This window comes from Heteronotia binoei, chromosome 8 (genome assembly GCF_032191835.1).
Source record: "Heteronotia binoei isolate CCM8104 ecotype False Entrance Well chromosome 8, APGP_CSIRO_Hbin_v1, whole genome shotgun sequence".
Lineage (NCBI taxonomy): Eukaryota > Metazoa > Chordata > Lepidosauria > Squamata > Gekkonidae > Heteronotia > Heteronotia binoei.
This window is the reverse complement of record NC_083230.1, coordinates 85891522-85963610: the sequence shown is the minus strand read 5'-3', so window position 1 is coordinate 85963610 and position 72089 is coordinate 85891522. Positions and strand designations below refer to the sequence as shown.

At 44.1% G+C, this 72089-nt stretch overlaps 1 protein-coding gene across 1 annotated transcript; it reads left to right on the top strand.

Annotated features, from left to right (window-relative positions):
• Window positions 1-39612: 39612 nt before the first annotated feature.
• NCF4 (neutrophil cytosolic factor 4) lies at window positions 39613-59027 on the top strand. The gene is made up of 10 exons (XM_060244591.1): window positions 39613-39812; window positions 43376-43460; window positions 45741-45894; window positions 48502-48572; window positions 49935-50062; window positions 51281-51338; window positions 54270-54368; window positions 55015-55145; window positions 56384-56449; window positions 58673-59027. Exons 1-10 carry the CDS (start codon window positions 39781-39783, stop codon window positions 58893-58895), a joined length of 1047 nt encoding a protein of 348 aa, XP_060100574.1. The 5' UTR covers window positions 39613-39780; the 3' UTR covers window positions 58896-59027.
• Window positions 59028-72089: the final 13062 nt, after the last annotated feature.

Here is a 72089-nt window from a genome sequence, read left to right as displayed (position 1 = left end):
TGTTGTCAATCTCCTTGTCGATCTTGGCATCTGAGGAGATGATGCACCCCAGGTAGCTGAACTGCTGGACTGTCTTCAGAACTGATTCACCCACAGTGATGCAGGGAGGGTGATAACCTTCCTGGGGTGCAGGCTGGTGGAGAACTTCTGTCTTCTTCAGACTAACTTCTAGGCCGAATAGCTTGGCAGCCTCTGCAAAGCAGGACGTCATATGCTGTAGAGCTGATACCGAGTGGGAGACAAGTGCAGCATCATCAGCAAACAGTAGCTCTCGGATGAGTTTTTCCATTGTCTTGGAGTGGGCCTTTAGTCGCCTCAGGTTGAACAGGCTGCCATCGGTGCGATAGCGGATGTAGACACCATCGTCATCATCTAGATCTACTGCGGCTCTTTGAAGCATCATGCTAAAGAAGATCGTAAAGAGAGTTGGCGCGAGAACGCAGCCTTGCTTTACACCTGTGCCTATTGGGAAGGGCTCCGAGAGGTCGTTGCAGTGTCTGACTTGGCCTCGCTGGTCTTCGTGTAGCTGGATGATCATGCTGAGGAACCTTGGGGGACATCCTAAACGTTCCAAGATTTGCCACAGGCCTTTCCTGCTAACGGTATCGAAAGCTTTGGTAAGGTCGACAAAAGTCACATACAGAGCCTTGTTCTGTTCCCTGCATTTCTCTTGGAGCTGCCTGAGAACAAATACCATGTCGGTGGTGCTCCTGTTAGCTCTGAAGCCGCACTGGCTCTCTGGGAGGAGTTCTTCTGCAATGGTGGGCACCAGTCTGTTCAGGAGTATTCTGGCAAGGATTTTGCCTGCGATGGAGAGCAGGGTTATCCCCCGGTAGTTGGAGCAGTCTGACTTTTCCCCTTTGTTCTTGTATAGGGTGATGATGATTGCATCACGAAAGTCCTGTGGTAATTTGCCTTGTTCCCAGCAGGTGACAAGTACTTTGTGAAGTGAGCTATGTAGTACTGTGCCCCCATGCTTCCAGATCTCTGGTGGAATTCCATCAACTCCTGCTGCCTTGCCACTTTTCAGTTGCTTGATGGCTTTAACAGTCTCTTCTAGGGTGGGGATCTCATCCAACTCTGTTTTCACTGGTTGAAGTGGGGTGAGGTGGATTGCTGAATCTTGAACTACGCGGTTGGCACTGAAGAGAACCTGAAAATACTCCGACCACCGGTTCAGTATGGATGCCTTGTCTGTGAGGAGCACTTGGCCGTCTGCACTATGCAAGGGACTCTGAGCCTGATATGATGGACCATATACTGCCTTCAGGGCTTCGTAGAACCCTCTTAAATCACCAGTGTCTGCACACAGCTGGGTTCTCTCTGCAAGCTTGGTCCACCACTCGTTCTGAATGTCTCGAAGCTTGCGCTGGAGGTTGCTACATGCAGCGCGAAAGGTTGCTTTTTTCCCAGGACAGGAGGGCTGAGCAAGATGTGCTTGGTAGGCAGATCTCTTTTTTGCCAGTAATTCTTGGATCTCTTGATTGTTCTCATCAAACCAGTCCTTGTTCTTCCTTGTGGAGAACCCGAGGACTTCTTCAGAGATCTGCAGGACGGTAGTTTTTAGGTGTTCCCAGAGTGCTTCTGGAGAAGGGTCTGTGGGGCAACTGGGGTCCTCAATTCTTGACTGGAGTTTTGCCTGGAAGGCAGCTTTAACTTCGGCTGACTGGAGGCTGCCAACCTGAAACTTCCTCTGAGGGATACCTCCTCTCCTGGGTGTGGGTTTAAAGTGAAGACGGAGATTGCAGCATACAAGACGATGATCTGTATGACATTCTGCGCTGGGCATTACTCGGGTGTGTAAGACATCTCGAAGGTCTCTCTGGCGCAACAGAATGTAGTCGATAAGGTGCCAATGCTTGGACCGTGGGTGCATCCAGGTTGTCTTCAGACTGTTCTTCTGCTGGAAGATAGTGTTGGTGATGGTGAGCTGGTGCTCCATGCAGAATTCTAGCAGGAGGCGCCCGTTGTCATTGCAGTTGCCAATGCCGTGTTTGCCAAGTACTCCTTTCCAGGCTTCCGAGTCTTTACCTACTCTGGCATTGAAGTCGCCAAGGATGATCACCTTGTCCTCTGTAGGGGTCTTCCATACGAGGTTGCGTAGATCAGCATAGAACTTGTTCTTTTCTGCAGGATCTGCTTGAAGGGTTGGGGCATACACACTGAAGAGTGTTGCATGCTGCTTGTTTTGAAGTGGGAGGCGCATGGACATGATGCGATCTGAGTGACCTGTTGGCAGGTTTTCGAGTTTGGAGGCAATGGAGTTCCTGACCATGAAGCTAACGCCAGAAAGGCGGCTCTCAGCCTTTGACTTACCCGACCAGTAGAGGGTATAGCCAGCACCGCGTTCTTGAAGACTACCTTCCTCAGGGAAACGGACCTCACTGAGAACTGCTATGTCGATATTCAACCTGAGAAGTTCGTGGGCAACTAGAGCAGAGCGTCGTTCAGGGCGACCACTGCCTACTGTGTCAAGCATGGTTCTGATGTTCCAACACGCAAGCTTTAGTTTTTGCACACTTTGTGAGGCAGGTGCATGCCTTTTCTTTGTTGTTATTTTTCGACCACAAGTAAGGATGCCCGTTGACCGCGGCTAGCCAACTGGGGTGGGGGAGACGAGCTTTGTTTAGGCCACCTTTTCTAGGCCCCTCTCCGTGTGGAGCAAGCAGTGCTGTCCCTAGATAAGGCTGCTTGGTCGTTCAGGGTGCTGCCGAAAAATGCTTTCGTCTCCGGGTTAGCATCAGGCGACCAATACCCTGAACCGCCTACATGCAGGATCGGGACTGCGGCTTCCAGTGGCACCTTCCACCTGCCGTTTCGCCCCTTGCCCATCGCTGCAGGACTTGATGCGTTGTTGGTTGTGTATGTGGATATGCCCTTCAGGCCTGCGCAGAGGAATTTTTTAGGTGAAGCGCAGTGTGCGCGGTACTGGCTCCACCCTTTCACCTGGGGGTCATCTGCCATGGCCCAGTAAGCCGGGACGCCGGCAGCGAGTCCTCCAGGTGGTAGGTGTTACATTAACGAGCTCTATCTGCCCGGGTTTGATGTTAGAGTTTTCCTTCTCTTAGGCTGGCGAGGTTGGTGGGCCCAGCCTGCCCACCCGGTTATACCACCGGACAATTCGGTCGCACCATGAGGTAGCAAACTCTGTGAAAACGGGGGGGACCAGCGAGAAGGTGTTGCTACGGATGCAGTAATGCAGGAGAGGCCATTGCAGTGACCATCTGCCAGGCATAGCCAGACAGTGACCACGCGGCGTTCACTACACCGGGAGAGGAGAGGCTATGTATTGCGCATACACTTTCCCTGGGGGGGGGGGGTAGGATTCCCAGAGGGAGCCCACCCCCCACCCCACCCATTATCATCCACTGTCATTTCTAAAGCATAGCAGCTGGGGTCCATGCCTACTGAAAACAATAAGGAAGATTTTCCATTGACTTCATTGGTTTGTGATTACACTGTGTGCTGTATAGTATTTATTTTGTTTGCCCTTATTATAGTGCTGTGAAGTAGCATTAGCCATTTGAAAATATCAGCCACTATCATAATGCCCCTGTATAAATCTATGACCTCATTTGGAATACTGTGTACAGTTCTGGTGACCACACCTCAAAAAAAAAAAGATATTTCCTCACAATACAAGAACTCATGAAATTAATGAGCATGAGCTGTAGGCTTAGAACTCATAAAAGGAAGTAATTCTTCACTCAGAGAGTAATTAACATTCATTCCTGCAGGAAGTGGCGGTGGTTACAGGCACAGACAGCTTCAAGAGGGGATTTGTTAAACATATGGAGCAGAAGTCCATCAGTGACTATTGGCCACAAGTTACAACCGCGTAGTTCAAGATTCAGCAATTCACCTCACCCCACTTCAACCAATGAAAACAGAGTTGGATGAGATCCCCACTCTAGAAGAGACTGTTAAAGCCATCAAGCAACTGAAAAGTGGCAAGGCAGCAGGAGTTGATGGAATTCCACCAGAGATCTGGAAGCATGGGGGCACAGTACTACATAGCTCACTTCACAAAGTACTTGTCACCTGCTGGGAACAAGGCAAATTACCACAGGACTTTCGCGATGCAATCATCATCACCCTATACAAGAACAAAGGGGAAAAGTCAGACTGCTCCAACTACCGGGGGATAACCCTGCTCTCCATCGCAGGCAAAATCCTTGCCAGAATACTCCTGAACAGACTGGTGCCCGCCATTGCAGAAGAACTCCTCCCAGAGAGCCAGTGCGGCTTCAGAGCTAACAGGAGCACCACTGACATGGTATTTGTTCTCAGGCAGCTCCAAGAGAAATGCAGGGAACAAAACAAGGCTCTGTATGTGACTTTTGTCGACCTTACCAAAGCTTTCGATACCGTTAGCAGGAAAGGCCTGTGGCAAATCTTGGAACGTTTAGGATGTCCCCCAAGGTTCCTCAGCATGATCATCCAGCTACACGAAGACCAACGAGGCCAAGTCAGACACTGCAACAACCTCTCGGAGACCTTCCCAATAGGCACAGGTGTAAAGCAAGGCTGCGTTCTCGCGCCAACTCTCTTTACGATCTTCTTTAGCATGATGCTTCAAAGAGCCGCAGTAGATCTAGATGATGACGATGGTGTCTACATCCGCTATCGCACCGATGGCAGCCTGTTCAACCTGAGGCGACTAAAGGCCCACTCCAAGACAATGGAAAAACTCATCCGAGAGCTGCTGTTTGCTGATGATGCTGCACTCGTCTCCCACTCGGTATCAGCTCTGCAGCATATGACGTCCTGCTTTGCAGAGGCTGCCAAGCTATTCGGCCTAGAAGTTAGTCTGAAGAAGACAGAAGTTCTCCACCAGCCTGCACCCCAGGAAGATTATCACCCTCCCTGCATCACTGTGGGTGAATCAGTTCTGAAGACAGTCCAGCAGTTCAGCTACCTGGGGTGCATCATCTCCTCAGATGCTAAGATTGACAAGGAGATCAACAACAGGCTGGCAAAGGCAAACCGTGCCTTTGGCCGACTGCACAAAAGAGTGTGGAGCAACAAGCATCTGAAAAAAGGCACAAAGATCAATGTTTACAAAACGGTTGTGATGACAACCCTCATCTACGGCTCCGAATCGTGGGTTTTATACCGTCATCACCTACGACTCCTTGAGCGCTTTCATCAGCGCTGCCTTCGCACCATCCTCAACATCCACTGGAGTGACTTTGTGACCAACACTGAAATTCTCAAGCGGGCGGAGGTTACCAGCATCGAGGCACTGCTGTTGAAGACGCAGCTGCGCTGGGCAGGGCATATTTCTAGGATGGAAAACCACCGCCTTCCCAAGATTGCCCTGTATGGCGAACTCTCCACTGGCCATCGAAATAGAGGGGCACCAAAGAAGAGGTACAAGGACTCCTTGAAGAAATCCCTTGGCACCTGTCGCATCAACCATCACCAGTGGCCTGACCTAGCCTCAGATTGCAAAGCATGGAGGCACACCATCCACCAGGCTGTCTCTTCTTTTGAGAACGCACGCATAGCTGGTCTTGAGGACAAAAGGAGATTGAGGAAGAATCGCACTGCTACAGCACCAACCCTAAATCAGACTTTTTCCTGCAGCCACTGTGGCCGGACCTGCCTGTCCCGCATTGGTCTTGTCAGCCACCAGCGAGCCTGCAGCAGACGTGGACTATTGCACCCTTCTTAAATCTTCGTTCGCGAAGCCAAGCCGAGAGAGGACAGATAGAACTCTTCTTCTTCTGCCTTTATTGGCATATGATGCTCTGTATTTTTGGTGTTTGGAGGGCAACAATGGGAGGGTTTCTGGAGTTCTGGCCTCATTTGTGGACCTCCTGACAGCACCTGTGTTTTGGCCACTGTGTGACAGACTGTTGGACTGGAAGAGCCATTGGCTTAATTAAACATGGCTTCTCTTATGGTTTTACAAACACATCCACAACTGGGTACATATGACCAGTGGTATGGCAAGTATGAAGAGGAACTAGGAGGAAATAAGGAAATCCTTATTTACTTATCAAGTTCTGTCTGGCTAATCTGTCTTGTTGGCTAATAGTTGGATGAGAGACCACCAAGGAAGTCCAAGGTTCTATGCAGAACCAGGAAATGGCAAACTACCTCTGCTCATCTCTTTTCTTGAACACCCTACAGGATCATCATAAATTGGCTGCAGCTTGACAGCACCAAAAAATACTGTCTTAAGCACCATTGTGACAGACAGGTAGATAAACTTGACATTTCACTTTCAAATACATAAATGTCTCCTTCCTCAAATTAAAAAAGGATACTCAGAAATTATGAGGGAACTCAATTCTCCTCAACCTTTTGGCTTTCCTCATTTTCCCTCACTAAATTATCTGAGCTGCCTTAGGTGGTTTTTCTGTTTCTGGTGCCATCAGTTTTCTATACATCTCTGGATAAAGTGTTACTTCTGTTGTTTCTGCTGCATTATCCAAGCTGAGTTGCCCCTGTTTGACTCAAACAAACAAACAAACCACATAGCCATTTGAATGGTTCTGATACAGCAAAGCTCCCAAGAGTACCGGTAACTCACTTGATGTCCTGTTTTAAGCATGTAGATGGTTTGCCAACTCTGGATTGGAAATTCCTGAAGACTGGGGAGCTCAGCCCTGGGTAGAGTGAGGTCTGAGGAAGTGGGAGCTCAGCAGAATATAATGCTGTTGAGTCCACCCTCCAAGGTTCTTATTTTCTTCAGGGGAACTGATCTGTGTAGTCTGTAGATCAATTATAATCTCCAGAGAACTCCAATCCTTGCCTGGAGGCTGGCAGCCTAATATCACCTTTCCATTTGCATTTTGTTTCACCCATTGTGGGGCACATGTCCCTCAGTCATGTGGAATACATATTCCTCAGCCAGTCTATATGCAGATTGGAGACTGGTGTGATATTTTCCCATAAAATAATGAGGCCATTTTAAAGGGGGTAGTTTTTATTAACTAGAAAGGTATAGCTTGAAGGAAAAACAGGAGAAAACATAAAAGGCACCTGGCAATCAAAACATTTGGCAAGTCAAAATAATATACTTCAGATACCTACTTTGGTAAATATCAGTTCAACAATTACTTAAATCTTAGGTAAGTAAGATGCCCAATTTAAGAATGGTAACGAACCAGGAAAATGCAATTCGGTTAGTGGTTCATGTTTGAACTACAAACTGAACCAAAGCAAACTAGGAGGCTTGTTCACTAACCAAACAGGTTCATACCCCTGCAAACCCTGTTGAAAGGGACTGCAGTTTGCAGGAAGTCCAAAATACAGCTGAGTGGATGGGGAGCAGTGGGTAGGCGAGGATCAGGCAGGCCTCTCTGCTGTGTGTTTGTGCGGAGGAGCCATGTGACGTGTGTCACATGGGTTCTCAGTGCAGGTGTACTGCAAACAGGCCTGCCTGATACTTGCCTGCTCGATTTGTTCGCTGCCGTGCCGGTGCTCCTGATGGAGCTTCATGGTCTTTTGGACAGGGGTGCAGAGGCATGGGGCGGGGGGGGGTGGAAAGAGAGGAAGGTTGGAGAGGCAATCGAGTGTGGCCAGCTGCAGTATTTCTGGACCAGCTGTGGTGGAGAGCGAGGAAGATTGGAGAGAAAAGCAATCAAGCATGGCAGGCTGTCTGCACTTTTGGATGAGCTGGCCTTCTGGATGGTGGTGTCAAGAACTGTTTTTTGCCATGTATCAGTAAACAAATGCTTCTGTATTTTTGTTTGCTTGGCACTGTTATGTCTTTGAAACAATGTTATAAGTACTCTCTGCCACTGCTAAGACTGGGACACATTCCTCGATGCAGCTGTGAAGGTCATCTGTTATTTGTTCAGCCAGAGACTTTTCTAACTTTCGATTCCTATGAAAGCAGGTTTTAAACTCTTGGGGGTGGGAGTACCTGTCAGGGAGGAACATCTTGAATTAATAGTTATGCCTAACTGCTTCACGCCTGAATGCTTATGTGAATAATGGTCATAGTGAGGTATAAATGTAATGCTTGACCCTAAGGGGGCAGTTCTAACAAAAGAAGTCTTGACTGTGAACATGACGCTCATTTAATAAAAGCCTTATTTCATTTATCACAAAGAGGCTGAGTTGATGAGAACTGCACAGAACATGACAGGTGGGGCATGGATCAAAATTAAGGTGGCATGGCTCCAAAATGCCCTGCCATAGCTATGGGCCTGGAAGAGTAGCAGATTCTAATCTGGAGAACCAGGTTTGATTTCCCATTCCTCCACATAACCCTGGGCCAGTCACAGTTCTCTCAGAACTCTCTCAGCCTCACCTACCTCACAGGGTACCTATTGTGAGGAGAGGAAGGGAAGGCGATTGTAAGCCACTTTGAGAATCCTTAGGCAGCTCACCTCCTCTTCCTCCTCCTCAGCTCATTGGGTGCCCTTGGGTCTGTCTCTCTTTCTCAGCCACACTTACCTCAGTGGTTTCTTGTAGAGTGCAGAAACCTGAGCTCCTTAGAGGAAAGGTGAGTCAAAAAATTAGATTAGTGTGTTCTTGCTGTCTAGTAACCCTACCTGCTACTCCCACTATGCCCTCTAGTGTCTGAATATTTATGGTAGAAAATAAAAAGTAGGGGGAATTTTACTGGTATCCAAGTTTGTTTGGTTTTTCCCCCCAGTGCGGGTTCAAGCAGCTTGGAAGTGGCTGTGACATTTTCAGTAGTAGTGGCAGTTTAAAGCATTAAAAAGTTCCTCAGGCTGGCCCTGAGCCATTCTTACCCTTGGAAAAGCAGCCCCGATGGCAGCATTTGGAAAATAAGCCTTTAAAAATTATCCTGGAAGATTGTATAGCATCCCATATAGTTTTATCCTGCATAGTATCTGTTATGGCCTTTGCCATGGGTAGCAGGAGATACAGAGCGAGAGGTTATGTAAACATAGTATGATGGGCACATAATATATGCAAGCATACCACATACTTGGTCAGATGCTGAGAGATCCTGCAGATCACAGAGGTGTACAGTATATCACATCAGGATGTGCATGAAAAGGCAGGTCAAATTTGCCCCACACCTCCTACGCTAGGCCTGGCATGCTCATTTCCAGATACCCTGCTCACACACGTGTTGGGAAGTGGGGTTTGACTGGTGAGCGGCATCCGTGGACTGCCTTGTTGTTGTGTTAATTCTACCAGAACTGTAACAGGCTTGAAGAGGAGAAAGCAAGAAGCTTCTGATGAGAAGGAAGAGTCTCTTGAGAATTTGTAATTAGAACACTGGTGGTTTACAGCTCCACCTCCCCTTAACTTGAGTGAATCTGATACATGCTACATGGGATTCCAAAGTTTAATTTAGCTTAACTCTTGGCTGCAATCAACAGCTGGTAAATTTAGTTGGAGGGATTAAGAAACGTATAAGACTGCTCCTTAAAAGGAGCCTGAAGATGAGGGGCAGCAAAATCCAGGCATCTTCCCAAAACTCACCTTGAAAAGCTGGTGTACAATGCTTTGAACACAAGCAACAGGGTTTTTTTTAGGCCAGGAAGGATTATTTGCACTTTACAGGAGGATGGTTGGAGGTACTTAACAGGGAGATTCCAGCTGGTTATTTCTTTTTGCGCATCCAAACAATGGGAAGGGAACACTTGAATGAAATAGGCTTGATGTAGTAAACTGTTTCCCTCAGACAATACAGACTTAAGACTGCCTTCTCTCCAAAACCTCAGAGGGATTTTTGTGGCACTGGGTTAAGGAAGATGGTTATCTTACATCTGTTGTACTTTGCAGCTGTTAAGCTGCCAATCATGGATTTAAAAGCCCTTTCCTCATATCTCCAGTGGCCTCATTCAGAAAGGTGTTAGTATGTGAATGCATATCTAACACCATTTTGAAAATCTAAACATTGCAGTGTTAACTTCTGCCAGCTAAATCATATGAAGAACACTTATACAAAGACCCTGGGTATTTATCTGACAGTTATTGTCTGGAGACTGACAGAGTGTCTCTGAAATCTGAGGCAGAAATTTTCCCTAGCCTTGCTAGTGTGAGGAAAATGGTCTCAAAAGGGGATATCTTACAGGATTTTCTAAAGCCTGATGGTGTTGGAGACTTCTTTATCCTTTCAGAGAGACTATTCCATAAAATGGAACCGGGGGGGGGGGGGGCGGGCAGCAGCAACAACAAAAAATAGACAAATGGATAAGAAATGAGCCATCTAATGTAGGGGTGCTAACCAAAGAAATTGAGCCCTGGTTGAAGCCGTTGCGTGTGGACTTCATGTCGAGAGAAGCCATTGTTTTGGAGACAGCACTAACATTTTTGTTAAATGTACCTATTCCAACCTTTCACAGAACTAGAAGGAATTGCTGTGAGAGAAGTTTAAGACATTCCACCCCCCAGAACTGCAGTTTTCTCCAGGGGAAGTGATTTCTGCTATCTGAAGATTAGTTGTAATTCCAGGAGATATCCAGGCCACACCTGGAGGTTGGCAATCCTGATTATGCCATTACATCCAACTGAGGTTCTTCCCCTCTCAGATTCTGCCCTCTCAAGGCTCCACCCCTAATTTCCAGGAATTTCCCAACCTTGAGCTTGCAACCCTAAATTTAGACCTCACCTTTCTTCAGTTTGAGGATTTCCTGGCCCTCAGTCCAAAACTTCCTGCTGTGCCTCTGGATTAAGTGGAAGCTGCAATGGGAAGTATCATCCAAATCTAAAGTAATTAGTTCTCATGAGAAATTTCATTTTCTTTCTTTCAGATCAGATATGGAGTGACCAGAGATGGTGGGGAACATTTATATGGAAAAGAATAAATATGTGTTTGCAGAGCATTTTCTGATAGAGTAGTGGCATTCAGACATTACAATAAACCATGGGTTTATCATCCTGAGATTGTCTGGCAGTCACAAGTCCTAGATAGCTCTTAGCATTATGCCCCACTAAGTGGTGAGTTAGGCTTGTTTTTTAGGCACTGAGAGAGCTCAGAAAGAACTGTGACTTGCCCAAGGTCACCCAGCTGGCTTCATATGGAGGAGTGGGGGAATCAAACCCGGTTCTCCAGATTAGAGTTCTTCACTCTATCCACAGAGTGCCTATTCCACAGAGATGGTAGTATAAAGAGGATATTCACCCTACTGTGAGGCAGACAAAAAGCAAGACTTTAATAAATCATGGTTTGTATACCACCTTGGTTGGTTACTTCCATGGTGAAGACTAGTAGAGACTGGTAAGCACACCATGATATAAGTAGAGCTGTGCAGACCAGGGCTGGATCTGGGGGGAGGGGCAGAGGGGGGGGTGCTTGCCCTGGGCGCTGACAGAGGGGAGGCGCCAAATTGGGTATGGAGTCCATTGTATTCTATGGGACCATAACATAGAATGGCCCATAAAGGGGCACCATTTTTTGATTTTGCCCCCCCTCAAAAAACATGTAGATCCGGTCCTGGTGCAGACACATGTGGCAATCAAGTAAAATTGCCACCACCTCCAGAAGGTCTATAATGTTCAAAATGAACTTATTTTGTAGTTTAGGGTGCATTTAGTAGCTCTGAGAGAAATTGCCTTGATATTTCAATCCATTACATGAAAATAGTGCAGTGAAATGTGCTTGATGAACTGATTACTGGCAGGTCAATTGACATAAACAAACTCATTACTGCAACTAGTTGCGAACAGGAGAAAATGTTCATGGCAATTCTGAACATTTGGAAATTTACTATAAATCAGGAGCTGCTACATTTTTGCTGATTTTAGCACACGATACTCTTCATTTTGGGGGGAAAAAGATGCAAAAATAAGGCTGCCTTAATGACTGTACTAGGAGTACATATCATTCTAGTGCAACAGGAACAAGCATAGGTTTTATGGGAACTGTGATATTTGTTAACAGATATTTATGCACCACTTTTCTCTCCAAAGGGAACCAAAGCAACTTACAATATCACTCTCCCCTGCTTCTCCATTTTATCCTCACACTGACTCTGCAAGGTAGGTTAGGCTCACTTGTTTTTTCAGGTTTACATTGCCACACGTCAAATCGGTGGTTGCCACGATGGAAAATGGCAGTGTGGAGCAGCTTGTATGAACTCATTAAGCTTGCTCTGGAGAAAAAGGGAAGCTGGCTGCAGAGCAAGGTTAGTGCGAAATCAGTCTCTGTGAGTGAGCTTCCAAGGCAGAGTGGAGATTGAAACCTGGATCGTCCAAATCTTAGTCCAACCCTCCAACAACCATATCATGCTGAATATTGGAGAGATGCAGCCGTGCCCCCAGTTATTTTTTTTAATTGTTTATAGATACTTTTAAGCATGTAAAATGACTGTGAAATGTCAATAAAATCCGTGACTATGCTGCAACCACTTCTGATAGATAGATTTCACATGGAATACCTTGTGTATAATGACTATATAAGGTTTTCCACACTATCTCATAACCTGTTTGGGATCCAACTTTTCTTCATTTCTAGGTTGCCCTATGATATTTCTTTCTCTGTTGAAATTTTGCTTGTGTTAGTCTGTAAAACACTCTGTGGACTGGTGGAACTAGGGTTGCCATGTTCCAGGTGGGCACTGGAGATTAGGGATGGGCATGAACTTTGTCACAAACCTAAAGTAGTGATGAACATCACCTGGCTTTTGGTTCATGAGTCAAGGGTTGTGCAATTATGCCCATTCTGCTGGCCCTGAGGACTCATCACCAGCAAAAAAGGAGGAAGGAAAGATCTCAGATCATTCCCCTGCTACGGCATCACAAACCACATGAAATGAACCAGTTGGCAAACAAGGGGGCTTGTGAGGGTTCATGGTTCCTGTGACTCCACAAACCATGATGAACCTCCATTTTCCCAGTTCATGCCTATCTCTACTGAAGATCTCCTGGAATGACAGCTGATCCCCAAACTAATGACAACATGTCCCCTGGAAAGGGCAGCTTTGGAGGGCAGACACCAAGAAGAGGAAGAAGATTGCAGTTTTATACCCCACCCTTCTCTCTGAATCAGAGACTGAGAGCAGCTTACAATCTCCTATATCTTCTCCCCCCACAACAGACACCCTGTGAAGTGGGTAGGGCTGAGAGAACTCTTGCAGCAGCTGCCCTTTCAAGGGCAACTCCTGCGATAGCTATGGCTGACCCAAGGCTGTACAGCAGCTGTAAATGGAGGAGTGGGGAATCAAACCCAGTTCTCCCAGATAAGAGACCGCACTGGCTCCTATCCCTGCTGAGTTCCCTCCCCTAACCTTGACCTCCTCAGGCTCCACCCCAAATCTCCAGAAATTTTCTGACCTGGAGCTGGCAACCCTAGGTGACACTATGGAAACAACACAAACAGTAATTCTACATTATGGCAACTATTTCCATCTGATCAGCCTATTTATACAATGTGCAATAGATTGCAACACAAATCAGGGGACTATCTCCTCACAACTGCAAAAAGGTGGGATGTGCAGTGTCATAGAAACAGTGCCCAAATTACTGCCCCAAATAGGACAGTTGGCATGTCTGCAGATCTTTGTTCCTTAGCTTCACCCAGAACCTTGCAAGAAAAATTATACCCAGAGAGAGCGAGAGTAGGGATGGGCACAAACTGGCTCACAAACTAATATTTGTGATGACTTTTGGCCGGTTTGTGGTTCATAAATGGTGGCAGATCAGCTAGCACAAACTTTCCATAAACTTTTAAGTGGTTCATGGTGGTTCATGAATGGATACTTTTCCAGACATATTGGGTGTGTTCACACACACTAAATAATGCACTTTGCAACTAAATTTTTACTGTGTAAGAACAGCGAAATCCACTTGCAAACCGTCACTGCGTGAAAGCACCCATTGTCTCCACACAATCAAAATGTTTACCAAACTTCAAAGCAGTGGGAAAGCAGATATTATGCAGCCTTGGAAACAGCTTGCAGGGGGTCCATTCTATACACTTTTGAACTTGCGCCTGGCATTTTCCCCAAAGCACTTTCTTAAGGACATCTTATTTGGAGGGCCATAACTTGGATCCCCTAAGCCCAATTCTGCACATAACTTGGAGGGCATGTAGAGGAGCATCAGGGGGAGGTTCCCTGTAAGGTTGATGTCTCTAGCTTGCACAGGGTTCATACTATATACTCCTGAACCTGCACCTGTCATTTCCCTAGAAAACACTTTTCTGGGAGCACTTTCTTTCGGAAGGGTGTGTGTACCTCACACCACATAAATTAAATTCTAACCAAACTTGGAGGCAGATAGAGGAGAGTCAGTCAGAGATCCCTTGGTGTCTCTAGCATGGCAGGGGGGCATTCTTCTGTATCACAAACCTCATGAACTGAAATAATTTGTTTCATGCCTGAAAGTTTGTGATGGTTCATGGCTCACAAACTGGGCATGTCACAAATCACGAACCATCACAAACCATGTTTCTCTTGTTTGTGCCCACTCCTAAGAGAGAGTTACTGATTGTGTAAGGACTTTTTCAAGGGACTTTCATGGCTGAGTAGCGATTCAAATATGACCATGAAGCATCTAAATACAAGACACAGTTCTGTATCTCTTACATTCCTTCTTTCCCCAGCGCTGCCCATACAGCTAGTGCGACAAAACAGGAAGGCACAGAAGAAGACTGAAAGGTTTGGTGCTAATGCTATAGCAATGAACAGGAACTTGTAGGGAGTTCCAGTGGCTGTATGAGAGTTTAGAATAGGAGTGTAATATTATGAATAATTAATACGTGAATGAAGAAGCAGAAGCTGATAATCATGCAGTGGTTGTGCTGTAATGGTTAGGGGGTTGGACTAGGACTAAGGAAACCTGAGTTCAAACTTTCACTTTGCCATCATGCTCCTTAGATAACTTTGGCCTGGTCACTCTCTCTATCTCTTTGCCTAATGTAACTCACAAGATTATGGGGAGACAAGGCAGAAGAACCATGTTTTTTGAAAACGGATGAGATAAAAATGTGACAGATAACTCATCAGAAGATTGGGGACTGGGTGAGGCAGGTTGCCTAGAAGAGGAGAATTCACACTAGAAATAATTTTAGGTGGGTAGCCATGTTGGTCTGAAGCAACAAGGCAAAGTTAGAGTCCAGTGGCATCTTTAAGAACAACAAAATTTTATTTAAGGTATGAGCTTTTGTGTGCATGCATGCTTCCTCAGATAGATAGAAATGGAAGATAACCATTCAAATTTATAGACGGAGGCTGAACAGCAAATTAGCATGTAACATGATGAAGATATTTTAAGATATGTGGCCATAAAACAGGAATAACAAGTAAGATTATTGCTGTTCAGCCTTGAATGGTAATCTTCCATTTCTATCTATCTATCTGAGGAAGGGTGCATGTACATGAAAGTCATACCTTGACTAAAACTTTGTTGGTCTTAAAAGTGCCACTGGACTCTAACTTTGTACTAGAAATAGTTGTCAGTCATGGCTTGAGGAAATAGGGCTAGACTGTTTGTGAAGAAGGCCCCATGGGTGGACAACAGATCAAAAAAGAGGGTTTGGGAAACAATGAGAATGCAGACACTTAGAAATAGTACAATTAGAACACAACATCATGTGACTGCTCCAAAATATCATTCCGTATTGGAACCCAAAGAAGAGAAAAACCAACATGTGGAAGCCATAGTAGATACGCAGACAGACACAACTCTTGGCAGAAGGACATGAAGGAACTTGACCCACATATGTCATGCTTTCTAATTTATGAGAGGCTGATGACCAGTCAGCAGCTGAGTCATAAATCACTCTTCTTGGCTAAATCAAATACAAGGGAAGGGGTTAGGATGACTGAGTTTAAAAAAAAAAAAAGACCAGCTTGCTGCTTCTCTGGTACACTCTTGCCACTTTGTGGTACACACAATACTTTTGCTTCAAATACTTACATTGCTATCAGGTAATGACTACCCAGTTCTGTGCTCAAAGGAGATATTAAATCATAAGGGCTGGGTCCAGACCAGCAGCTTCAAGCACATTGGAAGTGTTTCAGATTGGGCCAGTTCAAAATGAAGTATCTGAATCCCGATCAGATGCTCCTGCATGAGTCACCCATTTCCCATATGGGAGGCACTTTGGCGCAGTCAGATGGCTATTGTGCACCATCTTCTTGGTGCAGTTTGTGTTTCTTTTTCCCCATACATTTTTAGTGCGCTCATGCGCTCTGGGCAGTTTTTTAAAAAAAGAATACTGGTGAGCACCTAGAATGGATTGGTGGGTTCACACCACCAATCCGCCTCGCTTTCGTGCTCCCACATTCAGACACCAGCAAAGGCGGATGGCGTGCAGCAGAAGAATTTGCTACCACTTTGTATATGGTAGCTTTTTGAGCCACCTCAGAGACACCAGAGGACAGGGTGAGTACGGGAGCCAGATGGGAAGCAGATGTGCACATTTGGATTCGATTTTTTAATCCATCTGTGAGCCATCCCTGTGTTGGCTTAACCTGCCGGTCTGGACCCAGCCATGGTGAACTAGATCTAGAGACTGAATTAATCAGCGATCCCTCTCCCCAGGTTTCTTATGATCAAGTCCTATGCCGAGTGAGGCAGCGTGTGACGAACTATCGACTTAACTAACAGCAGTTTCTCTGCTTGACAGACACTAAGCCAGTGATCCTCCAACATGATACAAGGGTACCATGGCACCTGCTCATGTGTTTCTCAGAGTCCTCTTGTTTCTTGAATCTTGGGGATAAAACCTGAAAGCTCTTGAATTGAATTGAACTTAGTGTTGCTTTCTGCCAGTTGACTGACTAGCCAAGCACTCATCTTCTCTTGGGCTATAGTACCACAGTTCTGTTCTTTTGCTTTGCTGAAGGCCCAGGCATTCTTACATTTCTCCCAATAGCTGCGCAGAAGGCAAATCGTCCCCTTTTCTCAGGAACTTGAAACTTAATGCATCAAATCTTTCTTTCAGACCACTGATCCTAACTTCTCTCTGCCTCTTTGAAATAGGAGGTGCTTTTGAAGAACAAAAGCAGAGAATTGCAGAGAAACAATTCTATTTATCAATACAAAAATGTTGAAATGTAGTGTAAAAAGACTCTGAACCTTATTCCTGTCATTACGGATTCATCATCCAAAAACCCCTATGTATATTTCTGAAGCATGAATAGTAAAAACAGTATATTTTCAAATAAATACAAAATACTCTGTGTTTGTAAAGCATAAATAAAAGAACAAACTTAAAAATGTGTATCTACCTTTTTAAGGTTTTCACATTTAGTACAGACCAGCTGAGGCTCTTTGCTTATTATGCATTCTTTGCACTTTTTGTGAAGTTTTATCCCTGTGTGTTGTTATTTTGTTTATGATCACTGAGGTAGAAGATTGTTGAAATGTGTTTGGTATTTTATTTATGCTTTGTAAATGAAGGTGCATTTTGTATTTACTTAAACATGTACACTATTTTTATTATTTCTGCTTCTGGAACATGCACAGGGGTTTTTGGGATGCTGGATCCATAAGGACAGGAATAAGTTTCAGCATCTTTCTGTAGCACATTTCAAAAATTTTGTATTTATATATGGCATTGTGTCTCTGCTTTTTGGTTTCAATTTTTTGTCGCAGTTCCTTTTTTGTTTGATTGGGTGCTTTAGAAGAGGCCAGATGTTTTGCACCTGCACAAAGCACCACCTAATTAGCAGGTGTCTCCATTGCAGGAGAACATTGCTAGGAACACCAGCCTCCAGGTAGGACCTGGGAATCTCCTAGAATTACAGCTCATCTCCAGAAGAAATGATCTGAAGAAGAGTGACTCACAAAAGCTCACCCTGCCACAAACGTTAGTCTCGGGGCTGGGTTGGGGGGGCAGAGGGGGGTGCTTGCCCCAGGTGAAGAAGTACTTCCTTTTATCCGTTTTAAACTGACTGCTCAGCAATTTCATCGAATGCCCACAAGTTCTTGTATTGTGAGAAAGGGAGAAAAGTACTTCTTTCTCTACTTTCTCCATCCCATGCATTATCTTGTAAACCTCTATCATGTCACCCCTCAGTCGACGTTTCTCCAAGCTAAAGAGCCCCAAGCTCTTTAACCTTTCTTCATAGGGAAAGTGTTCCAACCCTTTAATCATTCTAGTTGCCCTTTTCTGGACTTTTTCCAATGCTATAATATCCTTTTTGAGGTGCGGTGACCAGAATTGCACACAGTATTCCAAATGAGACCGCACCATCAATTTATACAGGGGCATTATGATACTGGCTGATTTGTTTTCAATTCCCTTCCTAATAATTCCCAGCATGGCATTGGCCTTTTTTATTGCAATTGCACACTGTCTTGACATTTTCAGTGAGTTATCTACCACAACCCCAAGATCTCTCTCTTGGTCAGTCTCTGCCAGTTCACATCCCATCAACTTGTATTTGTAGCAGGGATTCTTGGCCCCAATGTGCATTACTTTACACTTGGCCACATTGACGCCCACTCACCCAGCCTCAACAGATCCCTTTGGAGTGCCTCACAATCCTCTCTGGTTCTCACCACCCTGAACAATTTAGTGTCATCTGCAAACTTGGCCACTTCACTGCTCACTCCCAACTCCAAATCATTTATGAACAAGTTAAAGAGCATGGGACTGTTAAAGGCAGGAAGCTGGATGAACAAGATGCCCTTTCATAAATGATTATTTACCAAGGTTGCTAGATGTCCTAAATCCCATAGAGTTGCCAAGTTGCAACCTGAAGATCTGCACCATAGCTTTGTATTTTCTGGATATGAGGCAGTAGCAGGTTTTCCCATCTGTTCCTTATGTTCTGTTTTCCTGCCTCCTTCCCCACCTGTTGGATTGAGAAGGATTCTTGGTGTGTGGTGGTGGGGAGATGATAGGATCAGGGTAGGACAGGTTGGAGAAGCAGTGTCATGTCTGGAGAGGAGATGAATCTCTAGGGGCACCTTAGGCATTCTAGGGGGGCACCCTTCTCTGTCATATGAGTCTTCATTACTCTATGAGGACTGAACTTCAGTAATCCCCAAACTTGCATATACAAACATTTACTTACCCTCTTCTAGGCATCAGCCACCCTGACCCCAGTGATCTGAGATATAAGCTAGCTCCTTTTAGGCCTCGCCTTCCAGCTGTACCTGCCCACACAAAAAAAACCTTTAGGATGCATGAGAAGAATTGAAGCCAAAATATCATCTCAGTAGCAGGTAGGACTTCTGCATTCATTGATTAGCTCATTCCAACCTCTTAACCAGCAGTGCTTTCATACCTATTAAACTAAATCAAAAGAGACTGATTAAGAAAGAACTATTATGCAGGGCAGGATGGTGATGAAGAACAAGTTCATGCAATTTAAGTATTTTTGGTGCAGAGTTTTGATTAAATTGAGGACAGACAGGTTCTGCCCAGCTCTGATAACTGTCATGTGTTAATGCTGAGTGATTGCTTTTCTTCCTTTTAAACAGTGGTGGTGGTTTCAGTGAAGCCTATTTGTATGCAGAGAAACAATGCTTTTGAGAAAGAATTTACAGGGCTTTCTTCAGCCTGTGGCCCATGAGCTAGTAAATTGCTTGGGCTTAGGAGAAATGGGTTTAATCCTTGCCTCTGCCCCCACTTCTTCAGTGACCTGGGACAAATCATATTTGTTCAGCTTCATGTCCCCCCTATTTTGCACACCTATAGATAGGTCAAGCAAAAGAAAGACTGTAATGCACTTTGCAAATGAAAGTTGTTTTATAATTTATTGGTTGTACTAATTTGGAGAGAGAATAGAGTCCTCTGTTTGTCCAAACATGCACCTTTCCTCAGCTTGGAACAGGTGATCATTTTATCAGAGACTCAAGTGTCATCTGTAAGTAGAATTCCTCATATGAAGTAAACAAGTTTAGTGGGACTTTACACTTAGAAGTGTTTTGAAATGGCAGAACCTTGCTTGGTCAGAGAAGTGACAGAGTGGGATGAAAGAAATGTGTTTGTTGCCAAACTCTAGCTGGGGCCTGGAGATCTCCTGGAATTGCAACTGGTCTTCAGGTGACAGGCAAAAATGGGTTCTTTGAAGGGTGGACTCTGTGGCCTGCTGAGAGCCCTCCTCCCAAAAAACCTCACCCTCCAAGGCTCCCCTCCCCACTCCCAGTCTTCAGGAATTTCCCAACCTGGAATTGGAAAGCCTAAATATGTATATGTACTATGGAAAATGATACCAGTTTTCAGGGCATTTTTTGTAGAATAAAAATAACAGGCTGCATCCTCTGACATCATCATTGTTTTGCAAGGGACTTTTTTGCAGAAAAAGCCCCGTAGGAACTCATTTGCATACTAGGCCACACCCTCTGACACCAAGCCAGCTGGAATGGCATTCCTGTGCGTTCCTGCTCAAAAAAAGCCCTGTCTGTTTCCAAACAATTTCAGTGATTGTCTATTGCCAGCTAGAGTTGTTGCTTGCGGGTGGCTTTCATTTCCTCATCCAAAGAATGGTAAGAATGCCACTCAACCTCAAAGCATCTTTAGACTTCAGACAGATACAGAAGGCTGGGTTAATGAGGTCGCTGCGCTGATGATCCCAGTTTGTTGACATAATCGGAGGGCAGAGCAAGGGGGAAGAAGGAAATCTAGGCAGGTGCAGGGCAGGGGCAGAAGTCATCTAAACATCCTCCTGCGAGCTTAGACATCTGCCTCATGCCTTTTCCTCCCTCCCCTTATGTCTCAGCAGTGCCAGAGGATGTATGCGCCCTGACTGGCAGGCTGCTTGAAGGAGCTACTAGACTCAAATTACACAGTATCAGAGCCCTGAGCTTAAAATTAGCAGCAGAGTTTTGGGAGTGAGGCGCCAAGGGAAAATGTCACATTCAGCAGAAAGGGAAAAGAGGGAGACCTGGATGGGTTAGAATTATTTTGCACCAGCTACCGGTACCTTGTTGTTCCCTGACCCTCCTCCACACGTTTCCACTCTCTCCATGGACAGTAGGTTTCTTGACATAAAATATTTTGGTGACAGAAAAATTAGATGAAGTGTGCCTCCAAAGCAGCACCGTGATCACTTATGGTCAGGTTCTCCCTCTCCTCAGATATTTCTCTGTTCTGAGTGAAAATGCCTCACAAGAATTCACGTTGTCCCTTCAGAAAATTCACCAGTGATGAGGTCAAAAGCTAACATGACAGGATCTGATGGGAAAATATTTTTCTTTTGCCATATCCAATGCCTTCCTTTGAAGTCAAGGCCAGGAGTCCACAAATTGTTCTTCAAAAGCAAAGAATTGCCAAAGGTGTAGTGAGAAGCAGAGACATGGAGGCTGGCAGCTTTTCAAGAATGTATTTAGACTGTTATCTCCTCTAATATGATTTTATTCAATCTTGTCTTATTCAAAGATGAGGAAAACTCCAATAGGAAAGGAAAACATTTTCAACATAAATCTTCCTCTGTCCTTGATTTTCAAGAAAGCAAAGGCTTTTTGTGGCTTTATATTATCCCACTGTCATTTTATCTCCCCTTATGTCCCCTCTCATGCTCGCTGTTGGGATGAAGCAGACTTTAAAAGGGGGATTAGATACATTCATAAAGGACAGGATAGGCTACCACCCAGGTATAATTTCTTCATAAGAGCACTGCTACTTTTTGGTCAGAAACTGAATGTTGTGATTTCTAATGTCAGACTTATGTCCATTTACTGTTTGTGACCTCCTGGATAGAACTGAGACCTAGGTTTCCTGTAGGCTTGCCAATTTCCAGGTCCAGCGGGGCTTCTCCTGCTTTCCCAGGCTCCTTCCCGCCCACACAGCCATCATGTGTCTTTCCCCCTCCAGAGGCTTTAGTCTCTACTTGAGAAAGCCTTCCTCTTTGGATGGTGTGTCTGCATCTTTAAGGCTGAAGGGGAGCAGGGTGGGGGAGGAGGCAGAACAACATGGCTGTGAAAGGAGCCCAGACCCTCCATTTGTTGCACAATCCTTGCCGATGTTTTTTGCATAGTGTGAAGGAAAACTTGAACCTTCGGTTGCCCTGTGTTACTGTGAAAAACTTGAAAGTTCAGCAACTCATGAGCAGAGGTGCCAATCCCCAGGTGAGGGGCAGGGGATCCCCAGTTTGGAGGCCCTCCAGAGCTTCAGGGTCATCAGAAAAGGGGCAGGGGGAGGGAAATGTCTGCTGGATAGGGTATAATGGAGAATTAATCCTGGGGTATCTGGGGCTCTGGAGGGGTGGTTTTGTGAGATAGAGGTACCAAATTTTCAGCGTAGCATCTGATGAGTCTCCTCAAAATGCTCTCCAAGTTTCAAAATGAGCCCCAAAAGAAGGTGCCCCTATCCTTCATTATTTCTAATGTAGGGAAGGCATTAAAAAGGTATGTGGTCCCCTTAAATGTGATGGCCAGAGCTTTCTTTGGAGTTCAATTGTGCTTATCACAATTTTGCTTATGGCTCCACCCCCAATGTCTTCTGGCTGCACCCCCAAAGTCTCCTGGCTCCACCCCCAAAGTCCCCAGATATTTCTTGAATTGGACTTGGCAACCCTAGTTTCCTGTCTCATTACCTGTCTCATTACCAGGCCTCAGATTCAGCAGGAGCTCACAGGAGTGCAGCTCCTGAACCTTTCTGAGTTCCCCCTCTTCCTCCCCACTTACCTTGTCCATTGAATAGTAGGTGCAGCTGCATAACAATCCCTGGATTAAGAGAACGGGCAGCCAACCAACCACCAGGGGCTTTGCCACACCTCCAGCAGCCCTCATTAACTCCTGGAGAAGCCCACGCCACCCTTTCTCCACTTCTTATGTGATTTGGGGTGGCAGGTGGCTTGCTGGCCTTTTGACTGTGTGTGTGTGTGTGGGGGGATAACCCAGGAGACCCCCAGGCGAGTGAGGTCTGCTTTGGCTGGCTGGCTGGCTCTCTCGTCAGCCCAAGCAGGCCTTGCTCACCTGGAGCTCTTTTCTTGTGTCGGGTTGCTTTTGGCTGGTGGGAGGGGGGGCAGCATATGCTAATGAGCTCCACCACCTATTTTTCTACAAAACAACCCCTGCTCATTACCCATGCTGATATCTCCATGCCTACTACACCTCTGCATACCACACCTTATCCAATCAAGATTACTATTCACCTGCTATTGCCATTCAGCATCTGAAATCATCTTTTATAGTTTATATCTCTGGTACCTGGTGTTACATTTTATGGTACACATGGCCTGACCCGACAAGGTGGCATTTATGTCAGATCCATCCCTCATAACAAATGAGTTTGACATCTCTGTTTTAAAGCATTTCCTTCCAATGATTTTTTCCCTCCAGCCATCCCAGAGAGCATTAAACTCCTAATGCTAGACTAAACTCTCCTTTTTAAAAATTGTACAGATGGGAAACCTAATCAGTGGTGGAGCTTGTACACTGATAAAGGTGGGGACCACTCATGGTGACTCCACAGTAGATTCAGCTCAAAGAATCTCCTATTTCAAAAGACATGCCCAGTGTTAACCTGACCAATGAGGATCTGGGCACTAACACTATCTGGGTTTTCTCATTGATATGCAGAATATATATTCCTCAGTTCCTAACAGAAAACTGAAGGGGGAGGGAAGGTGCAGAGTACAGCATTCAAAGTAATCCCCAAACAACCCGACTTCAGTGAAAATCAGAAGTAAGCTGTATGTGCATAAATAGTTTTTTTTTCCTCCTAAGCTTTTTAAAAACAACTGTTGTGGCTGAACCAAGATAGAATAGCAATCCTCCCCCCCCCCCCCATGTTGATTAGGGCTTTAAAATGTCTGCCGTGGGAGTCACCTGCTCTAACCCAATAGCAGAGGCAACAGATGTGGAATCTGTGCAGAATGCAGGTGTCGGGATACTGAAATAGCCCTGCTTTGAATTTCACAAATTTTTGCAAGGCTCTTTAACCCATGATAAAAAATAATTTGGCCAAAACAATACAAAGGAAGGACATTTCTTTATTTGTCAGAGTGATGTAATGATTGTGTTGGAATCTTTTATCATCTGCTACCAAAATGTTAGGAAATACATGCTAAATTCAGAGGTTTGGAGTGGCAGTAATTGGAGTCGAGGCTTAAGCTTGCCAAAAGAAATAAAGTTTACTAGAAAACATCAGGATAGGGTACTTGGGATAAAACAGAAAAACATCTAGCTTACCAGCTAGTTCTATCTACGTCTTATCTACATGGCTACTTCCTTTGTCTACACTGTTCTTCTCCCCAAAAAGCATTTCGCCAGGAAGAAGAGCAATAAACCTTGCATACAAGATCAAAGCATTTCACACCTAACATCCTCTCTAACCAATGTTGTGTTCACAACTTTCGCGGGCAAAGTAAGAACCATCCCACAATTGAGTTTAGGTCACAATACATCACTTCCTCTATCAGGTAAACAAACAGTTAACTATATAATGGCTGGAATGTGCACAACTTGTATTCCAACAAACCCCTTCTCAAGTTATGCATCATTTCAGTCATTAGCAATTTCAATCAAGTTCATTCTTTCACGTAGTCGTTCAAACTTCAGTCTGTCGAGCGGCTTCGTCATGATGTCTGCGATCATTTCTTCAGTAGGGCAGTACTGTAATTCAATCAGTCCTTCTTTAATCATCTCTTGCACAAGTAAACACTTGATGACAATATGTTTGTTGTCTAGTTTTATATTCTCAGCTTTGCATATGCTTATGCATGCTTGGCTGTCTTCATACATGAGTACTGGTTTAGGTTCCTCTATTCCAAATTCCTTAAGAAGAAAAATAATCCATTCCAGTTCATTGCATGCCCTTTGAGCAGACACACATTCAGCTTCAGCAGTAGATTGAGCTACAATCTTTTGTTTCTTAGTGTTCCAGTCAATCACACTATCTCCATAGAAGAATACATTTCCACTTGTAGATTTTCCATCTCCTTCATTTCTCCCAAAGTTGGCGTCCATGTAGACTACTAGTCTTGGGTTGTCACATGCTGAAATTAGTAATTTGTAATCAGCAGTTTTAAACAGGTATCTTGCCAGTCTCTTTATGGCATTCCAATCATGATAATATGGTGAACTTGTCTTTCTACTCAAGATTCCAACTGCAGTAGAAATATCTGGTCTCGAGATTCTGCTCAAGTATAGTAGTTTTCCAATTGCTTCTCTATATTCACGATTGTTCTCAAGCAATTTTCCTTCTTTCAAAGTTAAGTATGCTGGATCAAGTGGTATACTAATGTTTCCATGTTTCTTTATTCCCATGGATTCAATAAAGTCCATAATTTTGTGTTTTTGGTTCAGCACAAAACTTCCATCTTCAGCTCTTTCAATTTGTATTCCAAGGTAATGCTTTATGTCTCCCAGTTGTTTGACTTCCACATCTTTATTTAGCTCATCAGCAATTTCTTTGATGTCCTCCTTGTTGTAGCAACATAAAATCAGATCGTCAACGTAAGTCAATATGTACTGATATTGTCCATTTCTGAGTCTTGTAAACAAACAGGGTTCTGATTTCCCTTGTTGAAATCCTTGCTTCTTTAGTAGTTCTGTCAGCTTATCTGACCAACCTCTTGCGGCTTGTTTTAATCCATAAATTCCTTTTTGAAGTTTACACACAAGTTTTTCCTTTCCAACTTCTTCAAATCCTTCAGGTTGTTCCATGTAGATTTCCTCTGTTAAGTCTCCATTGAGGAAAGCTGTTTTAATGTCCACGTGTTCAACTTGCATGCCTTTGGAGGCTGCAATTGTTAGAAGTATTCTGAACGCAACTTGACTTATGACAGGTGCAAAAGTCTCTGTATAGTCAATTCCTTGTTCTTGCTTGTATCCTTTTGCTACTAACCGTGCTTTGTATCGATCCACACTTCCATCAGGATTGTATTTTACTTTGAGTATCCATTTACAACCAATAGCTGTTCTTTCAGGAGGTAAGTTTGCAAGTGTCCAAGCTTGCTTGTCATGTAAAGACTTCATTTCATCATTCATTGCATCCATCCATTTCTTTCTTTCTGGATCGGGTAGCTGATTTATTTCTTTCCAAGTTGAGGGTTCTTTGACAGGTTGTATTGTTGCACAAATTCCAAGTCTTGGCGGTGGTATGCCTTTGTTACTCCTTGCTGACTTTCTCACAGTAACTGTGGTTGTCTCTGCTTCTCTTAGACTCCCTGCTTCCCCTTCTGATTCAGTGCTTTTTTGTGAAGGTGGACCTGCCTGTTCACAGGTGGTCTCTGCAGGTTGCCAAATAGCAAGTTCACTGAAGGTAACATCCTCTATAGGATTCTGTACTGTGGATTCAGCTTGCATAGGAGTTTGCAAAACACTGTTGCCATCTATATATACAACATTGCATTCTTTGACAGTACGTGTATCAGGATCTAGGATTCTGTATCCTCTTCCACCATTGGCATAGCCTACAAGTATACCAAGTTCTGCTCTGGGGTCTAGTTTTCCCCTTTTCTCCTTAGGTACAAACGCGTAAGCTTTGCAACCAAAAGGTCTTAGATGTTTTAATCCAGGTCGTTTGCCACACCAAATTTCAAATGGCGATTTATTAGTCACTTTGGATGGAATTCTGTTGTGCAGGTAAACTGCAGTATTTACAGCTTCACCCCACATATGATCTGGCAGTCCAGATTGCATTAGCATTGATCTGGCCATTTCCATAATTGTTCGGTTCAGTCTCTCAGCTGCACCATTCTGCTGTGGTGAGTAGGGTGTAGTAGTTTTATGTTGAATGCCTTGTTGTTCCATAAACCTTTGGAACTCACTGCTACTGTATTCAGTTCCATTGTCTGTGAACAATACTTCTGGAATTTTTCCAAATTTATTTCTCACAGCAGCAATATATGACTTAAATTTGTCAAATACTTGATCTTTGCTTTTAATCAAGTAGACATAGACATATCTTGACTTAGCTTCCATAAATGTCAAAAAGTACTTGCTTGCACCAGCCGATTCTTTGATTGGCCCTGCAATATCTGAGAATACCATCTCTAGAAAATTTTCATTGTGTACAGTATTTTTGCCTGTGTACCTTGGGGAGGTACCTTTAGCCTTTAAACATATATCACAACCAGATTGCATTTGATCACAATCAATAACATCAATATTACATTCTTTCAACAATTTTTGCACACTTTGCACACTGCGGTGTCCCATAGTTATGTGCCATTTAAGAAGACATGATTTATGCTTACATACAGATTGCATTGTATTATACACTGGCCCAACAACATTTGTTACATCAGAAATATTTTCAGCATCATTTTGCATATCATCATCATCAACAACATTATCATCAACAAGTTTTAGGTAATGAAGACCATCAACTACATCAAGCATAAGTTCAGTTCCAGATTCAGGATCAACAATACTTCCATTTTCTTTTCTGAGTACAACCTCATGATCTCTTCTGATAATTCTCTTTGTTGAAACTAGGTTGCTGACTGCCTCAGGGGCATATGCACACTCTGTTAGTGTAACCTTTTTAATTTCTTGACTTTCATCCATAACATTTAAGATCACAGTCCCACTTCCTTTAACTTTCAGAATTTGTCCATTGGCTTGCTCTAATTTAGGACAGTTGTCCTCATCCAATTCCACAAAAGATTTCTTATCTTTACAGACATGAAAATAAGTTCCAGAATCTATCATCCAATGATTCTCAAGATTTGCATTTGATTCAGTAATTGTATATGTGGGATTCCTTTTAGACACATTCTCAGCCTTTGTTGCTGGCTTTGAAGATTTAAAACCACGTTTTTGTTGGTGCTATTCATCAATTGCCCATTGGGTGTCGCTGCTCCAGTAGAAGCATTATGATTTTGTTTTAATTTCTTTTTACAATGATACTGGTAATGTCCTACCAATCCACAAAAATGACAAAAAATTTCATTTTTCCCAGGATGCACTCTAAGTACAGACATCTTATTCTCAGTTTCAAAAAGTTCTCTCCTTCTGGCCTCATCTTTCAAGTATTCCAAAACATAGTCAAGTTCCTGTTTGTCTCTCATCCTCAACAAGGATGCAGTGCCTTTATAGCTTTTGGGAAGAGAATTAAATAAAGCTGCAATAATTTCTTCATCTTCCACTGTGGTTCCAATTCTCTTAAGCTCTGAAACCACCTCCATCATCTTATTCAGATGAGTAGCCATTGAATCTGTTTCATTCATCTTAAAACTGTGCAGTTTCTCTCTGAGAAATATTTTCTGAGTCATAGAAGGCATAGATGATTGCTTTTCTAGGTATTTAAACATTTCTGCCGCTGTACTACAGTCCAAGACTCGAATATTGTCCTGTTCTGGTATGGCACTCAGAATTAATAATTTTGCACGATTATCTTTAATATCAAAATCTTGGATTTCATCCTTATTTTCATTGAAAACTGCCTCATAGCAATTTTTCTCCCGAAGGAGCAGTTTCATTTTCATTGACCAGAATCTAAAATTGCTTTCATTTAAGCATGGAATTTTCACATTGATCACATCATTACTCACAGAACCTTGCATTGCGTTTCCTTGGGCGTCGTTCCTTGCAAGAGCTGATGTTGAGGGATTTTCCCCTTCTCTGTCGGACATCCTCGAATTCAGGCTTTAGCAGGAGAGCAGGAGAAATGCAGCGTTGAGGAATTCTGTGTTTCCAGGTTCCACTTTGAAATGCAGATCCTCGCTCAGTGGCCTCGAGCAATTTAACCAAGGCTCCCGGTAAGTGGGTCCTTTGTTGCTTTGTTCGTTCCGTTAGCGAAAAATACAGCCTTTCAAGCAGCTTCTAGTCACTTTAAAATACTTTTTCACTCTCTGCCTGTTTGCCTTCAAAAAATCACTTTCCAATATGCCAAGCTCCAATATTTAGCAGTTTGATGGAACCAACCAATCTCTCTGGCTACCATTGTTGGAATCTTTTATCATCTGCTACCAAAATGTTAGGAAATACATGCTAAATTCAGAGGTTTGGAGTGGCAGTAATTGGAGTCGAGGCTTAAGCTTGCCAAAAGAAATAAAGTTTACTAGAAAACATCAGGATAGGGTACTTGGGATAAAACAGAAAAACATCTAGCTTACCAGCTAGTTCTATCTACGTCTTATCTACATGGCTACTTCCTTTGTCTACACTGTTCTTCTCCCCAAAAAGCATTTCGCCAGGAAGAAGAGCAATAAACCTTGCATACAAGATCAAAGCATTTCACACCTAACATCCTCTCTAACCAATGTTGTGTTCACAACTTTCGCGGGCAAAGTAAGAACCATCCCACAATTGAGTTTAGGTCACAATACATCACTTCCTCTATCAGGTAAACAAACAGTTAACTATATAATGGCTGGAATGTGCACAACTTGTATTCCAACAGATTGGTTACAGCATTAAGTTTGAGTATGGGAAACCCTGGTTCAAAGTCCTAGTAAGCCATGGTGGCTTTGGACATCATCTCTCAGGATGCTGAGAACGTCCTCCCTCCAAATGCAACAGACATTTGAACTTACATGGTGCAGAGTACCCATTTTGTGTCTTTATATGATCACCTTGACCATTTTGCTTGCACTTCAAACTGTCAGAATTCAAGTTATTTACATTTCAGTCACTATGGCGTTGACAAATGTTATTTGCTAGTAAAAAGTATATGATGTATTGTAGTTTGTATCCAATTAGAAACTGTCTGTAGCAAACCCTCAAAAACCAAGAAGGAAATGGTTTGGCCTGTAACCTCAAGATTGGTTAGTTAGCACCTTGTATGTAAGAATGCTTTGATCTTGTATGCAAGCTTCACCTTCTGGTCTGTGTGCTGCTGAGAACAAGAAAGTGGCAAAGGACTTCCATGTAATAGCCATGTAGCCATTAGGATGTACTTAGTAAGGCAGAATGCATTGTTTTATTTTCTTTTGTCCCAAGTACCTTCCCCTAATGTTTTTTTTTTCCCAGTAAAGTTATATCTTTTATAAAAGCGTGTCTCAACTTTGATCTGTCTGGACATCACCTCTGATTTTTAAACTAATGTCTCAACACAAACCAAACAGCGTTTTGGACAGTTTGGTATCTGCACAATGATGCCATTCAATATGGCAGCTGGCTGGATATCTGTAGTAGAGGAAGGCTCGCAATTTACTGGCTTGCTTGAATTATGTATGGCCTAGGTTCATTATAGGCAGGGTATGCACCAGTGAAATCCTTTGTGTCATGTCCTGCTTTTGTACCTGTGAAGTTGGGTAGCCTTCATTAGGCTGGTACAAGATCAGAACTGACTAGATCAAATTGGATTGAACTTGGCTGTCAGCTGAATTGACAGCAGATGTGGCATTTATTTAGTACATTTTAAACTTTCATCTTCTAAGGAGTTCAGAGCAGCATATAGTGTTCTCCCCTCTTCCATTTTACCCTGTGAGCTATGTTAAGGATTACCAGCCTCCAGAGGGGGTTGGGGATCTCGTAGAATCAGAACTTAAAGGTGACAGAGGTTCTTCATTTCCCCTGAAGAAAATGGCTGCTTGAAGGGTGGACTGTATGGCATTATATCCCATTGAGGTCCCATCCTCTCTCCGCAGGCTCCATCCAGGTATTCCCCAACCCAGTATAAGAGCAATAGGCCATCTAAAAGAACAGTTTGCTTCTAATAAAAATATTGCAGAGAGCTATTGGCCAGCCAACTCCAGAAGGCTTGTGCATCTGGTTAAAAGAATAAGTTTGGACTGGCTTAAGCGCCTAATATAAATATATGCTCTTAAGTGTTATTGAGTGGATGAGAAGAGATAGAATATGTTGCAGAAGAAATATAGGAAGGATTACTCCTGAGGAAGTCCATTGACGAAATGAGCCTATATCTGGGTGCTCATAGGTCCTTTCTTGTAATATTGAAATATGAGAATGGACCTTTGATAATATTGTTATGTGAATGGATACTTCTAGTGAAGTATAAAAAGATATTTATAAAGGTTTATAAAGGGTTTTATTAAACATTGTTAGCCGGTACATTACAGTATTTGTTTCTTTCATCCCCTGGAGAACATGGCTGCTTTGAAGGGTGGACTCTATGGCATTGTACCATGCTGAGACCCCTCTTCTCCCCAAAACCCACCCTCTCCGGGATCCACCCTGAAAGTTTCCAGGTATTTTCCAACACAGACCTGGCAGCCCTATTAGGAATATCAACTCCCTTTTATCGGTGGGAAATATGCGTGGAAGATCTAATTGGCTCTTAGCTAAGAATTAGTATACATAAACAAATAAGTTAACTCTTTCATGACTGAAGGGAGTGAACTTGCAATACCCCAGCAAAAGCCCATTGCGAGATGGAGGTGGGATCAGAGGCAAGCTTGTCCAGCACAGTGCAGTGAAGGAGACAAGGTGGTCAAGGCAGCTGTCCTTCTGGTTAATAATCCAATTGTTTGAACTCTACTCCAAATTTGTCATTTTCCTAGGAGCATGAACACCTGGTTCCTGCTCAGCCCACTGTGAACTCCCCCATGCTGGGATAGGTGCAGGCCTCAAGACTGCAGCACAATGTGCAGATTCAGCAGCCCACCTCCCCAAGCCGTTATTTGTCCTGAGATAGGGAATTTGTATATTTTATCTATGGACCAAATAGCCACTCTGGAGAAAAGGAACTGACAGCACAAAGGACAATCAAAAAATGGTTAAAACCCTGATTCTCCCATCCCCCAGACCTGATCCAAAGAGGTCTTTGATGCTATTTATAAGTTCTTCTTTCAAAAGTGAAGCATTGTAGTTTTCCTGTCTTTGTGGTTCTCCTATTATCATGCCTAGTAGAAGGGAATTAAGGGTACTGAAGCTGGATTTGAAAGAGGGGAACAAGAAGGCATCACACAAGCCTTCCAGAAGGGAGTCTGGCATGGAGGCACATGCTAAAATGTTCTCTGTTCTCCTTATGGACCAATTTATGCGGTACCTAACTTTTGTTCAAGGTGATTTGGCCTCTCATCACTTGGGGCTTCTGAGGTAGGAACAAGGAGGTTAGGGACAGGAAGCTCTGTTAACAGATACCCCAGAGAAAGGAAAGGCAATGCTGATTCTGCCTCCTCAATTTACGCAAGGACTGTGCAATTGGCACCACTGCAAGAAGGAAAAAACTAAACAAGTACCAAACATGAAATGCCAGGGTGATCCCTGCATCCAGCAGCATTCTGTCCTGATATCAGGAGCAGGGGAAGGAACAGAGCTTCTCTCACGTTAGCATAGCTCAGTGAATGACTGATCAGGCCTTTGCGTGGAAACTACTTAGGCCTTACAGCTATGAATCAGCTGAAGCTGCCTTATAGTGAATCAGACCATTGCTTTATCAAGGTCACTAAGGGATTTCCACATTCCGCTCCCCCCACCCCCCATACTGCTTCTGCATGCCTTTTTATCCCTTTAGTTTTTGCTTCAATTACACACACACAGGGGGGGGGGGTCTAGTTCTTTGGAGACCACATTTAATTCCATCCTCGTCACCACTAAAATGTATTGAGCCCAGAGGCAGTTGCTATAGTTCAACCATTTATTGCGCACATACCAATAACAGGAACAACAGCCCCAACCAGGCTGGAATTTGCTGTCTAACTAACTCTCCAGCAGATAGCTCCGCCCCCAAGCCTATGGTGGCTCGAGCAGTCCAAATACATAACAAAAACACTTCTTCAGGGTGGGGGAGGAACACAGGGAGTGATTTGATGACAACAGCAGCCCAATCATAGAAAAAATGGGATGGAGGTGGGTGGGAGTGCAGCATCTGCAACCATAGATGCAGAGGGAGCCATGGCCGCTCAGGGCCACATAGAGGAATCCGACCCTGCTTGCCCAAAGAAGTGGGAAAACTACTCTGCGCAACTAGATTTTTACCTACTGGCAAATGGAATTACAGAACCTGCCAAGAAGAGAGCAGTGTTCTCAAGTGTGTGTGGGGCAAGCAGATTTGCCCTGGCACAGGCTCTCCTGGCACCTACAAAGTTGGCAACCATTTCTTATGAAGACGTTGTGGCTGCACTGGAAGAACATTTTGCTGCAAAACTTCCTGAAATAGCACAGAGGCATGCATTCTATACACGGAGCCAGGACCCTACCAAAGGCATAGCTTCATATGTCATGGGGCTGAAACGGTTGGCATCTGTGTGATCTGTGAGATGAAGCCTTGCAGTGACCGTTGTTTGCAAAGAAGGACCTCACCTTCCGAGGTCCTGCACTAGAGGAAGCACTACATCTGAAGTGGCAGGTGCAAGCACATGCAAAGGGCAGATGTGTAGGAGCCCTCTGCAACCTCAACAATCGGAGGGCACAAGTTCCAACCCCTGGGAAGAGGATGTTTTGAGGATTCAAACTACCAACTGAGCACCAGGCTAGGGTTGCCAAGTCCAATTCAAGAAATATCTGGGGACTTTGGGGGTGGAGCCAGGAGACATTAGGGGTGGAGCCAAGATCAAGGCTGTGACAAGCATAATTGAACTCCAAAGGGAATTCTGGCCATCACATTTAAAGGGACGGCACACCTTTTCAATTCCTTCCTTCCATAGGAAATAATGAATGATAGGGGCACCTTCTTTTGGCGCTCATAGAATTGGACCCCCTGGTCCAATCTTTTTGAAACTTGGGGGGTATTTTGGGGAGAGGCACTAGATGCTATACTGAAAATTTGGTGCCTCTACCCCAAAAAACAGGCCCCCCAGAGCCCCAGATACTCACAGATCAATTCTCCATGATTTTCTATGGGAATAAATCTCCATATGGAATAACAGAGTTCCCAGCAGACATTTCTCTCCCCTCCCCCCGCTTTCTGACGACCCTGAAGTGGGGGGAGGATCTCCAAACTGGGGGATCCCTTGCCCCCACCTGGGGATCAATTGTGTTCTACTTAAGAACCTTGTCTTCTACCGAATGGAACTATGCACAGATCAACAAGGAGGCCCTGGCTATTGCAGCAGGAGTTAAGAAATTCCACAACTATGATTATGGGCCCCATTTCATAATCACCACAGATTACAAGTCTCTGCTGGGCCTATTTGCGCCTGACTGCCAAACGCTACAGATCCTGTCACCCTGTGTGCTTTATTGGGCGATTTTTCTCAATGCATATGATTTCACCTTAGTGCTGCAACTGGACAAGGGCCTCTGCTATGCAGACACTTTGAGTTGCCTCCCTCTCCTGTCCATGGAATTGAACCCCTCCCCGGTGCATGCTGTTGGAGTCCTTACCAGACCCATGCCTTCATGCATCAGACATCGCTGCAAAGTCTTCCAAGGACCCTATTCTCGTCCAAGTGCTCAATTGGGTGTGGAGGGGGTAGCCATCGGGACAACTAGATGGGGAGTTTGCACCTTTTGTGTCTAGGTGACATAAGATGTCAGTACAAAAAAGTTTTTTTTTATGTAGGGCAACAGGATGGTGGTCCTGACAGCATTGCAAACCAGGGTGCTGGAAGCACTTCACATTGAGCACCCTGGCACAGTGAGAATGAAGGTGCTGACACGGAGTTACATTTGGTGCCCCAGGATGGACAGTGCTGTGGAAGAATGGGTCCAGAGATGTGAAGTATGCCAGATGTCGAGACCACCATTTCCTCAGGCCCTGGTACAGCCATGGGAGATAAGACGCCATGTAGAGATTGCACATCAACTTCGCCAGTCCATTCCAGGGCCAGACCTTCCTGATTGTCGTAGACTCATTTTCCAAGTGGTGAGAGGTTATCCCAGTTGGCTCCACAACCTCCAACACTGTCATAAGGGTGCTGAGGAGGTTGTTCACAACACATGGACTACTAGACACTTTTGTGTCAGACAATGGGGCCCAATTCACATTTGTAAAGTTCTTGTTGTTCCTGGCAAACAGGTTGATCTGTCATATTATGTCTGCTGTATTCCACCCATCAAGTATGAGCAACTAGAGGAGTCGCATAGAAGGAGAACCGAGAGAAAAAGCAAAAGGCTCTGTGTATACCCAGCTTCTATCTACTGTCGTTCTTAAAGAGACATAGTCCAATAAAGCCAAACCGTATACAAAATGTGCCAATTTATTTCATTCAATGTCGCATCTCCAAAAAATGTGTGGAAATATGTAGACTCGCAGATTTCCATGTAAATAACTGCCTCTGACAATTTTCTGTATTAGCAGCAAAAACCAATTGAACGACAGGATTAACTGGTTTAACTTCCTGTTTCGCTCTAATGCTTTATCCAAGTATCTGTTTGCCCATTTGGAGGAAGGAAGTTAAACTGGTTAATCCTGTCATGCTATTGGTTTTTGCTGCTGAATATAGAAAATTGTTGGAGGCAGTTATTTACATGGAAATCTGCGAGTCTACATATTTCCACATTTTTTTGGGAGATGCTACACTGAATGAAATAAATTGACACATTTTGTATACAGTTTGGCTTTATTGGACTATATCTCTTTAAGAACGATGGTAGATAGAAGCTGGGTATACATGGAGCCTTTTGCTTTTTCTCCCGGTATTCTACCCATCAACAAATGGCCAAGCTGAATGGATGGTGAGAATGACTAAAGATGCCCTCACTTGGATTATCAATGGCGAGTGGCACCAACAGTTAGAGAATTTCCTAATGCAATATATCACCCCATGCACAACAACAGGAAGAAGCCCCACTGAGCTATTGATGCATTGGAGGCTGACAGCACTGCTCAACCATCTTCACCCTGACTTGATGGAGGAACATCATCTAACAGAAGAAGAAGCATTGGGGGTACCTCACTCATTCTTGCCATCAGATCTGATGTTCATCTGTAACTATGGGACTGGCCCAGCTTGGATCCCCACCAAGGTCACATGGGCAACAGGGCCAGTGTCATACAGGGCAGAAACTCCTGATGGCTGAGAGTTATGCTGGCACATGGACCAAATGGGGAGGCAATTGCCAGGACCAATTTCTTCTGATGTAAGTGCTGACAGTGAGCCCCATCGCTCGGGAGCTGCAGTGGAATCAAGGGAGTCAGAAGGGTCTGCAGGGCTAAAGAATGGACCACTGGGGACTGGACTTGATGAAGGGGGGTGAACCTGAGCATGTAGGACCCCATGAGTAAAATCTAGGTATGCTGGATACCCCAGCCCAGGGCCCACATTGATCACAGTGTGTCAGATCCCTGCCATGACACCTTTAAAACTATTATACCTAAGGGGGAAGAGGTGTTATGTATTTGGACTATTTGAGCCACCGTAGGCTTGGGGGTGGAGTCACCTCCTGCAGAGTTAGGGCATTATCGTACTGACCTTACTTGGGAGCGACGTCCCTCTTCACCACGCAGCGTCTGCGCGGATTTCGCACTAATTGCTCCGCAGAACCCGGAAGAGCTGCAAAGTCCCGTGACTTTTGCGTCGCAAATGTAAACTGGTTTTTGGCCAGTTTACATTTGCAATGCAAAAGCCGCGGGACTTTGCGGCTTTTCCAGGTTCTGCGGAGCAATTAGTGCGAAATCCGCGCAGACGCTGCGCGGTGAAGAGGGACGTCACTCCCGAGTAAGGTCAGTGCGAAAACGCTCTTAGTTAGGCAGCCAGTTCCAGCCTAGTTGGACCTGTTGTAGTTGTTCCTGTTATCAGTATGTACACAATAAATGGTTGAACTACAGCAGCTGCCTCTGGTTTCAGCACATTTTAGGTTTCATTTTTGATTTTTTAAAAAGTCACTAAAATATCAATATATCTCTCCCATTCCACACCCAAAGGCACCAGGGACTGGCCCCAGGGCCGGCTGGTCCACCGTGGCCCCAGGGCCGGCAGAGTGGGGGCACAGAATTCGTCCATCCTGTGGTGCCATGAAGCCTCGCTCCCCCCTTCGTGGCACCTCCTCCTGCTCCCTCCATTTTTACAATGTTAAGGCAGGGGAAGGGGCCATGGAGCACCTTTCAGGCTCTGTAAAGGCCGACCCCCCCCCCCGCATGCTGATCACCTGATCGGCAGGGAAACAGGGCAAAACTGCAGCAGGAAGGAAGTAGGAAGGAGGCAAGGGCAGCATGGCTTTTTCAGCAGGCTGCTGGCTGCTGCTGCTGCAGTTTTGCCCAGTTCCCTGCTGATCAGATTATCGGCACAGGGGAGGGGTTGGCCTTTACAGAGCCCAGAAGGCACTTCACGGCCCCTTCCCCAGCCTTAACATTGTAAAAATGGAGAGAGGAGGAGGAGGCGCCGTGGGGGAGGCTTCCTGGGCGACGGTGTGGGACGGGGGGGGGGGGGGACAAAAAGGCTGTGCGGCCCAGTTACTAACAGGCCGCAACCCGGTACTGGTCTGCAGACCAGGTGTTGAGGACCCCTGCTCAAAGGCATGCTCTAGGGCAGAGGTGGCCAAACTGGCTTGGAAGCCACATGTGACTCTTTCACACATATTGTGTGGCTCTTGAAGCCCCCACTGTCCTGTCAGCTGGCTTGGAGAAGGCATTTACCACTTTAAATCACTTTACCAAGCCAAGCTTGGAGAATGCATTTAAAGTTAAAGCTGCTTTCTTTCCATCTCCCTGCCATATTCCTACCCTCCCTTCAACATCTGATGTTCACATCTTGTGGCTCTCAAACATCTGACATTTATTCTCTGTGGCTCTTACATTAAACGAGTTTGGCCACCCCTTCTCTAGGGTGACCAGCTCTCAGTTGGGAAATTCTTGGAGATTGGGGGGTAGAGCCTGGGGAGAACAGAGTTTGGGGGAGGGAGGGAGCTCAGCAGGGTGTGATGCCTTAAAGTCCACCATTGGAAGCTGCCATTTTCTGTTGGAAATCTGACGTTTGGAGATCAGTTGCAAATCTGGGAGAACTCCACTTCCCACCTGGAGTTTGGAAACCTTGGGGGCATCAGTGACTTGACTCAGGAGAGGTTTTTATTTTGTCCTTGTTGGATTTCTTTTCCTGCAAGCTGAGCCTGCCATCAAGATAAGAATTCAACAGTGTAATCTTTAATATTGCATCAACACAGATTGGGCTGAAAAACTGCCATTATAATATAATTATTTATTTATCACTACATCACTGTGTATGAACGGGAAACGAGCATAGAAAAAAGGACTGATAGGCACTCTCTACTTCCTCTGATCAGCAACAAGAGAACCTGAGAGAATTTGTTATGAAATCTGAATCTTTTCAGTGATCTAAGAGAGACTGTGCTTCTTAAGACTTTCTCTTGTGTTTCCGCTTGGGGCATGCCCTCTGTTGTAGTGCTACCAGTTTTGCTTTGCTCCTTGCTTTCCTTTGATAGCCCCATGCTAGTCTTTGTTTCCAATGCTTTCTCCCCTGGGATCAATACAACGCTCTTTGCATTGGAATTAAGAATCTTTTTGTTGGTAAAAAGTGGAAAAGGTGAATATAGCTTTGTGTGTGTGTGTGTGTGTGTTTGTGTATCTGTGAAGGCACAATGACATTTGGAAAGTTTCTGTGCATTTGTAAAGTATCCTGGAGAAGGAAGGAAGGAAGGAAGGAAGAAAGAAAGAAAGAAAGAAAGAAAGAAAGAAAGAAAGAAAGAAAGAAAGAAAGAAAGAAAGAAAGAAAGAAAGAAAGAAATTTTATTGATAGGGATTGGCGAATCAGTAAACATGCGCTCAGTGTTTAAAAACTGATTTGGAGGATAAGACCTACAAACACAGGAAAGGTAAAACAAGATCTGTCTGAAGTGACAGTTATCTGTGCGGAAGATAGCTTTGTGTGTGTGTGTGTGTGTATCTGTGAAGGCACAATGACATCTGGAAAGTTTCTGTGCATTTGTAAAGTATTCTGGAGGAAGGAAGGAAGGAAGGAAGGAAGGAAGGAAGGAAGGAAGGAAGGAAGGAAGGAAGGAAGGAAGGAAGGAAGAAAGAAAGAAAGAAAGAAAGAAAGAAAGAAAGAAAGAAAGAAAGAAAGAAAGAAAGAAAGAAAGAAAGAAAGAAAGAAAGAAAGAAAGAAAGAAAGATTTTATTGATAGGGATTGGTGAATCAGTAAACATGCGCTCAGTGTTTAAAAACTGATTTGGAGGATAAGACCTACAAGCACAGGAAAGGTAAAACAAGATCTGTCTGAAGTGACAGTTATCTGTGCGGAAGATCAAGTCATATTATGCTGTATTGTGGCTACAGGATTGGCCAAGGGCAACCTACCCATCACTTCCTTCTTTTTTCCTCTGTGATCATGCTCTGCTGGAGTCATGTCAGTGCTTGTGAGCTGCAGCAATGAGGCAAGGACAGGAAGTCTGTATCGCTGCTTAAGAAAAGGCATGGTAGTTGTTCCTTCCTGCTTCTGCATCTGGACTGCATGGTTCTTGGTGGACTGCCTATCTCTGCTGTTTGCATCTAAGAGCAGGAACCTGAATAAAGAAATACCTCCCCCCCAAAACAAACAAACAAACAAACAAACAACTGTTGAGTTGATATGCTCTTCCTCACTTGAACTTGTCTCTAGTGTGTCAGCTATTTTGGGGGACAAGTTACTTACTTTATGCTCATTTTATACTTCTGAATTTTAGTTCATCATCCCTGTCTGAAACACTCCCATCTGCCCTACCTGAATTTCATTTTCTTTTTCCAGTATCAACCTCATTATCTGGAATTCAGATTCTGGATGATCGAGGTGACTTCAAGTTATCCTTAATTGAGATCTGTTTCTAGGCCAAAATCTCCCTACCTGATACTTCTGAACCATTTTACATGTGTGCAAAATGGACAGTGGGGACTGGCATTTGAACTTTGGGAAGCCTAAATCTCACCCACCCACAGCTGCTTTTTTGGTTGGTCAGCTTTTAAGTGGAGCCGGGTGCTTTTGACTCAGGCGCATGTCATGCAACCTTGCCTTGCTCTCTGTTTCAAAAGGCCTTTCTTTCGCAGCACTTCCTCAATCAGAGGAGGGAGGGCCCTTGTCAGAAAACAAGCATTCAGCTCACTGGAAATCACTGAAGCCTTGTAGAGAATTCATGGTGCATTTTTCTATGTCGGAGCAGAGAGAAAGAGCTCTGAAATCTCTCCTTCTGGTGTGCAATCAAAACTGTGGATCAAGGAAAGGTCTGTTGTCTGTCCCAATTTTTCTCTTGAGCTTTAAGGAACTGGAGGAATGTCTCTTCCTAGGCAGCTGAGAAATGAGAGGTGAGTCCCTTAAAATCTTCCTCCTGGTTATTTATTCCCTTCCATTTGTCTGGAAAGCAAGCCCCCTTGAAGAGCACAATAGTTTTATGAAATGCTGCTCTGATTGTTGTTAGGCTTTCACAATTGCATAGACTCTACCTTTGCATTGAGTTTGCTTTTTAAAAAAGATTGCACCTTTCCTTTCCAGACACACTCTCTCTCTCTCTCTCTCCCAAACACACGCAAGCACACACACACACAATGGAGTTGCCAGCTTTGGGTTGGGAAATTCCTGGAGATTTAGGGGTGGAGTATTGTTGCCAAGTCCCAACTGGCCATTGAAGGTGGTAGAGTTGCCAGATACAGGGTGGAAAACTCTTGAAGATTTGGGGACAGAGCCTGGGGAGGACAGGGACTTCAGTGGAGTACAATGGCATAGATTCCATCCTCCAAGGCATCCATTTTCTCCAGGAGAACTGATCTCAGTAGTCTGGAGATGAGCTGTAATTCCAGGGAATCCTCAGGTCTCACCTAGAGGCTGGCATCCCTAGTTGAGCCTGCAGAGGATGGGGTTTGACCTCAGCAAGATATAATGCCATAAGAACCACCCTCTGAAGTTGGCTTTTCCTCCAGGGGAACTGATCTATGTCACCTGGAGATAAGTTGTAGTTTCAGGAGATCTCCAAGGCCCACCTTGAGACTGGCAAAACATTCTCACTTGTATTTTGAAAGCAGCAAGTGACTTGACAGTGAAATTAATCTGGTAGTATCGTAGGAGTTGTGCTGAAAGTAAATTGATCCTATCTGATGCTGAGTACCAGTATGAATTTTAGCAAGGGAATGCTGTTACCAGTATATGCTGCTACTTCTGCAATTTTTCTTTAAGGGTATGTGGAAGGAATAGGCTGCACTTGTTCACTGGTGGCAGATGTTTTTTACATACATACAGAGGTCATTTTATAGAAAAATAGGTGGTGGAGCTCATCCAGGGATTGTTGTGCAGCTGCATCTACTATTCAATGGACAAGGAGGTGGAACTCTCAGAAGGAGGAGGAGGAACTCTTTCATTGAAATCTGCCTCCGTTCCTGAGGACTGGAAGGTAGCAAATGTCACCCCCATCTTTAAAAAGGGTTCCAGAGGAGATCTGGGAAATTACAGGCCAGTCAGTCTGACTTCAATACTGGAAAAGTTGGTAGAAAGCATTATCAAGGACAGAATGAGTAGGCACATTGATGATCATGGGTTATTGAGGAAGACTCAGCATGGGTTCTGTAAGGGAAGATTTTGCCTCACTAACCTGTTACATTTCTTTGAGGGGATGAACAAACATGTGGACAAAGGAGACCCAATAGATGTTGTTTATCTTGACTTCCAGAAAGCTTTTGATAAAGTTCCTCATCAAAGGCTCCTTAGAAAGCTTGAGAGTCATGGAGTAAAAGGACAGGTCCTCTTGTGGATCAAAAACTGGCTGAGTAATAGGAAGCAGAGAGTGAGTATAAATGGGCAGTCTTCGCAGTGGAGTATGGTAAGCAGTGGGGTGCCGCAGGGCTCGGTACTAGGTCCCATGCGCTTTAACTTGTTCATAAATGATTTAGAGTTGGGAGTGAGCAGTGAAGTGGCCAAGTTTGCAGATGACACTAAATTGTTCAGGGTGGTGAGAACCAGAGAGGATTGTGAGGAACTCCAAAGGGATCTGTTGAGGCCGGGTGAGTGGGTGTCAACGTGGCAAATGCGGTTCAATGTGGCCAAGTGCAAAGTAATGCACATTGGGGCCAAGAATCCCAGCTACAAATACAAGTTGATGGGGTGTGAACTGACAGAGACTGACCAAGAGAGAGATCTTGGAGTTGTGGTAGATAACTCACTGAAAATGTCAAGACTGTGCGTTTGCAATAAAAAAGGCCAACACCATGCTGGGAATTATTAGGAAGGGAATTGAAAACAAATCAGCCAGTATCATAAAGCCCCTGTATAAATCGATGGTGCGGTCTCATTTGGAGTACTGTGTGCAGTTCTGGTCGCCGCACCTCAAAAAGGATATTATAGCATTGGAGAAAGTCCAGAGAAGGGCAACTAGAATGCTTAAAGGGCTGGAACACTTTCCCTATGAAGAAAGGTTGAAACACTTGGGACTCTTTAGCTTGGAGAAAGGTCGACTGCAGGGTGACATGATAGAAGTTTACAAGATAATGCATGGGATGGAGAAAGTAGAGAAGTACTTTTCTCCCTTTCTCACAATACAAGAACTCGTGGGCATTCGATGAAATTGCTAAGCAGACAGGTTAAAACAGATAAAAGGAAGTACTTCTTCACCCAAAGGGTGATTAACATGTGGAATTCACTGTCACAGGAGGTGGTGGCGGCCACAAGCATAGCCACCTTCAAGAGGGGTTTAGATAAAAATATGGAGCAGAGGTCCATCAGTGTCTATTAGCCGCATTGTGTGTATATATATATATATAATTTTTTTGCCACTGTGTGACACAGAGTGTTGCATTGGATGGGCCATTGGCCTGATCTAACATGGCTTCTCTTATGTTCTTAAAGGTTCAGGAGCTGCGCTGTGAGCTCTCATTGAATCTGAGGCCTACATACATAGAGAGCAGCTTTCTACCTAGTCTAGGGTCTCCCAATTGGTGAATGATAAAATAAACTAAAACCAGCTTTAAAAAACAGGAGGAGGGTCAGTGAAGAAATGCCAAACAAAATGGAAAAGTCTTCACCTACTGGTGAAAGACAATGATAGTGTGCAATAGATGACCCTCCCTAAGGAGAGGTTCTATAATTTTGGTGCCACATGCAAGAAGGCCCTTGAAATGAACTTGGCTTATACTTGCAGAGGTGGGATCCTGGGATGGAAAGGAACCTCAGTGCCATACATTTCCGCAGACTCCACCCATCAAAGCATCCATTTTTTTCCAGGGAAACTGCTCTTGTAGTCTGGGGATGAACTGAAATTCCAGGGGAACCCCAGGTCCCACCTGGAGGCTGGCATCCCTGTCAGCCATGCATATCAGGATTTCATGGATCCCTACAATACACCCAGTAGGCATAGTTGTTTTGTGAATTAGGCAATGCATGAATTTTCCACGCAGGTACAGCTTCCATTCATACATTGATTTGTGTGGACAGAAGCTTTACCTGTTTGGAATATCAACAAATTGTCCAGTTAACAAGATTATAATGGCATGTATTGTGATCCCAAAGTGGGTGGCTGGTGGGCTTCAAGTTCACACAAACAGGACAAAGCCATTGCAGGGGTCTGTATTTGTAAACCATCTTCCTGTGTATGTGTTTTTAACTGCATGTTTCATTTAATTGTTATTTTAAATTGTTTTTATACTACGTATTTTGAAAGTCATTTCAATGTTTTTGATTCTTGTCTGCCTAGTTTTCAATTTCAATGTTTTTGATTCTTGTCTGCACCCTAAGCTGAATGGCAAGGAGGCTAAAGAGGTTTTAATTAAATAAAATAAATCAGTCTTGATTGTAATTTAAAGGCAGGCAGATCAAAATGCTGCTCCATCATCACCGCAGTAATGACCATTGTGGTACAGTGCTAACCTTCTCACTTGCCTTTCAGTGACTATGACCAGCTACCAGACGATGTTGCTGTTTCTGCTACTATTGCAGACATTGAGGAGAAGAGAGGCTTTTCCAGTTACTATGTAAGAGAAGGACTTTTCTCACATCTGATGCTTTGTTAGCCTCATTTTGGGCAGGAGCTCACAGGAGCAGAGAACTGAAACCTCTAAATTTTATTCTGTTCTTTCTTTCTAAAACCACCCCCCTCCAATACTTGCTTCTGGACTCCATCGTTCAAACCCCCTGTGAGAATTTTGCTGAACTCCAAGATTTGACAAACTTTCTAATATTTCCCCCCACCAAAATGTGAAAATAGCTAAAACATATAAAGCAGACAGATGGAAATCTTCATCATGTCACTGTGGCCACTTAGGAGAAAGTAATTTTAAAAGAATGATGGGATTAAGGTTTTATTATGGTAATTATAATTCAGGAAGCATTTTAAGGTAGATGCTGAGCTGATATAATTTAATACACCTTTTGGTGATGTCAGGGGTGTGTGGTATATCCAAATAAGTTGTGCTAATGAGCTCCAGCACCTCTTTTTCTATGAAATGACCCTGGTTATCACTCAGAGAGGAAGGGAAGCTGCTGCTGCAGAAGGTGCTTCCTTTAAGGGTTAACTGTGTTTGCTCGCTCATTTCAGAAAAGGGACGTTCCAAGAGGGAAATTACAGCATTGGCTCAATTTCACAATAAACGCTGACATTTGCTGTGACTGTTTAAAGCAAGTACACTTTTTTAGTTAGGTTCTTTGGGATGCAAGCAAGTTGTTTTGGTAGTTATTATTCTGACATTCGTGGTCAGAAGAAGAGCTAACTGATTTCTATTCAGCGTGCATGGGAAAAGCCACAAATTGAAGGATAAATAAGAGAAGAGGGAAGTAGCATCTTTTTTTTTTAACTAGGTTTTTATTCTAGCATAAAATTTTGTGAGCTAGAGCCTGGTTCATCTGATATATGTAGTAGGTCATCTGCAGAATCACACAAACACACATATCTACACATCCTTAGGTCAGAGGGCCAGGAAATGTGGAAATACAGGTTGAGCTGTAACAGTGTAAACTAACTGTAATCAAGGAAAGTACAAACCATTCATAACAGTGCAATCCATCACCAAATTGGATATATGCTATCTTTAGCTGTGATTGATCTATCAGCCTCACTTGATATAGCTGACCTTGATATTTTCATAGATCAACTATATTCAATATTTGGGATAAAAGCCTTTGTTGGTTTTGTTCTTTTCTTATTGGCAGACAATAGCTTCATATGTTCAAAATGTGTTTGGGGTCAGCTGCTTGGAATGTGTAATTCTAGTGTTTCATGTACTCAGCTGATTACCTATGTGCTTCTGGATCTAATCAAAGTGCCAGTTGTTACCTTCAGAACTTTTTCTGGCCTAGGGCTTTTATACCTATTAAAGTCCCATGCATCAGAGGTGCTCTTAAGATGGCCTTCTCCTGGTGGTGCCCTTTCTCAGGACTGGCCATTTCGCTACAGTTAGGTCACAGGCTTTTTCTTTGGTGTGACCAATCCTTTGAAATGGTTTACCAGAGCAGGCAGAGGGCATCTTCACTTCCTGCATTCAGGTAAAGTGCTCTTAATTCAGAGGGCATTTGACAAGGGGATAATGTGTTTTGGAGAGATCAGGCTATTTTTAATCTTGCTGATGAGTTGTTTTATTGTACTTTATATATTTGCATCTTGTCGCTTTGGAAGCCACCTTGAGCCTAAGGAGATAATATTTTGCAATATTTTGAATGGGGGGGGGGAGAGAATAAACAGCATTAATTGGGATTCTCCCTCGTTTTCCTAGTTAACGTGCAATAAGCTGGTTTAAACGTAAACTGCCACAAGGAGACTGGGGATAGGAGACATTTAAAAAATCTCCGAGAAACTAACATAAAACATTTCCGTGTTTTTGATTTTTTTTTGGCCCTCGTTAAGGAAATAAGAGGATGCCTTATACCAGGCCAGGTTCAGAGCCCTTCTAGATCACTAGTATCTACTTTGAGAGTAGTTCTCAAGAGTCTCAGGCTGAGAGAGATCTTTCCTATCCCTTTTATCAGGCATCTTTAGTTGAAGACCAAGCCTTTTTTTGTAGCAGGAACTCCTTTGCATATTAGGCCACACTCCCCTGATGTAACCAATCCTCCTGGAGCTTACAATAGACCCTTTACTAAGAGCCCTGTATGCTCTTAGAGGATTGGCAACATCAGGCCTAATATGGCCTAGTATGCAAAGGAGCTCCTGCTACAAAAAAAGCCCTGTTTTGTGCATGTAATATAGAGCTGTGGCCCTTTTACCTTAACAGTGATTTCTTTATGAATGAAATTGGTTCTCCGGACTTCTTCCCTTCCAGGTATTTGTGATTGAGGTGAAGACAAAAGGTGGAGGAAGGTATATGATTTTTCGCCGTTACAGTCAGTTCTATAACCTGCATGGCAAACTAGAGGAAAGATACGGTGTGGGGAGCAAAAACAGCCTTTTCACATGTACACTTCCCATCCTGCCAGGTAAGCAGCAAAGATTCTCAGAAACTTTTGAGATAATCTAATCATAAATTGTTCTGGGTCAGTGAACAGTACAAGGTTGATGGTTATTGAAAGGAATAGCAGCCAAACTATATGTTGAGCTCCTTGGGCCCAATACATTTTCCATGCAGACACAAGGCAGTTGCGGGGATCGGCATTTTAAAAGTCCATCAAGGCCTGATTCAGCTCAGGACTATGGTAGGGAGGAGGCAGGAGCCTCTCCTCACACAGTGCCATGATCATGTCATATTGGCCCCTCAGACCGTTAAAATGCCATTCCATGCTCCTGTTATATGTCTATAAAGGGGAGGCTGTGGCTTAGTGGTAGAACATCTGTCTGGCATGCAGAAGGTCGTAGGTTCAATCCCCATCTCCAGTTAAAACAGCCAGGCAGTGGGTGAGGTAAAAGATTTCTGCTCTGGATTTTCTGCATCAATGAACATATGAATATATGAAGAACATATGGAGCTGCCTTCTACTGAATCGGACCTTTGGTTCATCAAAGTCAGTATTGTCTACTCAGATTGGCAGCAGCTCTCCAGGGTCTCAAGCTGAGGTTTTTCATGCCTACTTGCCTGGACCCTTTTTAGTTGGAGATGCCGGGGATTGAACCTGGGACCTTCTGCCTACCAAGCAGATGCTCTACCAATGAGCCACTGTTCCTCCCTGTCGGATGCTTCTTACGCATGGGTTTTAAATTAAAGATGGGATGAGATGGCCCTAATTTTGGGAAACTGATGCGCTAATTCAGTCTTTCAGCTCAGCAGCCCAGAAGCATGGAGTGCTCGTTCCAAACTGGTCCCTTCACTATTTGCCTCACCCCATGGAGGCTTCCTGATTGGACCTATAGTTTGCAAATAGGACTAAGAGCTACTGGCACCTGAGCATTCTCTAATAACAAAGTAAGCTTTGGGGATCTATTTTCCCAAAAAACCTAATATTCAAATATAACTCAGGAAGCTGCAAATAATGGATCAGCATCAGCTTAAAATGTTATATGCGAAAGCTTAGATAGCAAAAAAAAGGTTCAGCACTGGGCCTTGCTTTCTATAAACTGGAATGGAAATCTCCTCTCTCAGTACAGCCACTCTTCATATGATTATTAGTTTATTATTAGTTTCAAGATACTAGGATCTTGAATCTAATCTTAAGGCCAAACTGCACATTACATTTTCTAACAAACTTATAATAAAGTTTCACTCACAGAAGTACAGTTTTCTGGTGTGGTGGAATGTTAGCCACATTTGTCTGTAATACAGATATGACATCATTAGGATATATACTTTATGTCACATCATTCCTGTGATACAAAAGTTATTTTTAGCTTCCTAAGCACCTATAACTTCAAGTTGCTCTAAAGTTCTCCATCCAGTTCAAAGACCCACACCTAGCACTACAATCTCCAGGTGGTGGCTAGAGATCTCCTGGACTTACAAATGGTCTCCAGGTTACAGAGATTAGCTCCCCTGGAGAAAATGGCTGCTTTGGAAGGTGACCTCCCTGACATTATATCCTGCTGAGGTCTCTCCCCTCCCCAAATCTCTCCCCCTCCCCGGGGCTGCACTGTTGAGATAGTCATTTAAAATTTAGAGGTGATGCCCAGACAGAATGGAGATAAGACACATACTTATATTTATAAGGAAAACTGTTTACTGAAAAAATGTTAGGGAAAGGTACTTGAGATGAAAGTAAATAAAACAATGCATTGTATCTTGCTAACTATATCCTAAAAGTTACATGACTGTTTCTGTAAGATGGTGGTCCTTGTTGCTTCTTGTTCCTAGTGACACAAAGACTGGAAAATCAGCTTTTAAGTTTGCATACAAGATCAAAGCGTTCTTACAAACAAGGTGCTAGCTGCCCAATAGAAAGGTTACAGGTCAACACATTTCCACCTTGGGTTTCCCAGGCATACTACAAACAGTTTCTAATTGGTTACGAACTACATAGCATCATATCCTGTTTACTGACAACACATTTGTTAATACCATAATGACTGAAATGTAAAGTAACTTGAATTCCAACATGCACCCCACCCCCTCCAAATATCCATGTTTTCCCCTAGCTGGAGTTGGCAACACTTTTAGGGTCAACAAATGAGTGCTGGGGTGAGGGGAAAGTGGGATGATCTATAGCTGCTGGTGGATTGCTGGATCCAACCCATTAGTTATACAAAGCTGGATTCTTCTGTCTACTTCATTTCAAGATACTAGGAGTTCCTGCCTTGTTTTTTAAGGACTATCCACACTACAGACTGATATTGGATTAATAGCCAGTTTGTCATGCTAGAGAACTCCAGAAATGGTGATTCCGTAAGGCAAGTAAAGAATTTCTATGAGAACTCTTAGTAAACAAGATGCTAAAATTCCCAGGGATTCGTTGAGGAAAGCCCTGAGAGTTAAAAGTGGTTTAAAAGCAAATAAATTGTGTAAGTCAGTAAAAAATTGATTGTGTATAGCCATTAGTTTGTATTGTAGATTAATCTTGGAGCTACCAAAAATCCTTTAACAAACAAATTTAACATTTCATTTCCTTCTGCTACCTTTTAATGGCAATAACAGGTTTTTTTTTAATTTTTGTGCTTTCTAGGGAAAGTTTATGTTGGTGCAAAGAGAGAGATTGCAGAAAACCGGATCACAATACTCAACACATACATGAAGGTAAAGGTTAACTTTCGCGCTGGGTTTAAGTTGGACATATTGATTATTCCAGCAGACAGCTGCCATCACTGTTTCATTATAGTAAACTGGTTGTTCCTCACTAAACAATTTTTGTATCTGTTTTACACCAATTTGTCTTGGCTTCTCACAAAGAATCCTGGGATATACAGTTTGATAAAAGTGTTAAAGATTCTTGCAGAACTAAAATTTCCAGGTTGCCTGGGGAGATGGAATAATTCTGAAATGAATTGTGCAGATATATCCTAAGAGACGCACAGTGCAGTCCTAAATAGAGTTAATTCCATTGGACTTCAAAAGATGTAACTGTTCAGTATTGCACTGCCAGTGTTAACATTTTATCTGCCACATTCTCCTTCCCCTTACATTAACTCTACCGAGCAATCAATTTTGGAAGGATAAGAGCTCCTCCATTAGTCAGTTTTTAGTTCCACTTGCCATATATATAAAAAAACCACACAGAGACAGACGATGATTAATATTTGTTGAAAGAGCCTGTTGCATCTTTTTACTGTAGAATTTCAGGCCAATTACTTCTGCCCTGGGCTTTGTTATCCTGAGTCAGAAAAACACTTTTAAAAAGGCAGCAGGAATGTGTTCATTTTATAACTTTGGAAGGTGACATGTTCAGAGAATGTGTTTCAGGCCCATGTAATAACAGCAGAACAGGACCAAAGTGTTGGGAAGTCTGTAACTGTCCACCTCCAGCCTGGTTAGTGACTGGATTCCTGATCCTGACAGTGAGGTGGTCTTCATAATGTAGGGTTGTTAGCCCCTAGGTGGGAGCAGGGGATACCCTGATTTGGCAGGTTCTAATCCACCACTGGCAGCTCACCTGCGGGGGGGAGCCCCACCCCATCACCTGGTGCAAAGTCCTTGCCGTGATGATGTCACACAGAATGACATCATCACAATGGGTACACTGTGCAGTGACACCTAAAATACCAGAGCATCATTGTGTAGCATCCCCAGCACTATTACATCACTTCTACATGATATCATCACACTAAGGACATCACACACAGTGATATTGCCCTGCCCTCCTCACTCCCAGAGAGCTCCTTCCCACCCCCCACCGGAGAGCAAAGAGGATCTGGCAACTTATCTCCATTGCTTGAACATAATATTATTTATTGTGCTTTGATAGTCTTGGCCCACTTTTTAAAGGTTGGTGTGTTAATGGTCCTGTTTTTGATGCTTATGTATTAATGTTTTTTTTAAAATTAGTTGTAAGTTACCTGGAACAAGTCTCTGGAGAGGTAGCATAAACATCTTCTAAATCAATCAATCACAAGGGAGAACCTTTTCTGCTGAAAACTTACTTGTTTCCATCTCTCAATTCAGAAACTACTTAGCCTGCCTGCCTGGTTTCTGATGGATGAAGATGTCCGGCTGTTTTTCTATCAGTCACCCTTTGACAATGAGCAGACACCTTCAGGGCTGAGAAGGCTTCGACCACGCACTCGACGAGTGTAAGTGTCTTTCTATCCTTGGCTGCCAACTTATGGAAAGCACAGATCTGGCAAAGGATAGGCCTAGAGTTGCTGGGCCTGTGCCCAGCACTCAGGGCCGGTGCAACCCAGTCAGCGAGGTAGGCAGCCACCTAGAGTGCCATCTGGCAGCAGGGGCAGCACCTGCAGCCTACCTCACCTAGCTGGCCTACCTCACAGCAGCTGCCCACCTGAGCCAGGCCCAGCCCAGCTGCCTGTGGAGGAGAGGAAAGGTGAAGCGAGGCAGCTGGCTCATTCCCCTCTTGCTGCCTGCTCCCATCCCCCTGTGCCACTATCTCAGCTCAGCTGGCTGCAGCAGCACTGCAGGGAAGGTGGGAGGAAAGGGTTGGCAGCGGGTTTATAGCCAGCTAGGAGGAAGCTGTGCACCGTGCTGGTCCTGGGGAAAAAAAGTGCTGCTGCCAAGGGGCTGCCTCCTGCTCCTGCCACAGCATTCCTGCCTTGATGACAAGTATGGAGTCCTGGTCAGAGCAATGGCACTGGCTCCCTTCGCCTTCCCTGCAGAATGCTGTGTGTCACACACCCCAGTCCCCCAGCACCAACTTATAGCAATCAAATGGCAGCCCTAGATGAGCCCCATCCAGACGGGGAGCCCAACCTAGGACAGAAGAAGATATCAGAAGGGAAAGGGAAGTAGAAAAGGCAGCCCAAATGGGTATAGTTTGTAGAGAAGCTGCTTTTGAGGCCCAGGACAGCCTGAGTTGAAAATATAACACTAGAGTTAGCTAAATAGCTTGCCTTAAAAGCTTGGGATAGCAAATTATTTTCCCTCAAATGGCAATTAAGAATTTAAAACTGGCTTCTCTCCTATTCTCTCCATTATAAGAAGAAAAATTGCAGCTGGCCAGAAAGGGGGAAAGTGGTCCTGCCAGTGGAAAACTGGCCCACTGGCAGTGCGATTTCCCAGCCTTTACCAACTACACAAAGTATTCATCAATGAATTACCTTCCTTTACACACATAGGTGAATCAGACCATTGGTCTGTCAAGGTCAGTACTGTCTGACTGGTATTACTTGACCCTTTTAACTGGAGATATTGAGGATTGAACCTGGGACCTTCTGCATGGAAAACATGCTTGATCACTGTGTTGCAGACCTTAATGTAATTTATTTGTATTGCTTTATGACCTTTCCTGAATGAATCTGATGAAAAAAAATATTCTCCCCATTATTTTGTCACAGAAAGAGCATTTCTCCTCAGGAGCCTGGCTTTGACAGGATGGCAGCTCCACGGGCTGAGGTGGGTATCTTACCCAGCGCTGAACAAAAGATGCAAGTTTGTCTTTTTATCTGAACAAAAGACATACTGTTTTAAATCTGCATGAAACAGACTCTGAATTGGTCGATCTGTTCAGCCTTCACCTGTGTCAAGATGTTTAGAAGCAGAAGGGAGCTGAGAACTCATGGCAGAGGTATCCATCTGTCCTGAGTTGAACAGTGCTGAGGAAATGTTTGGTAATTCCGATGGAATGCAGCTCTATTAGACTAGGGGCTCTTCCATGTTCTCATTGCTTGTGTGTCTCTGTTGCTTCTGTTGTTTTTTCTGCACATGTTTTGCTCCCTCTAGTGGTTGATTCAATATTACATAGCCATATGTCCAGCATATTTCCTTGTAGATTTAAAGTGCTGGGAAATGTGCCGGACATACAGTGGTGTAATATTGAATTAACCAGTAGATGGAGCAAAACATATGCAGAAAAGAAGTAGAAAAAAACAAACAACAAACCCAAAGCAATAGGGACAGACAGGCAAGGAAAATGAGAATGTGAAAGAGCCCTTTGATTTGGAAGCCTTGGGTTCAAATCCAGATGATTCATGAAGCTCACTGAGTAACCTTGGGCTAGTCACTGCCTGCCAGCCTAACCCTATAGAGTTGTTGTAAGGAAAATATGGGAAAACTCCATGCACATTGTTCTTGGAGGAAATGAGAGGCATTAAGTCTACTCCAAACTTCCATTCCAAATGGGCAGTTCTGATAAGTCTCTTTGTGGCAAAATAAAACAGAAGTGCAGTGGCACCTTAAAGACCCCCTAAAAGATTTGTGACAGGATCCATACAGTCCTGTTTTCTCCAGCTCCTCCTTTTTCTCTCTGCCTCTTCTGTGATTTTTCTTATTAAAATATCCCAAATTATTTCCTTCCCATAGCATCTGAAGAAGTGAGCTGTGACTCACGAAAGCTCATCCTGAAATAAATGTTGTTAGACTCTTAGGTGCCACAGGACTCCTGTTTGATTAGTCTAAAACATGACAATTTGCCATATTAATGATTGTGAGGTGATGTCTGACATGATTACTTGCTGCATATGTTGATAGTTGCCAGCTGCTAATCAGCATTTCATGGTCCAGAAGGTTTAAAAAACCAATTCTCCAGAGTGCTGGAGGGCTTCTCCCATAACTCACTGCAGGCTTTCTAAAGGAAGCAGGAGGACCCAGTTCTTTGAAAGGAGAAGATGCAAATAACTTGATGGGGCCCATGATGGTTTCAGACTGTTTGGAATCAGAACTCTAAAGGCCAGCCAATCCTGAAAACTTTCTTCCCCTACAGTTTAGTGCACAAATTCTAATTGCCATAAGCTAAAAAGATCATGGAAGCTATCCCTGAGCCATTGAGGTAAATTACAGAGGTGGCAAATGTGTATAGTAAATCTTTTAAATGAACTAATACGTCATGTGAAAAGGGAAAATGTCCCCATGACGCCTGAATCGTTTAGCCTGAGCCATAGACAAAGCAGAGACTTAATTTCATTTCACAGATGTGTAGACCAAAGGTGAAGCCAGAGTCGCCACATTGTTAACTGGATGTTTAATTAGGTGAATAAGTAATGGTAATTAAATGACACACACAAATTAAAACTGTCCATTGTGCAGCATGGAGGCTGAGGGCATGGCCTCTCTCATGGCATTTTTTGCCTCCTTTAATATATGGCATTGTGTGCTGGGGACTCATTTTTAAAATTTAGTGGTGAGCATACCTGCGTGTTGAATTTATGGGCCCATTCTTCCTGGCTCACATTCTCTGATGGCCCCTGTGACTGTAGAACTGCACAGGTTGGCAGTAGGAGAGGATGTTCCTGCAGCAGCTATGCACTGTGGTGGGCAAAGGTCTTTGCAATAACGCAGGTTTTGGCTACAGAATGACATTTCATTCTGGTGGGAATCTCATTAGATGCTGAGACTGCCAAAGTAAGTTGCTGCATCCTTGTAGGGTGGGGTGGGGGATGAGAGCCTTCAAAAATATAAGATTGTTGGTTTGATTTAAAATGAGTGAACTGGCAAAGCTAGGTTGAGCTCATGATGATGGAAAATGATGGAGGAAAGCTGAACATTCCTTGTTCAACTTTAAGGTAAGATTTGGGACTGAATGCTTATAGTATATGTATATATGTAAATGCCACAAGTTGCAAAGGACTGATGGTGACCCCAGCATGGGACTTTCAAGGCAACTGTGAAATAGAAGTGATTTCCCATTGCTTTCCTCTGCAGAGTTTTCCTTGGTGGTCTCCCATCTAAGTACTGACCCAGCTTAGCTTCCAAGATCTGGCAATATTGAGCTATATCACAGTGCCTTCCCTCTCATGTTTATAGCGTAGACTTGCCCTCCTACAGTCTTGCATGTGACTGTGCGGTCTGTGTGTTTTCCTAGTGGCTTTCTTTTTGGCATTAGCTGTAGGGCTCTGGTCCATCTCTAATTAAGATTGGGATGGTCTCTGCTGCCTCAAGAATAAAAATCCATCACCCAGCCCTGTAATCCACTGTGACTTCCTGGCCTGAGTCCATAAAAGATCTAATAAAATCTCTTCTTCCCTGGCAATGAAATGATGTCACTATCTGCATCGTCTGCAGTAAGATTTATGAAGCTGAAACACAGCGCAGCAGTTGCAGAGCTGAGCAAAGCAGTCCCTGCAGTGCCACAGGGAGTCTGAGCTCAGACCTAGGCCATGGTGAGGACAGTGGGTGAGCCTACATTCCTTCTCATCAGGGCCAGCCCAGGTACTTGCTAGCTGGTCCCCTGGGACACCACAGAAGCTGCTGGCCTCAGTTTTCTGAGGCTATGTTAAGGTCCTGATCAGCTCCATTCCCAAGCACAGAATGCATATAAACTTCATCTTCTTGAACTGGCCCTACTTCTTCAGCTCACTTATCTTCCAGTGTTCAATGTCTTTCTTTTAGGCGCTCTTTGATTTTACTGGGTCCAGCAAGCTGGAGCTAAGCTTCAAGAAGGGAGACTTGATCTATTTACTAAGCAAGGTTAACAAAAACTGGTTTGAGGTAAGTGTTATTGTTTCATCTCCTCATTAATCTGCAAAACCTGTCCAGTGGATCAGAATAAAACATGAGGGTAACAATCATAAAAAGTAATATAAAACTAGATACAAATACTATTTTACCCTAAAGTAAAACAGATCAACTTGTTACTGTAAATCTCTGAAGTATTCCATAAGCAGCTGCAAGAAATTTTGCACAATCAATAGTTATTTGAGAGCTGGTCCCAGTGATGCTCACTCAGTGGCTTGGGACATGTGGCTTTAGCATGCCACCTGTGGCTGTTCTGAGCACTGTTTTCCAATATGGCACCTGTCCCATGTTTCAGAAAAGTGGCCAAGGACCTTGCCTGGTGGGGCTTGTTGTTGGCAAGTGGTTCTCACCTTGAAACTGCTGCCGCCAGAAGAACAGGTAAGTTGCAAGGCTGCTTGAGAAATGGGCCTCACACCAGGGATAGAAATAATGTGGCCTGTTGAGTTGATAATAATGCAGATGTGGCTCTCCATGAGTCATGAATTAATTACCACTGATATAGATGTTTTAAAGCAAGCCATCAAATATCTCAGCTCTTTTTACTGCACTCATGTGGCATCTCCCCCCCACACTGGAAAAAAAGGTTTGTAGCATGTGTGGTCTGTTCCTCTTCTCCCAGGGAACTATCGGAGATACCACTGGCATTTTCCCATGTGCTTTTGTGGACATCATTAAAGACCTCCCACAAGAAGATGACACTATCAATTGGCTACGCTGCTATTACCATGGTGACAATTTCAGTTCCATCAGGTAATCCAATGAGACCCTTTCCTTGGTCTTCTTTGTTTGTTTACCTGGCTGAAGAAGTTTTGAGGTCCAGTGAGGCTTCAAGAAAACACTTCCTTCCTGTCTCCAAGTTCTCTGGGATCAAATGACAGTAGACAGTGAAAACTACTGGTAAATCCCTGGCTGAGACCTTGTCTCTGCCATAGTCTGTAGGTGGCCCTGATTAGTGCTTAGATGGGAGACCACTAAGGAAGACCAGGGTTGCTAGTCTACACAGAGGCAGGCAATGGCAAACCACCTGCATTCGTCTCTTGCTGTAAACAGCAGGATTACCGTAAGACAGTGATTTGACAGCATTTTTCACCACCAAAGGGACAGTATATTTTCCTCCAAGCCCGTTGATAACCCTACACAGAGAACCACCATATGGGACTAAATCAGGCTACAATGATGTCCCCGCCTACAATAAACGTGGAAACTGGTGCCTGATCCTTTAAAAATGGCCATTTCTGTCTTTATTGTGGAAAAGCCCAGTGCCATCTCAATGTGCACGTGCCATTTGTGATTGACAATGCTGAGCTTTTAAATAACGGCAGTGCCCTTCGTGGCTAGGTTCAAAGAGGACAGTGGGGACAAGGCTCTGAGGGTCAAACTAGATGAGCTGCTGGGAGTTCTGAGATCAGATCCTGAACTGTGAATAAAAGCTGCAGGGGGAGAGGTTGATTCCAATCAGGGCAAAACCAAACCAGTTAAAGAGGTAATCACTAGAACTGTTTGTGTGCAGGGCAGGAACACACAGGAACTCAGTTCTGGCTGGCTGGCCTTCAGGAGGTGTGGCCTAATATGCAAATAATCCCTGCTGGGCTTTTTCTACAAAAAGCCCTGTGTGAAACAATGGCAACATGGGAGAGTGGCCTAATATGCCAATAAGTTCCTGCTGTGTTTTTTTTTTCCTATAAAAAGCCCTGTGTGAAACAATGGTGACATCAGAGAGGTGACCTAATATGCAGTTGAGTTCCTGCTGGGCTTTTTCTACAAAAAAACTCCTGTATGTCTTTTGACAGGAAAACCACATGGGGTGATGGGGAATAAGTTAACACCTCTCTTTCTTTCCTGCACAACCAGGATCCAAATTCTCTACCCACAAACATTGTTTCTACTAACATTTTTAACGTACTGGGAGGATCCAGTCACTGATGTTTTAGAATCTTTTTCTGTGTCCAAGTTTTTCAGTTAGGTGATCTTGTTCTTTTCTTTGGTAGGGATATTTCTGTGGAAGAGGACCTAAGCAGCACCCCATTGTTCCAAGACCTCATGGAATTGATGAGGTAAAAGCATAAGTGTAGTAGCTCTCTGTCAGAAGATTCTGGAAGTGTTCGTGTTCCTGTCCCCAATACACAAAGAAGTCAACTCTTTTTCCAGGATTTCCCCTCTGAAATGCTCAATTGTGTCTGGAAAGGTTTTGTTCTTCCAGCAGCCTAACTGAGTCTGTGGTCCTTTAAACAGAAGTGATAAAAAGAAAGATTATGGGTTTTTTTTACCCCCTCCTGACAAGTGGAGTGTTTTGTTCCCTAAAACTTGCTACTCCCCTATAGAACTTGTAACAGTCTGCAGCGCCTTAATTTGTCACACTGATGCAATCTCCTTTGCGGGTCATGCTCACTCTATTAGCTTGTCTAGTTCTTCCTTCATACCATGTCTTATCCTGATCTGCCCTCCCCTCCCAGTTCTTAATGCCACACTTAGCACTTCATTAAACAGATCACTTGCTAAGTATGCTCATTAGTGCTAACTTTTATTTCAGCACCTTTCCACAAGGTCTTTGTCCTTCCCTTCCCCACTGTCTTTAGCGGTACTTTTAATATCGGTGCATATCTTTGTTGGTCTAGGGAGGTCCCTGTGAGCTTCCTACTCACTATCTTTAATTTTATGATATTCAGGGTTTTTTAAATGTGACCATCAGTTTTGCTAGTCTTAATCAAGACTTCTCCCCCCCCCCCTCTTTTTGGTCATACATTCAGTAGTAAAGTTACTGGTGAGCAAATCTGCCATGTTGGATTCCATGCCTCAGCAAAAACCAAAGCCCATCTCCAGATCTTGAGAAGGCCACAAGTGAGAGGACTCAGCAGCACAAACTGTCCTGTTCAAAATAAGTCTCTGTGTGCCCCTTCTTGCATGTTCTCATGAAAGTCTAACCAGATGTTGAACATTTGAGAAGCAGTGGCTCAGTGGTAGAGCATCTGTTTGGCAAGCAGAAGGTGCCAAGTTCAATCTTCTGAATCTCCAGACCCTGAAGTTCCACTGCCAGTGAGAGAATGCAGTACTAATCTCAATGGGCCAGTGTATGACAGCTTCACGTATCCATTTCTTGGGTGCAGTTGTAATTGTCTTGTCTTGCTGTGGGATCATGCCTTCAAGTGGCCCCTCTCTATGTCCTCTCTGCACTTGACTTTTTCTAGTCATTTGATAATTTACCTTTATGTTTGGTATGTTCATGTCTATACAACAATGAGGCTGTAGGACAGAGCATGATGGATAGCGGGTTTGGTTAATATTGACCAATTTATGGCCTTTGCCCACAATGCTTGCATTCCACAGTGGAAACTCCTTGAAGGTATCTCATGTCACTTTTGTATGTTTCATTCATCCTGTGGGCATGAGGGGTATTGTGTGTGTATACAAAATAAGAAGTATATACAGGGGTGGAATTCTAGCAGGAGCTCCTTTGCATATTAGGCACCCAGATTAACATCTCATTAGGCCACACACCCCCAATGTAGCCAATCCTCCAAGAGCTTACAAGGCTCTTTTTTGTAAGCTCTTGGAGGATTGGCTACATCTGGGGTGTGTGGCCTAATATGCAAAGGAGCTCCTGCTAGAATTGCACTTCTGAGTGGGTGTGTGTGTAAATAAGTGAGGGATGTGAATATTTGAAACATTGTTAATATGAATATGTGAACTGGGATATATGTAGGCAAGTATATGTGTTCAGTCAGTGAAATATTTGCATATAAACATTGTTTAGATTAAAAAAAAATTAGGCTGTCTTTGAAACACAAAGGGACAAACCTGACACACCTCCACCTTGTGGCCAAATGCTGAAGCACAGTTCTGAAACTATTGATTTAGAAGAAAGTAACAAGCATGCTCCAAACGGAAAAGAATCATGGGATAGCATCATGACAGTGTGAGTCCATGCAGCAGTGCAAACGTGCATCAGGGCAGACACAAAGAGAACCCCAAATGTAGTCAGATTGCCAGCTCCAGGTTGGGAAATTCCTGGAGATTTGGCGGTGGAGCCTAGGAAGGGAAGAGTTTGGGGGAGAGACTTCAGCAGGGTATAATGGCATCAAATCCACTCTCCAAAGCAGTTATTTTTTTCCAGGAGAACTGACCTATGGAATCTGGAGATGTATTTCTGGGAGATCTCTAGGGCCCACCTGGAGATTGGCAACCCTAAATATGGCTGAAAACGCATATCTCCTTTGTATGCCATTTGAGGTACATTGATTTTCAGTGTAAGGAGGATCAGTGTGTTTTTCTTTTTCCAGGCGAGAGTTCGGGCGCGATGATATTGCCCTGAATTATCGTGATGCAGAGGGTGATCTGATCCGTTTACTCTCTGATGAGGACGTTTTGCTGATGGTGCTGCAGTGCAAGGACAGGCCGGTCTTCCCAAAACACATCTTCCCATGGAAACTGCATGTAACCCAGCAAGATGACTACACTGTCTACAACACCAACCCACCAACACAAACAGAGAAAGGACTGTGATCTTCATGACTCATTCTCCTTCAGAGGGAAAGGATCACAATTCATCCATCAGCAACAACAATGGATTTCTAATGCCTTCTCCATATTTTCCTGTAGCATTTCTCTGATTAAAAGCAAAAAGGATGAACAGCATTTGCAAGAGGTTGGATAGGTTCCTTAAGAATGTACATTGTCATTAGCAGGTCAGACTTCAGAGAAGGCTTGACTTAGGCCAGTTTCCCACTAGCCTTGCTCCGGTCTTGCACTCCCTTTTCCTGTGGTGCTTCTGCCCGATATTGCACACGCTGCTGTGGAGCTGCAAGTTGCCCTGCCTCTTTCTAGGATTGCCAATCCCCAGGTGGGGCAGGGGATCCCCCGGTCTGGGGACCATCCCCCCACTTCAGGGTAATCAGAAAGTGGGGGGTGGGAAGGAAATGTCTGCTGGGCACTCATTATTCCCTATGGAGACCAATTCCCATAGGTAATAATGGAGAATTGATCCACCGGTATCTGGGGCTCTGGGGGAGCTGTTTTCTGAGACGGAGGAACCAGATTTTCAGCTTAGCATCCAGTGTCTCTTTTCAAACCACCCCCCAAGTTTCAAAACGATTGGGCCAGGGGTTCCAATGTTATGAGCCCCAAAAGAAGGTGCCCCATCCTTAATTATTTCCAGTGGAGGGAAGGCATTTAAGGTGTGTGGTCCCTTTAAATGTGATAGTCAGAACTTCCTTCGGAGTTCAATCATGATTGTCACAACCTTGCTCTTGGATCCACCCCCAATGTCTCCTGGCTCCACCCCCAAAGTCCCCAGATATTTCTTGTATTGGACTTGGCAACCCTAATTATTTCCCAAGTTCCCTCTGTGGCTGTAGGATTCTCTGAAAACCAGATTTGAACTTGGGAAAGAGATGGGGCAAGTAGCAGCTCCGCAGCAGCATGTGCAAAATCGGGCAGAAGCACCGCAGGAAAAAGGAGCGTGGAGCAAGGCTACTGGGGAATCGACTTTAGTTTTTTACTAGTTGGTGGAAATATCCAGTACTATGGGCTACTAAAAGAATGTCCTGACATGGATGGCTCAAGCTAGGTCTATCTCGTCAGATCTTGGAAGCCTAAGCAGGATCAGCCCTGATTAATTACTGGGAGACCACCGAGGAATTTCAGGGTTGCTTTGCAAAGGCAGGCAATCACAAACCATCTCTGAACATCACTTGCACTGAAAATTCTTCAAGTCTCCATAAGTTATCAAAGATTTCAGGTTTTCAGGGCTGGTATCATTAGGGTTTGTAGAATCTTTCGGGCTCAAGTGCCATGTTCTACTGGAGAAAGTTTTCCTTCCAGACGTTTCGTTCTCAGCTGTGGAGAACATCCTCAGTGGTGTTGCAGCCGGAGCAGGCGCTCTGACCTTCTTGGCTGCTGTGCATTGAGTGAGTTGGCTGTGATTTGATGGCAATTCTCCATAAGTTGGCAATCTCCATAAGTTGGCTGTGATTTGATGGCAATTTCCACCAGCACCAAAGGAATGTTCCAAGCCCTAGCTACCATTTTCAGTTTCTGATTACCTAGTGGTTATCATATTAGTAACAATTTTATTTTGTTCATTTAAAATATTTTATTTTGTTCATATAAAACGCTGATTACTAATTTTTTTAAGCATCCCTTACATTATTAACCAGTAAACAAATGTTTTTCTTCAGCTCAGTCCTAAACAGTTACACCCTTCCAAGCCTATTTCAATAGACAGAAGGGTGTAACTCAGTTTGGGATTGCACAGTTTGAAGTACAATAAGCTACTTCTAATAAGGTTTCTTTTTTAAAAATACTCTTCACAAAATTGTTGATGTCACTGGATTACCCAGAGTACTATATAAAACCTTTCATTGAGATATCTCTACTCCAAAGACAGAGAATCCACAGCCCATGAAAGCTAGAGTGTTTGTTAAGGCCTAGAGAGAAAGCCATTCGAAAGGCAGAAGGACATGTTTATCACACTTCATGCTACCATTTCCTTCATGGCAGATTTAAACACACACTAGGCTTTGAAGGATGAAGGAAGGGCTGGAAGGTATCTGGAACCATCTCTTGTTCGATTGGGAATGATCCTATGCATCAGGGATATGGATCTTCAAGTAGGCCTGCTGCCTTAAAAAGGTAAAGGTGGTCCCCTTTGCAAGCACCAGGTCATTACCAACCCATGGGGTGACGTCACATCAGGACATTTTCTTGGCAGACTTTTTTACAGGGTGGTTTGCCATTGCCTTCCCCAGTCATCTACACTTTATCCCCTACAAGCTGGGTACTCATTTTACCGACCTCAGAAGGATGGAAGGCTGAGTTATCCTTGAGCTGCCAACCTGAACCCAGCTTTTGCCTGGATCGAACTCAGGTCATGAGCAGAGCTTGGACTGCAGTAGTGCAGCTTACCGCTCTGTGCCACGGGGCTCCTACTGCCTTACATATGATACTGTGTCCATGGGATGGGAGGTGAGTGGAGATCACAGTGCTCTTCAACCACTAACTGCAGCATCCAATCACTGAGCATATGGACTGAGCTATAGACATGAACACTCAAAACTGTCATGAGAGTAGGCTGATCTAGTACCTACCCTACTTACAGAAGTGGCAGGTATTAGACAAATAAAATAATTTTGTGGCAGCCAGGCACATTTCCTACACTAAAGACGAAAAGCCTGAAGGACATATGTACCAGCGGAACTCCAAAAACGTTTGTCTCAAAAAGTGGATTTAGGGAAGCCTGTGGTACTAGACAAATACAATTCAGCCCCCATACCATTTCCTGACTGAAACTGCCCGCTTCTCTGGGCTGCAGTTTGCCTGACAGGGCAAGAGGAAAAACCTATCAAGGCTAGCTGCAGCACACGAGGAGGTGATTTTCACTGGGAAAACAGGCAAGGGAGAGAAGTAGCCCCTTCTATGCTCAGCCCTAAATCCCCAATATGAATGACACCCTTCAGCTGCTTTTTTTGGGTCACAAAATACACTGGGAAATCTGATCACAGATTAGTGTAACATGGGGTTTGGCCTTCACTGTGGACATGCACTAAGAGGAAACAATAGGTCAGTCTCAGCTACCAAATGTGTGTCTTTTTCAGACATGTATATTTGAGTGCTTTTTGGATTCACTTCCACACTGGGTCTTGAACTAAGGATCTAAGGCAGAGGTGTCAAATTAATTTTTCTGAGGGCCAGATCTGACATAAATGAGACCTTTTCAGGCTGGGTAATCTGTGACTTAAAATGTAATGCCAGGTGGTGTGTGGGGTGGGGGAGAGGTCTTCCTCTTGCAGGAGGCTGCAAAAGCAGGGAGAAAACCCAGCAAACCTACACCTCCTGGACTGTCTGGGAGGCAGGGCTTTTTTTTTGAGCAGCAATGCACAGGAATGCAGTTCCAGCTGGCTGGTGTCAGGGATGTGGCCTAATATGCAAATGAGTACCTGTTGGACTTTTTCTACAAAAAAGCCCTATGTGAAACAATGGTGACATCAGGGTGTAGCCTAATATGCAAAAGAGTTCCTGCTGGCAGGCATAAGGTGGGGGAGAAGATCTCCCTCTTGCTCCTGCAGCCTAGCTGCAGAAACACAAGGAAAGCCCAGCCACCCCATGCTTCCCAGACAGCCTAGGAAGTGAGGGAGGGGGGAGAAGCTCTCAAGGAAAGCCCAGCCACCCTGTGTCTCCTGGACAGCCCGGGAAGTGTGAGGGAGAGAAGCACAAGCCAGCTGGGCTTTCCTCTTGCTTCTGCAGCCTCAGCTTAAGCACCAGGAATATCTCACCTGGCATGCCTCTCCAATGGTCAGAAGAGATGTGGGTGGGGAGTTCTTCCTCCTGCTTCTGCAGCCATGGTTGCAGAAGCACAAGGATAGCCCAACTGCCCCCATTGCAGAAGCAAGAGTAGGACTTATTTTTTAGCAGGAACGCACAGGAACACAGTTCTGGGTGTGTGCCTTATATGCAAATGAGTTCCTGCTGGCTGTGCAAAACAATGGTGACATCGGGGGTGTGGCCTAGTATGCAAATGAGTTCTTGCTGGGCTTTTTCTACAAAAATAGCCCTGAGCAAGAGACAAGCCCAGCTGGCCCACACCTCTCAGACAGTCAGAGAGGTCAGTTGCTTGCAGTTGCTTGCAGGGGAGGAGGTCAGTTGCTTGCAGGCCAGATACCAGCCCTTCAGGGGCTGGACCCAGCCCTCAGGTTGCCTGTTTGACACTCCTGAATTCTAAGGGAAAGCAGACGAGAACTATTGCTGTGCACTGCAGGCAGGACAGTCAATGAAACCTCCCAAAACAGGTGAGGTGATGCTTATTTCTGCACCTTCAAGAAGTTCCTGAGACAGGGTTGCTCCCTCATGTGCAAAGTTTGGGAGGACTGTACCTTGACTCCTATGTTCTCAATTTTATGGCAGCAGTCTGACAAGTGTAGAATGTAAGAGCTAATGTAAGTTTCATGTTTGATTCTTTATAATATGCTACTACCCCTTTAAGACTTAATCCAGTAGCATTCTGGGAAAGAATATGGCAGTTAGCCAGCTTCTGTACTGAAGTGGTTTTAGTTCTAACAGTGTTGTAGTTCGTGTTCGGTGTCTTCTCAAGAAATAAAAACCAATATTTACTACACTTCCTGCCTTTCCCCCTGGGTGGAGTGCACCTTTATGCTCGGGCCGCAGCTTCGCTATGAGGTACTGATTCACTTCCTACGTTGAGCATTAGCTACAATTCTGACTGCCTTCAAAATTTGTAAAATGTTTTCCCACAGGACAGAATTCCTTTAAGGAAAGTATTTTTTGAACCATACTTTTGTTTTCTCAACCATGTTCTTTGAGAGAGACTTGGTTCAGGCATCACATGAAACTATGGTTTAATTCAGCTGTGGTTAGCATGATTACAAGAGCATGAGCCACTCTGCTGGAAACAGTTAGTCTGACTACATCAAACCAAGAACTGGAAGCAGAGTACTGAAGGTGGTCTATTAATCACAGTCAATCATAACTATGACTTTGGGTGGGCTTGTTCCCTAGTATCAAGCCTGAAGTATCAAGGCTGAAGTTGGTTCCTTATTCATTCCTTATTCGTGACTTACTCATCAATTCAACAAAAAACATGGAGGAGAGTTTGAAAGCTGTGGACCCCAGAATAAGGTCTGGACCACCATATATCATACATCCCCACATTCAGGGGACTCTTGCCATCTAGGGGAAATGTGCTGGTTCCTGGTCCAAAGAGTGGTTCTTGTGCCAGCTGATCCAAAGCTGGGTGCCCCCAGAATATTCACACAGGCAGACACTGGGAACAGGCTGTACCCCAATAAAATCTGTGGACCACCCCAAATGACACATCCCCACACTTTGGAGACTGTCTCCTGTGAGAAGACATACAGTGGCACCTGGTTCAAACACTGGTTCAGCACATGTCTCCTAGAAAGGGAGAGTCCCCTGAAAGGGGGTGGTGTATGACAAATAGTGGTCCAACCCTTATTTTGGGATGTTGAGGGAAAGTCAATATCTTAATGGTCTTTTTCAAGCAAAATCCTGGTTTAACAAACTGACCATAGTTAAAACCAACCATGGCTTCTGGTTATATCTGTACTGAGTCAGAGTTGCTAGCACAAGGTTGATGTCTGGCAAAAGACTCCCTGCTTGGGGGAGGCAGAACCAGAATTGATATCAATGTGTCACCAGGGATGTTCCAGCATTTGGCAAAAGCTCTATGACTTAACCAGCATTCCCAGTAACACACTGCTGTCACTTATGAAGACAGAGCATCAGAATGCTAGCTGTCACACACACATCCCTTCTTTCCTCTCATTTTTCTCCCACAACCCAGCTGAGTGCACCTTGATCAAAAGGATATCAGTAATGATTAACTACATGAATGCAGTCTAGGTAACCACAGCAAATTAAAACCTTATCTCCTTATCACCCTAGACACACTCTTGTGTGCAAAATTCCCTCTGTGGCCAATAAGAATTCCCTTTGTTCTTGTTACCGTTGCCTGCCTTGCCTGGGATTAAGGGGACGGATGAAGAAAACCAAGAACTAAATATATAGATGTGAAACCGAGAAACTCAGATCAGGTATTTGGATTGGTGTGGTACAAGAAAGGTTTTCTGAACTGTTCACTGATGTGTAGGAAAAGGGGAGAGAGAGAGAGAGAGAGAATAAGATTTTCTGGATAAACTCCAACCCTACATCGTTCAAGATAATTCAAGGCTGCTTCAGATATGACTTTCTTACACTGAGGAAAATAGGGTTGCCAAGTCCAATTAAAGAAATATCTGGAGACATTGGGGGTGGAGCCAGGAGCAAGGTTGTGATGAGCATAATCGAACTCCAAAGGGAGTTCTGGCCATCACATTTAAAGGGACTGCACACCTTTTAAATGTCTCCCCTCCATTGGAAATAATGATGGATAGAGGCACCTTCTTTTGGGGCTCATAGAATTGGAGACCCTGACCCAATCTTTTTGAAACTTGGGGGGTCTTTTGAGGAGAGGCACTGGATGCTATGTTGAAAATCTGGTGCCTCTGTCTCAAAAAACAGCTCCCCCAGAGCCCCAGATATCTGCAGATCAATCCTCCATTATTACCTATGGGGATTGGTCTCCATAGGGAATAATGAGTGCCCAGCAGACATGTCCCTCCCCCCTCTGCTTTCTGATGACCCTGAAGCAGGGGGAGGACCTCCAAACCGAGGGATGCCCTGCCCCCACCTGGGTATTGGCAACCCTAGAAGAAAAGGGGTGTCTTACTATGACATCTGTGCTACATGGAAAGACTGTGAATACTAGGAAAAGTGAAGTTGTGGTGCAGAAGGGAGAAGTGAAACTGAGCAGTAAATAAAACTGTAGCATGACTAGCAGCCCCTGTCTCCAACCCACTTTTTCATTCAGGAAGTGAGAAGAAATGAGCAGGGCTATCCAGAATGTCTGGACTCTCCTGTGCACTCTTTAAGGCTGCCAATCCCCAGGTTGGGGCAGGGGATCCCTGTTTGGAGGCCCTCCTCCCCTTCAGGGCCATCGGAAAGTGGGGATGTGGGGAAATGTCTGCTGGGCATTCCATTATTCCCTATGGAGAATGATTCCCACAGAATATAATGTAGAATTGATCCATGGGTATCTGGAGCTCTGTGGGGCCTGTATTTTGAGGTAGAGGCACCAATCTTGCAGCATAGCATCTGGTGCCTCTCCTCAAAACACCCTCCAAGTTTCAAAAAGTTTGGACCAGGGGGTTCAATTCTATGAGCCCCCAAAGAAGGTGCTCCTATCCTTCATTATTTCTAACGGAGGGAAGGCATTTTAAAGGTGTGCGGTCCCTTTAAATGTGATGGCCAGAACTCCCTTTGGAGTTCATTTGTGCTTGTCACAACCTTGCTCCTGGCTCCACGTCCAGTATCTCCTGATTCCACCCCCAAAGTCTCCAGATATTTCTTGAATTGGATCTGGCAACCCTAGCACCCTTGCAGCCTGCTGTGCCGTCTGCCCTACCCCAGCTTACAATTGAGGAAAGGATGTCTGGACTTCAGAACGCACACCCGGATGAATTGCAGGCCTGGCCTGAATTTTAACTGCCTATCCTCAGGCAGATAGATTTATCTGAGCATCATTGTGTTTTGCAAATACCACAAGGAAGAACTTCCAGGAGACCTGCTAAAAAAAATTACAGATTTTGCAGTAAATTCTTTTTTAAAAGCAGTGGCTACTGTTGTTGTAGCAGTACTTATAATGTGCATTCCAGTGGGATAACTGTGTTTGTCCGTTGCAGCAAACACAAATTGAACACTGCAGCACCTTCAAGGCAAACACATTTATTGTAGGCCAACAAAGCCTATGCTACAGTAAATGTGTTATTCCTTAAGGCATCACAGATCTATTGTTATTGTTTTTTCTTATAATGTAACATTTGGTGCGGTGACAACTGCTTCATGAAATGATCCTGCAAGCATGTACTATTCACATTGAGACATCATAACATCATTGTTTACATTACGGCAATTAACTGTAGGCTACATCTAAAATGCAATTGTCAGACTATTGCCCTCCCGTCTCCAATTTATACATGCAGCAGTTACCCAAGGGAGGCATGTACAGAAGTCTTAGAAGAAGCCATATGTCAGTGATGTGGCACACTAACTGCAGTCCAGGGGAAAGTGTTGTGCTGATCATCACCTTGCCAATCCATTGCAGACTGGATTAGTGTACCCATATTCTTCTTTCTAGATCTACTGCAAGACATACAGATGTGTAGGATAGGGGTGGAAGATTTAGGAAAGTTGAGGGGTGAGTGAGAGGGTAATGAATCAGTGCCTTAATTAACAAAATGGGAGATTCCTAAGTTATGCCTGCCTGCAGATCAGCCCCTCTAATTGAGAAACTCATCCTCTAATGCCAGGTAGGTAGATGTGTGCAGTTACTGTAAAGGGAAATGTCTCTGCACATGTGCAAAGCGCTTGCAGTCTTCGCATTCAGAGAATAAATTTTTTTGGCTCAGATTTACTCAGTTATCCCAAAGGATCTTATTTTTCTGCAATGAGAAGTGGTGGGACTACAGACTGTCAACATAGTCTACCTCCTTTGTAGCAAGAGGTTCTAGAGTTTAACATGACTAAGGATGCATTTCCGCACACTAAATAACACACTTTGCAACTGGATTTTTACAGCAAAATCACTTACAAACAGTTCACATGTGAAAGCACCCTGAGTGTTATGTCTCTTCCATCCTTTGGTCCTTACTATAGCTTGGAGGGAAGTGAACTAGAGCCATGACAATGGTTATTTCCTGGTGAGTAAAAGACATTTTGCACATTCTCAGAGGTGTATATTATTCCATATGGGCAAATATCAGCAAAGTCATTTTCAATTAATTGAAAATTAAAACCAAACACCAGGTAGAGTAAAACAGGATATTTATATTTCTGCTCTCACCTCACTTCAATGGCCCCCTCCACTCCTGAGGTAAATTCTCCATTGAGAACAAAAGAGGCGACGCCAAGTTTGCGGATGACACTAAATTGTTCAGGGTGGTGAGAACCAGAGAGGATTGTGAGGAACTCCAAAGGGATCTGTTGAGGCTGGGTGAGTGGGCGTCAACGTGGCAGATGCGGTTCAATGTGGCCAAGTGCAAAGTAATGCACATTGGGGCCAAGAATCCCAGCTACAAATACAAGTTGATGGGGTGTGAACTGGCAGAGACTGACCAAGAGACAGATCTTGGGGTCATGGTAGATAACTCACTGAAAATGTCAAGACAGTGTGCGTTTGCAATAAAAAAAGGCCAACGCCATGCTGGGAATTATTAGGAAGGGAATTGAAAACAAATCAGCCAGTATCATAATGCCCCTGTATAAATCGATGGTGCGGTCTCATTTGGAGTACTGTGTGCAGTTCTGGTCGCCGCACCTCAAAAAGGATATTATAGCATTGGAGAAAGTCCAGAGAAGGGCAACTAGAATGATTAAAGGGCTGGAGCACTTTCCCTATGAAGAAAGGTTGAAACGCTTGGGACTCTTTAGCTTGGAGAAACGTTGACTACGGGGTGACATGATAGAGGTTTACAAGATAATGCATGGGATGGAGAAAGTAGAGAAAGAAGTACTTTTCTCCCTTTCTCACAATACAAGAACTCGTGGGCATTCGATGAAATTGCTGAGCAGACAGGTTAAAACGGATAAAAGGAAGTACTTCTTCACCCAAAGGGTGATTAACATGTGGAATTCACTGCCACAGGAGGTGGTGGCGGCCACAAGTATAGCCACCTTCAAGAATGGTTTAGATAAATATAAGGAGCACAGGTCCATCAGTGGCTATTAGCCACAGTGTATGTGTGTATATAAAATTTTTTGCCACTGTGTGACACAGAGTGTTGGACTTGATGGGCCGTTGGCCTGATCCAACATGGCTTCTCTTATGTTCTTATGTTCTAACTCCAAAACAGTGTAATTGTCACTCCAGTTTTCTGCCCAATGTTCCCACCTGTCACTGCATAGATTAAAGAGGAGAGAAGGATATGAGGAAGGAAAATGCAAAGGGGCCCAGAAAGAAAACATGAGAGGAAAGGGTAGATTTGGTCAATTATGAATTTGGTCAGGAAGAGGATGACTGATTCTGCTCCAGTCACCTTGCAGCTTCCCCTCCACAACTCCTTCGTAGGCAATCTGGATGAATTGCTTGCACATTTCCCCACAACAAGAAAGGGTTAGAGGCTTATTTTTTTTAAATGAAAACTGAGAAATCAGGGAAAGGCCATGACATATTTCTGTGGGACTGTTTTCTTCATTTGCTCTCTGTAGCTACAAGCTTGCTTTCAATTTTAGTGTAACTTTCTTGCTTATATAAACTCATGGGAGAACTTCAAGTAGAGATCCTTTGAGTGCTAAATGTTATGTCAGGATCGGTTCAAATAGGACTACTGTTAACAACTGACCCAGTTCTTTAATTCTGATTCTTCATTCCATTCTGTGGGCATCTGAAAGGTTCTATTAAATTTATTATTTATTTATTTCAGTATATTTTTATTCCGCCCATTCAATAGGCATAAACTATGTGGGAGCTGGGGGGGGGGGGGGGCTTGAGCCCCCTCCGGGCAACCAACACAGGACTTGATGGCTTCCAATTTAAATTTTCAAGGAGGAGAGATCATTATCTTCAAAGGCATGAATGGGGTGGTAGAGTCTGTGATTTTCCCTCTGTGCTGCAAAGAAGTTAGTGGTGTTAATGACTTTACAACCTCAGCTTAGAAATGCTAATTGAGCTAAAACAGAATAAAACTTTGTTTTTCTTAAAGGTGTTATTGGACTCAAACTTTGTTCAACTAGTTAATGATTGGAGAAGAAATTGGGGGGAGGAATAACACTGTATTGCTATGTAGCATACATATTGCTATAGTATTTGGGGGTTCTTTTGGCAGATAGATATTTTGTGTCTTCTTCAAGCCTGGGATTGTTTACATTCATTTAAGTGGATGCTGAACCAGATCCTTTTGACAATTAATGGCCCCAGCAAGCCCTTTTTTGTCTTTTCAAAATGACTACATCAAGGGTGGCCAAACTTGCTTAACGTAAGAGCCTCATAGAATAAACGCCAGGCATCTGAGAACCCCAAGACATAAATGACAGGAGTCTGAGAGCCGCAAGACATGAACATCAGACGTTTAAGAGCTGTGAGACAAGGAAGGAAGGAAGAAGGCAAATAGATGGGGTGGGAGGGGGGAGAGGGGTGGAAAGAAAGCAGCTTTAACTTTAAATGCATTCTCCAAGCTGCCAGCTGGCTTGGCTTGGAGAAGTGATTTAAATAGACAAATGCCTTTTCCAAGCCAGCCAATAGGGCAGTGGGGGCTTCAAGAGCCACACAATATATGCGAAAGAGCCACATGTGGCTCCCGAGGCACGGTTTGGCCACCCCTGGACTACTTAGTCAAGTAGGTGTGGATTGACAATTGTTCACCACCTAGGCATAGAGTTGTCATTCCCCAGTTGGGGGCAGTGGATCCCTGAGTTTGGAGGCCCTCCCCCTGCTTCAGGGTCATCAGAAAACAGCGGAGGGAAGGGAAATGTCTGCTGGACACTCCATTATTCCCTATGGAAATCGATTCCCATAGGGTATAATGGTGAATCAATCTGTGGGTATCTGGAGCTCTGGAGGGGCTGGTTTTTGAGGTAGAGGCACCAAATTTTCAGTATAGCATCCAGTGCCTCTCTTCAAAACACTTCAAAACATAGGGCTCAGGGCGGAGCACAACATATAATAAAACAATAAAATACAATAAAACCATTTTAAAAACAGACAACTCAACAGCACACAGAAAATTTCCATATCATCACAATATTGCCCAGCAATATTGGCCATCTCACATCATGGCAAGATGTTATCCCACAAAGATGGCAGATATTATTCCATTTTATAGCACAGATGACAATGCCAACAGGGGAGGCCAACCAGATCAAGAAATAGATGCCCACAGCCTCAGCTAAAAGCCTGGCGGAACAGCTCCGTTTTACAGGCCCTACAGAAGGCTAAGAAGCCAGGTAGGACCCGGATCTCTGTAGGGAGCTAATTCTACCAGGTTGGGACCAGGACTGAAAAAGCCCTGGCCCTAGTTGAGGCAAGGCAGGCGTCTCTTGGTCTGGGGACAGCCAACTGATGTTGGGAGGCCGAACATGACCTCCTAGGCATATATGGGAGGAGAAGGTCCCACAGATATGTTGGTCTCAAGCTGCGTAAGGCTTTAAACGTTAAAACAAGGGCTTTTTTGGTAGGATAAGCCCAGCAGGAAGTTATTTTCAAATTAGGCCACACCCTCTGACATCACCATTGTTTCACACAGGGCTTTTTTGTAGAAAAAGCCCAGCAGGGACATATTTGCATATTAGGCCACACACCCCTGACACCAAGACAGCCAGCCAGAACTGCGTTCCTGTGCATTCCTGCTCAAAAAAAGCCCTGGTTAAAACTAAAACCTAAACACAGACTTGGTACTCAATAGGCAGCCAGTGCAGACCCTGAGTTTACTTGACAGTCCTGCCCTGAACTATGAACAAGGAGAGATGTACTACTAATTAATTTCATAGTACTATTACTGCTCTTCTTCTGTTGGTTCTATGCTGCCATTAGCCCCATACCTAGAAAAGTAAAGCCACAAATGTCAGGGATGGTAAACTTAATGGAGCCCTTTCTAGCAGTGTTCTCCCACTGAAACAAAGTTCAACAGAATCTGCAACTTGGAGGCATGGATATACCTCCTATAAAGGACAACCAAAAATCCCCTCAGAAAGTTTTCTGCAGGGCAGAGAAGTATTTTGGCTTTCATGCTTTATAAAATATCCATGAACAATCACTTAGCCTATAAAGTTTTTTTTTAAAAGAAACACACCTCTCTCACACTTGCCTCATAAAACCGATCATGATATGCACAGATATGGTGAGATGGAGCCTGTGACTCTTCTAGCTGCTGATGTCACAGGTCGGTGCAACCCAGAAGGTACCTGTACAACATGCAGCTACAGCAATTTTAGTAGCACTGGACTTGCTAGCTGGGAAGGAAGAGTGCATTTCTTTTCTTTTGCATTTCAGTAAAACTATCAGTCTTGCTTCCATATCAGATTATCTGCTGCTTTGGAAGGAAGCAACCTGCAAAAATACCCAACATGTTCTACAACTGGGCAATTTCAGGAAACCCCAAGTGTGGCCACATGAGTGATCTCATGGAAACCCGT

Coding starts and splice junctions, on each gene's coding strand:
- NCF4 (XM_060244591.1), top strand. CDS start 39,781: ATGTCTCTTCCTAGGCAGCTGAGAAATGAGAG. Junction 45,895..48,501: donor TACACTTCCCATCCTGCCAG/GTAAGCAGCAAA, acceptor TGTGCTTTCTAG/GGAAAGTTTATGTTGGTGCA. Junction 48,573..49,934: donor TACTCAACACATACATGAAG/GTAAAGGTTAAC, acceptor CTCTCAATTCAG/AAACTACTTAGCCTGCCTGC.